Consider the following 72,089-nt stretch of genomic DNA (forward strand, 5'->3'; position numbering starts at 1 on the left):
ACGAAAGGACGTGAAATGCAAAATTTAAACATGGTTTCAAAAATCTCTTAACATGTCCCTCATGCCATGTTCCTGCTTTACATTGTCATATCCAATCTCTTGTCCCATCACGCAATAGCCCTTGAAAATTGCATCTGCGTTGTCTCCATAATAAAAGGCCTTTATCTTCCTTCTATCCACCAACATTTCAGCAAGCCTATTTGTTCACCTATCATATTCCTTTCCTTGCTAGACACTGGGGGCAAAATCAAAATAAAATCAAAAAAATTGAAAACTGTCCTGAAATAAAATCAAAAAATTGAAAAAAGTCCTGAAAAAAAGTCTTAAAAATTGAAAAAAGTCCTGAAAAAAAATCCATAAAAATCCAAAAATGTCCTGAAAAAACTCCATAAAAATTGAATAATGTCCTGAAAAAATCCATAAAAATCCAAAAATGTCCTGAAAAAAGTCATAAAAATCGAATAATGTCCTGAAAAAAATCATAAAAATTTAATAATGTCCTGAAAAAATCCAAAAAAATCAAATAATGTCCTGAAAAAGTCCAAAAAAATCGAAAAATGTCCTGAAATAAGATGATAAAAAATTGAAAAATGTCCTGAAAAAAGTCAAAAAATCAAATAAAGTCCTGAAAAGATTGAACACAAAAAAATTGTAAAACACCCGAAAAACAAAAACACGCATTTTGCAATAAAGTATTCCCTTTGTGCATCGACAACTCACTGAGTATACATTCAACGATTCGCAATCAAACACTGTGCTTTAATGAAATCATGCATAAATAGATGAACCTTTTCAATAAAATCAAATATTCAAACTGATCCAAATTGTCTTATCAATCGAATATCAGCATCCAAATCATTTGTCCTTGTCACACTATCATGGGTCTTATACAGGGTGTGGTATACTCGAAACCAGACTGTGTCCTGTCTTAGACGGGGTATCACATTTCCTGAAACCAGACAGCATGATCGTCCTATCAGCACGTTCAACTTTTGACAATGAAGATCAACATGTTTGTTTGATTTGCTTGAATTTGTGAGTCTTATCTTTTTATTAATTTATCTTTGGCTTCAATCATGTCCCTATGTTGCTCGATGATGTCACTAAGTGATTTAGAGTGACCGGGATGGCTCATGGTCTCTTTCTTTGATTGTGATTGTCATTTGTCTATGCTGTGTCTGTCTTTCGCAAAAAGGGTTGCATTTCAACTCTGGCCTTCAATGCCATGATGCTACGCATCCATTTTGCTAAATAAAAATAAAGGTTCTCACCTACAAAGTGCATTACTGAAAGCAAATTTTCATCATCTCTAACTGTCTTCTATCTCATTTCTTCTTACTAACATTTCTTCCGTCCGGTCGGATAGTCAGTTCGGTCTAGTGCTCCGATATCCAAGCACATATGCTGCATCCTGCATCCATTTGGTTAGTACAATTCCATCACACATATTACATCAAGCGTTTTATCCATTTCATTTCATAAATCCATAAAAAATACATAAAAATACATCCATACATGTTCATACAAAGTGCATAAGTCATTCATACATGCAAAAAAACATAAGTCATAACATATTGCATCCATCATGTCGGAGTACAAAATCGGACTGTCTGTCCTAAGTATGGCCCGCAGGCTGACTACAAAATGTCAAACTACATAATGTCCACTGTCTGTCATACGGAGCACGTGCCTCTGTCATTGGGTGCTCCCTCTGTCCTCCTCATCCCTGCCATGTCTCGCAGATGATGTCCCTCCTGGTCCTGGCTATGGTGGTCTCATCGGTCCACTCACTCCTATGCTACTCAATGACCTCCGAGAGCGTGACCTGCTCTCTGTCCTCGATCGTGCCCGATATGAAGGTGCTCTCCGCTCTGGTGGAACTGCACCCTCATATAGTGTCCTCCAGTACAGTCTCTCCTCACCGGTCTCTACTAGCATCTGTGCCATCTCCCGTGCACTGGCATCCCTAATCGACCCAATGAACTCAGTGACTCTCTATCCCTCTCGCTGTGCCTGAGCTAGTGCTGTATCTCATTTTGTCTTCAAAATGGCATTCTGTCTCTCCAATGTCGCAATATAATCCTGCTGACTCGCTATGGTAGCCCTGCACTTGTCCAGCTCCCCTGTCCTAGCTATCTCTGGCTCTATGGGAATATCCTGCAATGTCTCCTGATCGACTGAGTGTGGCTCCTCGTCATCCTCATCATCCTCATCCCCATCCTCTCCCCCGTCCCCGTCATCCTCATCATCTTCCTCATCATCATCCTCCCCACCACCATCTCCCCCGTCCTCATCATCCTCATCCTCCTCGTCCTCATCATCTCCCTCCTCTCCTGTGAGTGGGAAGTCCTCTTGTCTCCTCGGTACTAGAATATCTGGATCAGTCAAAGGCACTGGCCGTCGCTGTGCGAACCATGTCTCATACTCCTGTGTCGTCCCAACATCTACCACATCTGACCACCACTCCCACTGTCTCTGTTGTAACTGTGCAAAGTCGACATATGCTATATGTGGCTGAATCATACTACCCCATTGACTCGTCTCTCGGTGAGATCGGGCAAAGCATGCAGTCCTCCAAGGAACATCCTGTTTCTCTCCAAACTATCGTCTGACCCTCTCTGGAAGGTACAACTCAATCACTCTCTGGTGGTTTACTGGTTGCCCAATCAGGTACCTCTCCTGTCTGCAGTATGGTAGCTCATCATGATCATCTGACCATCCGGGGCAATCTCGATATGGCCTCCATATGAACTCTCTCAGTTTGTCTAGCTCATGTCGCCAGTATAATATGTATCCAAACGGATCCTGTCTTAGTGCTCCACCATAGCTGTATACATATGGTCGGTGTGGTACAACCTGTCTATCTGTAATCAGCCGACATATGGCAATATGCTCAAATGCCCATACCTGAAGCAATGTCACTCCACAGCTCAATGTCTTCACTCCCTGATATGCTATCTGATGCAGCTAGAAATATAACATAGCCAATACACATGGTCCCCATGCATACACTATCCCCTCTATCACCATCTGCTCTAATACTCTTCCCCAACCAATAGGGAATCCATGTCCTCGTCTGTCACCTGCTAGAAGACATGCTATCACCACTGCTATCACCACACATCGCTGCTCATACTCGGCCGCCATAGTCTCCCAGCGAATCTCCCTCTCGACAATGTCTAGATCATCTGCGTCACACTCAAACAGTCTGCACAATGCATCTCTCCCTATCACTAGGCCGTACTCTACCATCTCCCCATGTATCGAAATGCGGAGGATGCGCCATACATCCTCTAGAGTCACTGTCACCTCGCCAGTCGCCAAATGGAATGAGGAGGTCTCTGAGTGCCATCGCTCTGCCAATGTGGTAAGCAATCCTGTGTTTGCCCTAATCTCGGGCATATATGTGATGTAATATAATCCCAGTCCAGCTAATGTGTCTTTCTCTGTGCTCCTGAGTCTATGTCGTAGCATGAAACAGTCCGGTCGATTCTCCCGCGTGATCAATGGATATTGTCGACTCTGCATCACCATCGGGGCATCATTTTGTCAGTTTTAGGGTTTGTTCTTATGGGTTGCATATCCTCATTTTCATGCCAAATCGGGGTGTTTTTCATCTACATTGACCTATCCCACCCTTGTCCCCCCTTTTCAGGTCATTTGCATTCAGTTTCAAGTCAAAACTAAAGTTTTTCTGAACACTTGCGCCTGTGTAAGAGAAACTGCGCTTGTGTCAGATGACTTGCGCCTGTGTCTTCCTACACAAGCGCAAAACTTCTTACACAAGCACAGGTTTAGATGACACAAGCGCAGATGTCAATTTTTGTATCCCCTGTGGGCCCCGCAATGTCCCGTAAGCCATCAAAATTCATGAAATTCAAAACATGGGTTTTCGAGATACATACCGCTGCTCCTGCATCCTCAGGTCGTCTAAATGTGCGTACACGTTCTCCAAGGTGATCTACCGTTGGAATGTTCACCATCTGTCTGCAAGTGTCCTTGTCCAGAGCAACAAATCCTCCTCTTTAGCTAGTGCAAATGAGTCATTTTCACCCTCTTGGTCTCATTTATAGCTCTTTGTCATTGCATAGATGGACGTGCATCCTCTCCATCTTATGTTGGTCGCGGTCTTATGCACATTAAATTGATTGTTTGTCATGCATCCGATCTCCGATTGTCAGTCTGTTCAATCCTATCATTCTTATCGATCAATTGGCCTCTTTTCCGCATGTTTCCGGCCAATTCCTCGAGGGGGCATGCATATGTCATTGTTATTGTCTGGGGCATTTTTCGTTATTGTTCTTTGAAACAACGCTTAAAATCGCATTGTCTTAAAGAGGGGCAAAATGTAGACACCCAAAAATGGTCAACGCTTGCGAGGTCATACTTTAACATTTGTGCATTGCCTCATTTTAGGTTTTTGCGTCGCATTAACATTTCTCCTATGTCACGCATTTGGTCTTTATCATTCGTGAACATCGAGTCATTCTTCTACATTCTTCAATCATCTCGTCTTCGAATTTGGTCTTGTCGACAACATTATCCAGTCATGATTTTGATCGATTTTACCCTGTCGCATCAATGTGCGTATTTATTTGTCATCATTTTGGACATCGTCAATCCTAATTAGGGTTTTGTCCTCCTGTCAATCATATCAAATGCGTGACATAGGAGAAATGTTAATGCGACGCAAAAAACCTAAAATGAGGCAATGCACAAATGTTAAAGTATGACCTCGCAAGCGTTGACCATTTTTGGGTGTCTACACTATGATTCCCTCCTAGGGGTGGATGTGGATAGATGAGCATGCTTTAAAAAGGAAGGAAGGTTGGAAGTTTGGTCAACAATTCTAGTTCAATGAGTCACAACCAAAACGTGATGAACAATGGATATGTAACTAAAGCTAGGAGGAATGCTTGCTCTATCCAATGAAGAATGTGGGTGTCTTTGAAAACAACAAAGGTGGGTTCGAGAATGGGAGGAGCTGTTATAGCCCTCAACGACATCTGATGACTACCAAGTTCCATCCAGTGGGTGGGAGGCACATCGAAATTCAACTAGAATAGATGGATTGCCAGAATTCTCAGTCGAGTAACCCAACTAGCACCGGGGGTGGAGGATGGGGATGGAATTCAACAACTATAATCCAACCCGTCAATCCAAAGAAATTAGTTAACGGAAGATCACTAACGTAGGGTGGGAGGGTAGGCATGTGTAGTATAGAATCATCGACTACCTTTAGAATAGGCCAGGCTATCGAACTATAAAGAATGTCGACCAACATTTTTCAACACCCTACCGATCTGTCTCCCCTAAAATTATATAGGCGCTCTAAAATTATATGGACAATAGCCGGGAAAAATGGAATGATAAAGTTGGATGGACCACCATGGTGTTCCGGATGGGAAGCAATTCAATTTAGAATGGAAAAATGGAATGATACTTCCCTGGGAAGCAATGGTCCTTGATGGTTTTCAATGGAATGATATTACTACAAGGATGGGAAGCAATGGTCCACTCCTACCATTCGATAGTTGCTTTCTCAATTCTATACATAACCTGCCCTAAGTTATTTTGTTGGGCCATTTTATCGATTCTATGCGTAACATGCCAACGTCGTTTCCCATCCAACAAACATTATTTTTCCATCCAACCTTCAAATTGAGAAACATTTTTCTTAGTTAAAGTCGAACAATTATATCCGCCCTTCTTTTATATAATTGGGAGTATGCCCCCTACTATTCGTTGGGGTTGCTGAAATGTTTGAATGAATGCTGGAGAAAGGCGAGAGAAAGAAAGGTCTTAAGTTCAGACAAGTTGATTCCCTCTGTTCGTTCCGGGACACTGCACCCACCCAATGGTGGGAACTAGGAGTTGTGCAAGCTGATGTTGGAAACAGTAGGGGAGAAGAGGTGAGTTCTATTGTTCTTTATGGGGGGTAGTGGGCATAGCCCTTACTCATATACTTTGGAAGGAATGAAGGAATAAATGGTATGCTGATGCTCAAAAAAAGGGAGGGAGACCCTAGTAGAAGTGGGGTCAATATGTTGAAGTCTTACTAGTACCGATCAATGGCTAGAATAGATAGAATGCGCAGAGAAGTGACTCCTCATTCTGAAGGAGGGATGAGGTTGTATCTTATCATACGTATTAATTCACAGAGCTTTAAATCATTGATTCAAAACCAAGGTCGAAAAGAAAGAACCTGCAATTCATGTGGGTGGGAGGATATAGGATAACGGGTGGGCTGATCAACCATCAAGCAAGCATCTGACCGACAGATCACATCTAAATCAATCAAAAAATCACTACCAATCCTCTCCAGAAAAGTAGTATGGTAAGGAGGGCAAAGAGGGTTTACTGGCAGTTCCACTTCCAATTGAACTAGATCCGATCTAGCTTCGATCACTGCTGCTAAAACTATTTCTAGGGTTGAGTGAGCAACTAAAAAATAGAGGGCCTTCTGGTATATCCACCCACCCCAGTGAAGAATGCGCCCTTAGAATAGTAGGGGCTATGTAGAGAGGATGTAGTTGCTATCCTCCCACCCACCACTAGCCATAGAATAGTAGGGGCCTCCCACCCGGCCAGGAACCCTATGATTCCCACCCTGCTTTTCAGCAATAGAACCCCCCACAATAATCCCAATGAATAGTAGGGGCTTCCCACCAACTATGTCCTCCCACTCTGCATGGAATGACACTATTCCTGGGTGAAAAGCAGGGTGGTAAATGTTACTATAGTTGGATATAGCTAGAACTCCCAGAACAACTAGAACTCCTTGCAGGAACTACCCTTAGAATAGTAGGGGCTATGCAGGGTGGGGGGGAATATATAGTGCTGTTAGTAGGTTGATTAATTACCCTACTATTCGGCAGGGTAGTGGTGGGTGGATAGCCAGATAAGTCCGGATGAAAAGTAGGGTGGAAATCATCGGCCGACCGGAACTAGAATTCGCTGGTGTGGTTCCAAAAGTAGCAACCCCACTCTGGAAGAGTTATGGTACTTCTGGAACCCCAGGATATAGATTAGGGAAGCAGGGTGGGAATAGTCGATGTTCCAATTCTAACTTGGAAGTAGGGTGGGAGGAAGATAAATTGAACATTTTTATTAGTTTAATTAAAACCATCCTATCTTCTAAGATTCTATATGTAACATACCCAGCCACCCATGTTACGTATAGAATCTTATCAATTTGCGTTGGGTTTAACTTGTTACGGAGGTCACTTAGCCCTCTCTTTTAACCTTTGCTTGGAACACTAGCAAATAAAATAAGATGAAACTTTTCACCAGGGAAAGCCCTACATTATGCCTCTAAATAGAATTATCCCCACACAAATTAGATCCCTCCTTGCATGCCCCCTACTATTTTAAGGGGTGGTTGTGGTAGTCAGCTCGAAGAGAAACTATCTACCACTACAAACCAGTTAGTTCATTGCCACTTCTCTCACGTAACTTCTCTACCAACCTGTACTCTCACTAACTTCTCTACCGACCTATAATAGTAGTAGCTTAAGAAGCTAGCTATATGATAGATTGATGTTGATGAAGGACAGATCGATTGATGGATGTTGGACTCTAAATGGATGTTGAACTTCGGCTATCTATCTCTCTACTGGTATAGTAACTTGAGTGACTACCGAGCGAAGATCAATCTCGCCCAGCCCAATCATTGATCTATAGTTTACTCGGTTGGATAAACGGATCATCGCTCCAATGGTTGGTACCTCAGCCAGGGTGGGTGGGAGGAGATAGTGGGTTATTGGGCCAATGCAGGGGTTGGAGTACTTTACTCAGGGTTCTATCTATAGTTTACCCAATTGGAGATTCGATAGATGGTTTGTAGTGGAGATAGTTTTCTTGGCTTAATACCAAACCATAGCTCAAGGGCATGGGATTCAACAAATATTAGTATCTTGTTCCAGCTTGGGAATGACTTCATGTTGAAACAACTTAGCGAAGCCCTACTCTCCTATCACTAAGCCAGTTCTCGCTAGCCATTATAGTTGTTTAGTTGAATAGCCAGTTAGGCAAAAGAATATCTTGTATAGAATAATTCTATGGCCCTACCATAAACCATTTACCGGGGCTATGGGTGGGTAGGAAACAAATTATTCACCTATGAACCACCCCCTTACCTCTAGTTCCCAACCTCTAGCTAGGGCATGTTACATCTATCTTCACCCCCTATGAAATGCCTATTCGCGAAGGGGGTAGGGGTGAGCACTAGAATATGCTAGAATAAGCCTCGAGCCTTCTAGCACCTATTATAGTGCTTTGAGATAGCAGGCGTATGATGCCAATTCCCATTGCCATTAATTAATGTACACCTGCGCCCAGAGGGCCCCTGGTGAATAATTCGATTCTCAAGAGCCTGACCTAAAAAAAGGTGACGAGTAACACGTGGCAGCTAATTAGTCATTTATTCTGAATCCTTAAATGAATAAAAGCAAGCGCAGTACGATTGTGGTACTACGACTACGAAGACTATTGATGGCTACTACAACTAAAGTGGGGATGCTAAGCATGTGGAAGGTTAACACCAAACATATAGCGCAAAGAGAGTGCCTACTATTCTAAAGGCACCGATACAAGCATGTGAAATGGAAAGGTCACGACTTACCCACAACATATACAACCTAATGAGCTATGTAAGTACTACTTGTATCATTAAGTGGTGGCTGATCGTTGCCCTTAGCTAGTTCATTGCTCCAATCAAAGCCACTCTGGTACGTACGTGTGCTTGACAAGTAGACCCTAGATTAGTGAATTTGGTTGGCACCTTAGGTATGGTCACTAAGCTACTAACTGAGTTAATGAGCATGGGGTCTACCTAATATATGAATAATTAGTACGGTAAGCATCACACCCGGATGAGCCTAGCAAGGCCCCGACACATAGGCTTGGGTAACAAAAGCAGGATCTGCTACACACACTCTACGGAAACAAAGAGTCTCTCATCTCACAGTGTTAATAAGCACACGAAAGGTTCAGAGAGAGAGGGATAGATGGATGATAAAGACGAATAGATGGATCAAGAGACGGATACAAACTAGGATAGATGGATATAGATTAGGATAGATGGATTGAGAGACGGCCCTACCTGTAGCCCAATTAATACATAACATGCGTTTCCCCATCCTGATACAGAAACTAGGAAACAGTTATAGCTGGGTTAGATTCATTTACCCCGTCCAATGGAGGGAGTAGCCCACCGGTTGGCCCCTACTATTTGTTATCCTCCCTACCCACCCCTAGTGTCCCCCTATCAATTCTATGGGTGCCCTATGGGAGCGGCCCCCTATCAATAGCTCTATGGGGTGTGGATCGAGTTGAAGGCCCCGCCCAATAAAAACTATGATGGCAGTGGGGTGGGCATGGATAGTACTCGAATATTGTGGGCATGGATAGTATAGAATCAAGCCCTATTATTATATTATTCTTAGGCTCGTTAGTGGGGTAGGGCAAATGCAAAAGGGGTAGGGGCTGCCCCAGGCTGGTGCTTATTATGCTGCTTGTTCCAAAAAGCTTAGAATTCTATATGTAATATGAATAGTTAGGGTAGGATGGGTCCACCTTAGCAAATAAGGAATCACGGCTAGTGTAGGGAGCAGGGTGGGTGGGGGGCGATTCTAGTTTCCAACCTATAGCTAGGGCATGTTACGTATAGAATCGATAAAATGGCCCTACTATTTGGAACTATCTCCTCCCACCTGGGATGGGAGGGAGATATAGCTACCATGGTCCAATTTCGACATAGTAGGGGGACGTAATAAAGCTTGCTCCCTATAATGGCTCTATGGGCTCAACAATTTCTTCATTATTGATTCTAATTATTCAAAAAATTCTTAGAGTTTTCCGGCTACCCCTACCATTCTATAGGCTAGCAAGCAGCAATGTTACGTATAGATTGCCATCAATAGTAGGGACTGCTATCTAGAGAAAGCAAATAGGCTGGGCACTACACCATTGCAATTGTCAATTCAAAATGCTCTACGCACTATAACCGCCATAGACTCGGCCCTACAATTCTAATGGAGGTTCTTAAGAAAGCAATTCTAGTTGCTAGATTACAAATATTTGACTCTCTTTGAATGCCTTGTCTTTTCACCTCGACATTTTGAACTCTCTTTTCACCTCTATCCTCCTAGTACGCTGCCCTCTCTTTTCACCTTTGTCTTCCTAGCATGCTACCCTCTCTTTTCACCTCTGCTTCAATAACTATTGACTCTCATTTTAAAAACCTCTGCCCATAGCCCTTTCCCTTCAAATAGTAGGGGCCCCCTGGGCCACCCTTATTAAAATAGTAGGGCCTCCCAACCCAGTGGCTATCAAAGTTCCAAGGAGGGGGGGGGGGGGGGCAAACGGTCTATAGAATAGTAGGGGCCCCTCCGAACAATAATTATGGAACTCCCACCCTGCATTGGCATTGGGCCCCTACTATTCAAGAAAGGGTGAGCGGGCCCCTACTATTCTAAGGATAGTTTGAGCATTGGGATCAAATTGATACGACTCAGATAGGGGGTGCTATATGGAAAGGGGAGATTGGCCCGTGATAGTGTAGTTCTTATGGCCCCAGTCGGGTGGCATCGGGAAGAAGTCATAAAGAACTAGCCTTGTGATCAGGATCTGGTTCCAGGGGAAAGCAGCAAATCGATGCCATTCCCTTATTCATGTGGGCAAGTGCATGCCATTCTCTAATTCGAAGCTTCAGTCAACCATTATAGATAGTAGGGGCTCCCTTTGGATCGAACTCACCTCGCTATATTCTCCTCCCACAAATGGCATCGTAGGGGTGGGAATGTCAGGAGGCCCCTAGGGGGGGTGGGAGTAGACGCCAAGGAAGTTGCTACCAGCTGACTCGGTCAGGGAGGGTCGGAGGCCCTTACTATTATAAGGGTCGTAACCTGAATGATATTGATGGTTACGGGTTTGTGGGCCCCTACTATTCTTAGCCAAGGTAGTGGAGGTAGATGTCATTGTAAAGTTTTGGGGGGGCTATCTCTTCTCAACTGAGATCTTTAATTTGGAACTGTGCCAATACCTTCCTACCAATCCAACCTACTATCGAGTGCATCAATGACAAAACCTATCCTCGTCCGGTTAAAATAGGGCAGCAATCATCTCCCTTCTATTCGATCGGGTCCCTACTATTGTTGAGATCTCCAAGATTTTGACAGGCGATTGCACGTTCCCACCCAACCAACTATAATTGGCTTTATCGCAGGCATCATTAATAAGTGGGGGGAGATAGCGCAGTTCCCCATCTGACAAAAATATTAATGGGTAGGGGGGCGAAGCCTCCTTTTCACCCCCTTAGAATAGTAGGGTGATTCAGTTGTAAATGATAGACCGCCAACTAGAGACACTAATAGATGGATAAAACATCAAGAGTGGACTTACAGGAAGTGTTGAGTTGCCACATTGCTGGTCCACCCCCACCCACCAGACTATTGGGGGAGGAGCAAACTCCTATCCACTTCGCTTCTCGTTCCCCCCCACTCCACCTCTTACCCACTTCTTATGCTTTGAATGGCCCTCCCATTCCCACCCCCTCCTCTCCCCTCCTACCAGGGTGGGAAGGCCATCAAAAGTTATCAGTCGAGTAACTGGTTCCATAGGAAGATGGGAAGGGATGAGGAGTGAATGGGAAGCGAATGAGAAGTGAATAATAAGTAAGCACCTAGCCACCCGGCTGGGAATCAAGCCCCCAATCCGAACCGTAAAGGATTGTAGGGGCAATTTTTCTGCTAGCAGTCGAGTGTACCTTAATAGTAGGGGAAACTATATTAGCAACCGAGGCCCTCTCCCTCAGAATAGTAGGGGCCCGGTGTAGTTGGGTGGGAGATTATACCTTCTACTTTCCCTTACAGTGAAGATAGAATGGTAGGTGGGGGCCCGACTGTAAAGATTGGAGGGTGGGTTGAACAGATTATCTACTCAAGATTAATGCCCATGAGGAGAATTCTAGTCACCCCCACCCCATTATAGCTAGAGTAAAGCCCTGATAGGTAGAGGTAGGGTTCATCGGCCCTACTCAATTCTAGTCCCCAGGCGCCCTACCTCCAATAGTGGGGCATGTTACGTATGGAATCTAATCCCCCCATAGATAGTAGGGACCCGCATCTATAGCTATAATTCCCCCCACATGAACTGCAGGGGGCTATAGATAGCTGGGAGAGATGAGATATGCTCAGAATGGTTTAGAAACATCAATTAGAGAAGGGCCCGAATGCAGAGTCCTACCTCGACAATAGGAGGAATAGAGTAGTTTGACTGAGATGATGATACAGATGCCACTAGCGATGAGGAAATAATGTTCCCAAGCTCCCTATGGTACTGACTGATGGGAATGGGTGGGAGGGAACTATAGTTGGTTGGTAGGAGGCTATAGATGGAGGGAGGGAACCTTAACTAAGAATTATAGAGTGGGTGGGAATATAAATCGGTGATGAACCCGAGAATATGCCCATCTACTCTTGTTCTAGATGTTTGGGGTGGGAGTTCATGCCCCTACTATTCTAAGGTAGTTGCTGGTAAGGTTTCTAGACCTAAAGGAGGGAAGGATGGTTGCTGTAATTGATTGGTATGATTGCCTAGAGCGGGGTGGGGTACTCCCACCCTGCTCATGATAGATGGATTCCAGAGAGCTATCGACGGATTGGAGTCATCAGTTGGCAATAGAAGGGATTCTAGGGAGCTACTAAGCCTATGAGTTATAAAGTTGGGCACTCTTTCCTGTGTTTGGTGCTTTACTATATCAAATTAGAATTATTGCATAACCACTACCCTTTACCCCCCTATTCTAGCAAGCTGATTAATCAAGAGGAAGATTAGAACTATATTAGCAACCAGGGTCCACCCCTACTATTCTAAAGGGCAGCAGTTACATAGTGCATTACCTCGGCTTCAATACAACTACCTAGGGGTGAATGGATGGGCATCCGGCCATGTTACGTCTATAGTCAACACCAGATTATATACATAATAGAACTCATTATCTTGCCTATAGAATAGTAGGGCTTCTTGATGGAGCTTTCTTGAACTCCCTATCAAATGGTAGGGAAACAGAGCTACCTCGCTCATTGGGCTTGCTATTTTAAGGGCTCCTCCCATCTAGGGATAGTCGTTAGCCAGCACTAATAGCTGAGTATTGCTCTCCTAAACAACTAATGAGAAAGTAGTTTGACATTGTTAACCTTCTTTATTTGGATCCTCCAGGTCCTCTGATTGTAAACATCTCCTCCTTATTCTAGTAGGCTAATTAATTAAGACCCACCCCGAGGCCTTCCGGTTGCCCTCAAATTATATGGGCCGCCCTTCCTTCCCAAGTTCCCTGTTGTGGTAGATTAGTTGCCTCCTAGTTACGGTAGGGGCACAGTTCTAGAAGGAAGCTAAACAAATGCTAATTCACTCAGCCTGAACTGAACACCCCCTATACAGTTATAGCGGCCAATCTACCAAAAGGATATATGGTCAGAATTGAGGGTTGGGCTATAGTTGTACAGTTCAGTAATTCTTAGCCAAGGATGGCCCCTTAGAATAGTAGGGGGATCCCACCCAACCCTTATGGGAATTCAATTATAGCTGGGAGGGAATCATAGGGCCCAGCCCTCCCACAACGTCCCTTAGAATAGGAGGGCCCAGGCCATCTATTGCCAGCCATTAGAATAGTAGGGGCCGTTTGAACATTTCACGTAGGAGTTGAAGGGTCCCAGCAGTGGCACCACCACTAACAACAATTGTTTGGGCACCACCACCAGCAGAGGCACCAAAGCAGTGGAGCCAGTCCACTACCTAGTTGATCCACCAGCACTAGCAGAGGAAGGAGCTGAGTGGGAATAAGAAGTTAGAAGGAGATGGATGACTTCATTATCACCAGGCTTAGCAACTAGTTATGGAACCCCCTCTAGTTCCCACCCGGCAAGTACTTGCTAAGATGCCGCTATTGGTAGTGTTGTCGAGTCGACTAGATCAATGGGAACTGGGGCGAGACCTCAGTGACTACTATCTTTGCAAGTTCTCATTCAAATTGGTTCCGCAAGTCTACTATCTCCGACAGGTTGGGTGGGCCCCTACTATTCTATGGTAGTTCCCCAGCCGCGCGTCCTTCCTCGTGGCATTTACGAGGGGTTACTACCCATATCCGAGCAGCAATGCACTTCCCATCCATTGATGAAGCATGGCTATCACCCTTGTACTACTCTCGTGCTGATTGATAATTCTTGAAGCGTATGAACAAACCAAAACTATAGAGTCAACTGCTACTTATGGATGGAACCTATGTCTTTGATGAATAATATAAAAGAAGGGGCGATGAAACCCATGTCTTTGATGAAAGAAGAAAAAAAAAATCATTCCATCCGGTCTGACTCTTACCACCCCTGATCTAGATCTGTTGGGTCATCCATTCACTAATTTGGGATCAATTAGTGCTAGGTCAATGGGAGCCACTGGGTCTGCTCGATCTCCAATGATTGGCCATGGGTTTCCATCTTGATCTCAAAATCTGCACTTGGGTCTGGATAATCCTGGGTGAATCTGTTTTGTTCCTGGAGCAGTGGGGGATGTGCGGAAACCCAGAACAGGATGAGATGCTACCTTTGCCTATGGATCCATAATCGGTTCTCAATCTGGATCTATATGAGCAATAGGATCGGCTGAATCACCTGCTCCATAGACTAGCTCTGCCATTGCTTCCCCTGCAACTATTGTTGGTTTATCGACCGGATCATCGGGGTGAACCACTCTGCACAATCCGGGTGGGGGGGAATTATAACTATGTCTTTGCTTGCTTCGACCCATGGGGTGGGTGGGAGGTAGATGGGGCTGGTGGCTTTGCTAGCTCCAGATCTACTACTATCGATCCCGGTAGGTCCCTCAATCCAAAAGGTATGCTACCAGAGTTACTGGTTATGCATCTGGCCCTGCCACTATTGGATCATGAATATGTTGTCCATAATGCCACCAGCGCTGTTGGTGAATATGCCACTGATGCTACTGGCTCCTCTAGGCGGATATGCTTCTGAGCATGGATCAATATATTGTAACACCGGCTGCTGGGTCTTGATCTCGGGAGTCATGATCTACTTCAGATGCTACCTAAGAGTTGGGTGGGCCCCCATATATTCTTCGTCGAAAAGCTACTTTCTCCACTTACTCATAGAATTGGTGTAGTTGGACCATTTACTACCTGATAAGAATTATTTGTACCGCTAATGAATGACCTAGGCCCCTCTTCCTCCCACCCACCCCTGCATTGGGAGTAAGAAAAGAAATAATATCCGGATGAATGATCTGGTTCCGGGCTATTTGTGCTTAGATGGCTTCTATTTCGACATGGTCCCTATGAATGATCAGAATCCACTCATGGCAGTGATGCACATCCAGATCCGGGTGTTGGGATCGACCGGAGTGCACAACAAACTTGCATCACCAATTCAAGGAATTGTTGGGCACAAGGCTTCAATAATGGCCCTAGGGGTGGGTGGGAGGAATTATAGAGATCGATCTTTTAGACTAGTTGTTAGTTTTGGCAGGATCCCCTACTATTTGAAGGGCCTCCCACCCTACTACCCCATGTTACATATAGAATCTGGCCAACAACTAATCTACCTCACCGGCCCGTAGGGCCCTCCCACCCGGGCCCCCTATAATTCCTTCTATTCCCTCCCACTCGGTTGGGAGGAAGTAGAAGGGCCAGAACTATAGGGGGGGGGTGGCCCCCCTGGGAGGTTTATATTATTGTAAAGTTCTGAATTCTAGGGTGGGGGGGGAATTATAAGGCGTCGGGAGAGGACTAACCTTTGGAATGTCCTTTTGAATAGAAATCTCTTTAGTTGTTGTTTTTTTGGGAACATCCTCTTGTTGGGCTGGACTTACCTCTGCAATTGAATCATGTGGTGGAGATGGTTGAGTTGGCCATTGTGGAGAAGGAGGGGGAGTAGAAGTTCCCACAGCTGCAGTAGTTGTTGACACACCATACTAGGAGCCTCTTTTGTCTCCACACCCTTGAGCTTTATTTTAAGTTTATTTTCCACCAAGGGCACCTTTTCTTCTGATGCTTCCTGTTCGATTTCTTCAACATTTATCGCTTGGGTGGCCACAAGCTATCTCCTCCCACTTAATCATATTGCCCTCCCCACCCACCCTCCCCATTTTGGGGGGCAATTGACTCGGGAGTGAGGGAATTGTCAGTTGGGGTGGGTGGGGGAGATAGAGTAAGCTTCTGAGGGAGGGAAAAGAGCCAACTTAGTGTGGTAGGGGCAGTAGGAAGACCATTGGTTCTCATGCGAGGGGTTGGAGCAATGGACTGACTAGGTTCAGTTAGGGTTCTTAGTTCCACCCTTCCCAGGGGGTCGGATCTTAATCCCTATTTGAATGATAGCTTGAGCGGACCAAGGTCATTGGGAAAATAACTGGCATAGAGGATTGGTCTCTTGCTCCTAATCGATCCCCTGGCAGAAGGGATGGCTTGCTTGCCTCTGCCTATCAAGATGGTTCACCCACAGGGCTATCAATTAATGCCTGAATTCACTACTGGTTGCTGTATCCTCCAATGAGATTGGTCAAGACCATGGATGCTGGAGCAACCAAGACGTAGTGAGAAAGGGTGGGTTGGATGCTGCTGGGGAAGAACCACCCGGTGTGGATGCGAGCTTTGACTGATAATACCTGTATGAAGAAGTGGCTCGATCGCCCTTTCTCAATGAATAAGACCTACCTACCCAGTGCCACTTCTCACGCTGATGCCTGTGGGTAGACTCGATATGGATAAACCAACATTTTATCCTCACAAATGAGATTTGCATGTCCAAGTCATCCGTACATGCTCAATGCCACCGGATGGAATCGATGCATCGATCATTGTGGGCGGGTGGGAAGGGAGAGTAGACATGGAAATCCGCCCTGTCGAACAGAATCTACCAACAGTTCTGAGTCCTACCGGTCCGTGTCTCTTGGCCAGGAGCTATCGGTATCCAATGTCTCTGGTTCCATCCCTAGTATGTGTGTGTTCCGCCAATGCTCCAATCTGAGTGATGATTTGTGTTGTTCATACCCACCAAGATTAGCTAAAGAAATAGAAGCCCTTGCCATTGGTTCTAATCTGACCGAACAACAGCACCGAGAGTACTGGCATCAGATCTTCCTCCTTCGTCCGGTCTCCAGAGATAGCTTGCTTGAAAGCCCTCAGATCCAAATACTTAGATAGAGTCACGTCCAGGTCTAGTCCTGACAATAAATCTTTTTATCCCAGCAGTGGCAAGTAGAGATGCGTAAGGGGGTGGTGTGAGCAAATTGGATAAAGGGGGTGGAATAGGTAGTGGGTTGTCGTCTGAAGGCCATTGACCGAAATTAATGAGGTGGGCGGCTAAGGCAATATATCACCGAGATCGACTGGGTGGACTGCTCCCTTCATCGAGAGACATGAGAACCAGCTGATGCCAATTGAAACACTGGATACCCATTGATGGGCGATGAACATGGCACTCCCTGAACCAGGCGGTTCGGTTGTTAGGTGGGAAATCGACTGATTAATGAAGTGAGGGGGTTTGGGCTGGAGAAATATCGTTTGTTAGTCAACGTGATAGATCGTAAGAAATAGTATCGTGGGAGTTCCCTGGGCCCCTACTATTCTAAGGTAGATTAGGCCATTTTTGACTAACTCAATAAAGTGGGATTCTCCCTCGACTCGAAATAAGACTTTCAAAGGTGAGGCTAGACAAGGGCTATCTCCCAGAGCTCTCAATGTGCTGGAATCAACCAATTGCTTTTCTTCTCCCCAGCTCTAGTCGAAGCAACCAGCCTATTCTGTCCGCTTGGAACCTAAAGTCTATCTCATACATATTAACAACTTCACTTCTATTCCCAGTGCCTGGAGAGAGGGAGATGAATAAGTATATTTCAACCCCTAAAGCTCAGCAAATCTAAGAAGTTTTTACCCTTCCCTACCTCACCCCTATCTCAAATACTGGAACATTGGTCTACCACTTCTTCTAATCCCTCGATCAATGTCTCCCCCCACTCAACGTTAAGTGGATTGAAGGATGAAGGAAGCCATAAGGGATGTATCACCAATCCTAGCTATTTGGTTAATCGGTCCATTGCCCGGCCTAGGAAAGGGATGTCCCTACTTGTGCTTCCGATCGATCGTCTATTCAATCTCTTCCCCTCTCCCTGCTTGATCAAAAGGTGGGTAAGTCCCCAAAGATCCTAAAGCATCAACCTTGTCACTCTTAATTGACCTATCGAAGGAAAAGATCTGGTGGAGAGGCCATAGTCTCTATAGTGGATGATGGATATATTCTTCCATGTCGGATGCGGTGTAGCTGGGGTGGGTGCCCTACTATTCTAAGGGGGTGGTAGGTGGGCAATAGGCCCCTCAAATAGTAGCAGGTCCGCAACACTTTTGTGCTACTGAGCAACACTTTTATGCTTCAAATCGGGCGATCCGCAGTAGGCCCCTACTATGTCGAAGGGCTGCTGATCAGCACTTTTGTGCTGCCCCTCGACATTCTAGAGAAAGGTAGATTATTGTGACCCAACATCAATTCTCCCAGGCCTCTTCTCGATTATATACGTAACATGCCTGCTTCAGTTTGGATGGTATTAGTATATAGACAGATGGTGGTAAAAGCCAAGGGATGTGGTGCACTGGCAATATTCCTTCCTTCGAAAGATAGCTGGATCCAAGCATGTGATTTCTCCATTTCCCACCCCAACTCTGAAGATGAGAAAGGACTCGACTTAGCTCACCCCAAGTGGACTGATCTGATTGGAGAGGGACTTAGCTTGACTTACAGAGGTGGAGAGGAGTTCGTGTGTTCGCTGGACTACTTGCTCTGCTCTGGGAGGGAAACAGTTGGTATGAAGTATCTAGACAGAAGTTCGGATTGAATTGAGTGACTCCTTGAAGATAGAAGTTCGGAAGGAAACTTGAAGTTGAGCAACCGAGAAGCAGTTACCGCTAGCGGTCTCCATCCCTAGCTAGAAATTCTCATTATTGAACCAACCCCTACTATTCTATGGGCAAAAAGAAATAAATCGATTCATTCGTAGGGTCCATAGAATTATAGGGCGAGCTCGATTCTAGATCAATTTTAGTGCAAGTTGATCCTAATTAGAATAGTAGGGCACTAATTGAATTAGAATAGTAGGGTACTAATTAATCTACCATCAAATGTCGAGGGCTTTCTTGCCCCCTACTATTCTAAAGGGCTAGCATATTCTAGCAAGCTAATTAATTATGCATTAATTGACCGCTAGCCCTTGCTGAATAGTAGGGCTCTAGAATAAGAAGCCTGCTAGTAAAATACTTCTAGAATCGAGTGAGCCCCTACTATTCTAGGGCACATAGTTGGGGTCGAGGACATCCAACCGACTGCCTGTGGAGTGAGGGTGGGTTACTCTAGTAGGCTGATTAATAGGGGTGGGCCCCTACTATTCTATGGCATCAGAGGATGAAGGGCATCTAGCCAGTTTTGATCATGGCTCCATTCTGCCCTTCTTTTATATAATTGTGAGAGGGGAAGATCTCCACTATCTTATAATAGGAATAAGAGTTGGTGATGTCAAGCCTACCGAAGGGTAGAAAAAAAATAGGTTGCTTGAAAACAATAATGAAAAGGAAGGGCCAAAGGGAGTGAGATTTGGAATCAGATGAAAGGAGAGGAGAGCAAACAACAGGAGTCATTTTCCCCCCTAGAGTGGTTGATTATCCTCGGGGGTGGGGCTCATCGATAGTTGTTTCATTCAGGATCAAGTCTCCACCAGGAACAAAGCAGCAAAGACCAATGGCGGTTAGGTAAGAAAGAAAGCTTGACTAAAGGGGGAGAGAATGGATGTTTGAATGATGAGTCCCTTTGATCATCATTGGTTATCCAGTCAGAGATTGGCTAGACCTAGAGATATAGGTGAAGAAGTAGTTTGGGAAATTGATCTTTACTTTTATCCCTCTGAAACATCTGGCCATAGCAACCCCCATAGATGGGGGCAAGGGGGACTCATTAGGGATGAAGAGTGGTTCTTCAAATCAATGCCTTCATCTATAGAGTGGGAACTAGGAGTCATGCAAGCTGATGTTGCTAATCCATATTAAATGAAATGATGGTAGCTCGCTAAGGAACCCCTCCTCTACTCTAGCTCCAATGTAGACTGGTTCATTTCCACTCCTTTTGCTTTGACTTGTCCCTTCTCGGGTAGTTGGCCCATAGAATAGTAGGGGCCCGAGGTTCTCTGTCTCCTCAAATTGCCCTTTAGAGTTATGGTTCGTCATTATGTTGTGGAAATGCAGCTGATGCCAGGCTGAACCCCTTGGAAAGGAAAGCATGGCTCCACATTGAATATGGATTAACGAACCACTAAACCCTAAAGTTGCCCCCTACAATTCTATGGGGAATGCAAGACAATTTCTCATAATTGCAGAAGTCATTCTTGTTATGGAATCGAATCCCTTAGAATAGTAGGGGCCCGAGGAGAAATAGGATGGGTGGGAACAAAGGCCCAAAACTTATAGAACTATACCGACTACCTATAGAATGGTAGGGGCCCAACTATAGTTCCCACCGATTAGTACTGTCAATTAATAAACCTGCTAGAATAATGAATCAGTCAATTAATCTGCTCATAACAACTAATGATTCCCTCTAGTCAAGCCCCTTATTAATCAGTCAATTAATTCTAATGGCCTCAGTTCATAACTATACCCTACTTGCTAGCCCTAATTAATTAGCTCGCTTTCCCTTACTCTAGCAAGTTAATTAATCTTAAGGGGCTAGCCCAGTTCATTAATGCACCCTTCAAATAGTAGGGGGCTAGAATCAAGGGGAAATTATCCGTTGGGAAGCAGGGTGTTCATGAACTACTTTACTATTATAGCCGGGACACCTACCTAAATTAATGATTCTTGCTAAAAGAATCCCGCTAGCCCTACTATTCTAAGGGGCGAATAAGCATTTAATCTACTGACTACCAAGAAAGGGCAGCAGGGTGGGAACATAAAGGGCCTCCTGACGTTCCTAATTAATCAGTACCATAGAATTGTAGGACGAGCCATTCATTAATTAACCTGCCCTGCTAGAATAAGTGGGAAGGGGAATTATAGTTGCCTGGGTATGCATGCAGGGTGTGAAACTATAGTTGCTTATTCTAGCTTATTCTAGCGCCCCCCCCCCCCCAAGATATAGTTCTATGGTTCACTTTCTCGCAAGTTTATTAATGAACATAGTAATTTACTGATTAATTCTCTTACTCTAGCAGGTTAATTAATTCTGGGTGGGAATCATATCATAGGGTTCCCAGTTGGAGATTGGATGGGCTTATGTATGACTATCTATCTAGTTGGGAAGTGGGGAACCGATCTAGGGGAAGTGAAAGAAAGGGAAGAGGCTTGCTTGCTTTAATATGTCCAACTATTCCACCGAGCAGTCCAAAACATGAGATCCTTGCTCTTTGTCTTCTCGCCCTCTCAGGTGCACGCGATAAAAAGTAGTCTATACCAAATTAGTATCCCACCTCTCCAATTCCTGCCTCTCACACCTCTCTCTCTGGCGATGCCATACCCGGAACTCTTCTGCTCATTGGTTGAGTGGATTCTGGGTGGGGGGGCCACTACTATTCTATGGTAGTGGGTGGGTGGGAAGCAATAGTGGTCGAGTCGGCCTCCCCAACACAAAATATGAGTCTTTCATCTACTACTGCTGCAAGTACCCATCCCACGCACCAACTTCTTCTCATTCCTACCTTGCCCCATCTCCAGCGGTCACCAGGTAATCCGAATGAGTCAATGATCTGAAAAGTGGTCCATCCTACACCATAAACCTATATCTAGCTACTGATGGAGGGGATTTTCGTGCACCCGAGAATGAGATTCCCAACTAGAGTTCCCTAGTTAATCTACCTCTGCCTAATTAATAAACCTGCTAGAATCAAGAACTATGCGGGTTGGGTGGGAAACTCGAGTTGGGAAGCAGGGTGACCCCCTACGAGAATATACCTCTTGGAGGGCAGCTGGCAGGAGGAGGCTATGGAGCCCCTACCATTCTATAGGTAGTCAGTAGATCCCTACTATTCTAAAGGGGTGGGGACTGGGTGGGAGGAGATAGATGGGAGGGAGTTTTTTTTCCTTTCATGTAGTGTAGTTTTTGATCTAACTAGAAATGCCAATGCCTACTGCCCTATACTCTATATAGAACTCATCAGATGGATATGGATCCCCGGGCCCATATACGAAAGAGAAGGGGAGAAATCTATAGCTATAGTTTCCCCAGATACAGATAGGGCCCCAACCCATATGAGTGGGTAGTGGGTGGGCAGGGGGTACCCTACGTATAGAATCTTTTCATCTTGATGGACTCTGGATAGTCGCCCCATAACTGTAACTATCGATCAAGTACCCCAAGGGGGTGAAATGTCCTCATCCTATCACGGTGGGTGGCGGCTATTCTAGTTGGCAATGGGAGAGGCCCCCTCAGATATTGATATTGGGCCAACCATATATATATCATATATATATAGCCACCCATGAAGACCAGTGAATAGAGTAGTAGCGGCTGTGGGGAAGACATAGGGCCAGACGACTGGGCTGTGAGCGGAGAGCGAAAGGCCGATCAATCCTGGATGAAGTTAGTACATCCACTCATTAAACATCCATCTCCTTGGACAATTCTTCTTCCAACTACTCCGATTTAGTTCTTATATAAATTCACAGGCCCTCTTCCTTCGATGCCATATGAATAGTAGGGGCTTTACTGGTGGGCCCCTACTATTCTATGCTGGAGGATATAGTTGGCATCTTCCAACATCCATTATCTACGTAATATGATGTGAATCCTAGTTGGTTCTGAGCGGCTACTATAATGGATGCCACCTATCAATGGTTATCAATGACTAGATCATCAATTAAATGATAGATGTATTATAGACGTGATACAACTGAATCAACATCGACATAAGATTGATACATCGAAGAAAGATTCCTACCCCGGGCTAGCCCCTTAGAATAGTAGGGCGAGACTAGCAACTATAATTGTTGTTATTCCCCGACCGAGTCTATGGGTGATTCTAGCAACTATCGAGTGCAAGTTATTAATGCCCTACTATTCTATAGGCATTAATTGACTACTCGCCCTACCATAAAATGTTGTTAGGTTGAGTCGGCTGGGGGGAGGGCTAGCATATTCTAGCAACTAGAATTGTTCTTCTAGTAACTAGAATTAGTTACTCTAGCCCCCTACTATTCTATGGGCTCCCTAACTGAGTCTATGGCAGGAGGGCCCCAACCGAGTCTATGGTAGTTCTTTTCTTAAGCAGGTGTGATGTGAAAGGAGGCAGGGAGATGCGACATGGAAGAAGGCGATTAGTATCTCGCTTGGGGTTGGTAGCTATGCGACCAGTGTTGGATCGATCGGCATCGAATGGGACTAGATATAGATCTGCTCCACTCTTGGCCTTGGATCTCCAATGAATGGAACTGGAGAATCTACTACATGGTGAACTTGATCTGCATCTAATCTATATATGATATGATGTTGAACGGTGGTTCACCCTAAATAAATGATAGGCAGAACCGTGCGAAGCGAACCTGGGGCTGTACTTGGTGATGCGTGCTATTACCCATAGCCCATGCCTATGTGTTCCCTAGTTCCTATGGCTCCCAAACCACGACTGAAAATTCACTGGTTCGAGTCAATCAGCTCAGGCAACTGGGACAACTATCCCTTTATCACCTGATGCTCCTGCCTTTGTATCGGGGAGAACTGATTCAAAATCAATTAGTTCAAAGCCAAGTGCACTTCTCTACCATCCCATGATCTGCTCCTGGCCGATCTGACCCTGGAGCTGGGGTGGGTGGGAATAGTAACTCTAGGTGCATGGCTCAGATGGGGAGTGGCCACGCATTCTACTGTCACTGGTAAATCGTGCCTTGGTCAACTCGATCAACCAAATCAAATGCAACTGCTGCTATTGGCACTCCATAGGAGGGATGGTGGCATGGTTATAAGAGGTAGCAGATAGAGTTATGGGTTCTGGCAAACATGGCTCCAAGAAAGAGAACTAAATCAAGATCTTCTGCGCCCCGGTATTCAGTTCCAAGTACAGATTTCTAGGCAAAGACCAGGCCACTGGGATTGATAAGCAACTGGATCATCAATCGGTTCTGCTAGGGTAAGAAGCATGATAAATCTGGTGTGGGATAATGGTCCACCTTAGGGAAGTGTGGGATCCATCAATGAATGAAGCATCAACCCCTAAGGAATGGGTATGGGGAATGGGGAAGAAGAGATGGGATCAAACTATTATTCGATGCAACTGTGGGGGACCCGATAATGGGCTCGATCTATCAGCTACTGATCCACCTATCTATCTATAGTGAGCAAACTGCCTATCTATAGTGGGGGCTACCAGATAGATAGAAATCGATGATGAGATGAACCAATCAATGAGCTGAGAAATCGAGGGTGAGTAAGGCTTGTCTGGAATGCTTTGACATAGAAGCACAATCGAGAGAAAGGAGGGCTTTTAGACTAATTAATCCCCTATTGGTTGCGATCCATGCCAAACCTAAAATGTGAGATGGATGGGTGGGAGGGAGATATAGTTAGCGAGACAGAACGTATGTTTTATAAGCTTGACTGAAGGGGGAGGGCTTCAATACACCACCCAATCTTTAGTGCTGTCGCATTAGTGTCGGTGGAGAGGCAAAGGTGAAGCGGGGTGGGCCCCTACTATTCTATGGCAGAGGATGGTGATTGCAGTAGGTTGGTTGAGATGGGTCCTTGTTCATGGTAGTGGTTAGTCAATTGGTCCTCATGATGGGTCTATCTAGTGGTTGGTCTACTCACCATAGATATAGATGGGGTTGGTGGTATGACAATCGAGAGAAAAGAGGGCATGGTTGGTTGTTCTTGTGGTTGGTCTACTCACCATAGATATAGATAGGGGTCCCGATAGATATAGATAGGGCCTTTGTTTCTCGCTCTAATGGTTGGAGTTGGTGGTTGCTAACTCTACATACAGAGTGGTATTTAGGAGAAATTCGCAGTTGTTGCAATCATTAACCATAGGGCAGTTTATCTACCATTTGCGAGGAGGACAAAGGTTCAAAGAGAGGGAGTGACCTACATAACAAGAATGATAGGTGATAGGCAATTGTTGGACCTTGACATTGAATAGATTCTATACGTAACATGCCCACCCACCCTACCACCCGGGGGCATATTAAGTAGAGAATAGAAAGGCAACTATAGCTAGTCCCAACCCCCCTGGCCTGACCTACCAATTAATTCACCCACCCCCCCTCGATTCTAGCTCTTATTGATGCGGGCTGATTCATTTTTGACTATTTGAATTAACCCTACCCCTGGCTAAGAAGCCATAGGGCCTGAGAACTGGGGTGGGTTGGGAACAAAGGGCAACCTCTAGCAGGTTGATGCCATGGTAGTGGGTGGGAATCATAGGGTTCCCTGCCCGTAGGGGCCCTCATGCACACCCGGGGGTTTTCACGCCTAGAACCCCCTACTATTTTAACATGTTCAGCAGTTGAGGTAGATTAGTTGTTATTGTGGGGGGCAACTATTAGCATCCTCAAGCACCCTATAGTTCCCCCCCACCCAACAATAGTTGATTCCAATGCAAGGTGGGATTTTGGCTGATCAATGCCCCACCGCCCGCCATTAGGAGTTGGGGCTGGTGGCCAATCTGGTGGCCCGGTGGTCCAGTGCCTAAGCATCAATGCCCGGTCAAGCATCATAGTCTAGTCAGTCGGGCCCATACCCAGATGCAGTCAGTCATATCAGGAAGATCGGAAACTACCTAGCTATAGCTATTCTAACAGCGGAGGTGGGGGGGGGGGATCCGGATTTTTATTTGCGGCATTAGGATTGCCTCCGGTGTTAGCAGGTGGACTAAGGGCTTGCTAAGGAAGGGTATTATAGAGTGGTATACTGGAGGGCTAATGGGCGAGCTTATGAGCTTGGGTTTTATTGTAAATGTAAGGCCCCCCTTTCTATAGTTGCAAAAGGAGCTAATAATGAAATTTCTAGTCATAATATGAATTTCTCATTGTGGTCATTTTACCTAATATCTAGTCTGTCTGAATTGAGGTAGGAACTATGGTAGAGAACTTCCTAAAAGCACCAGCCGCCCCCTCGGGAGGTAGAATAGAACCATACTAGAAGCCGAGCATGTTACCTATAGAATATAGATTAAATGTCAAAGAAACCGGCAACATTATTCTGATGAAGCTTTTGTAGGGTGCCCCCCTTACCCCCCTCGACATTATGTTGTAGGGCAGCCAGTGGAATATGTCTCTCAAATTTAGAGATGGCCATAGAATGTCGAGGGGGAGCATATGAAGAGACGAATCTTTAGCTTCATTGAGATGGCCCATATAATGTCGATGGGAGATCGAGAGACGGCCATAGAATGTCGAGGGGGAGATCGAGAAACAGCCCATAGAATGTCAAGGGGGCTAGCATTGAGACGGATAAGAGACGACCCATATAATTGGGTGGGATCTTGATCTTAGGCCCATAGAATGTCGAGGGGGATAGTGTTAAGACGGCCATAGAATGTCGAGGGGGTGTCATCCGTCTCTTGAATTGGGTTATTACAAGGTATGCCAGACCATTGGGGCGCAGAGGGTAACTAAACTGTAGTTCATCTTGACAGATTGAGAATGATGAGGAAAACTAGGCATGGATTGGGTTTGGGCTCGGCGGCCTTGCTCACCTTTGGGTCACTTTTCTTTTCACTTGGACATAGCATCAGGGACTCGAGTGTTTACTGGTATAGTCAATATTGAATCGCCCCATGCCAAGACCCCCATGTGCTGATTGAAGGACATAAAGATCCTTCCTAGATCAAAGTGTTAAGATATCACCCGCTAATGTAAAGGAGTGAGGTGGTAGCTGTAAGATGCCTCACTCTTTGTGAGATGGAAAAGGACAGACTGCTAGTGCTTATGCCAGGTAAACTTAATCGACTGAAAATGCAACTTAGTAAATTGGTCAACTATAGATAGTAGAGGGGAGGCAGGGTGTTTAAACAGTAACTACTGGGTATCGATATCGATATTAAACTACAACCTTCCTTCCTTCCTATAGTTGTGCTTCTGGTGAATCAACTGCTGTAGTTAGCTCCTATTGCCAAAGAAGTTTATGCTTTTACTACTGCTGCATGCTCTGCTTCAGGGCCCGACAACCGCCTATGTTCCTATCTTTGGGTCAACTGGGTCTGGGACAGGGATTGGATATGAAACTAGTTCGGATGCTGGCATACTTTATACACTGATCCCCTAGTATGGCTATCAAAATGGTCATCACTGCCACAGGTTCAACTATAGGAATGGTCCCCTATGATTTGACTAGCAAAGCCCACCTCAACTAATGATACTCGGCACCACTATGGGCAGGAAGTCATCCAAGGACCTTTTATCGAATATGGAGTATACCCCTATGCTGCAAGGAGCCAGTTTAAACCCGAGGGACTCATGTGGTACATAGGCACATCCGTTCTAGGGCTTCCTCTATCCTAAGGCTGGATTCCTCTGGTTGTTCAGGGTAGGTTAATTGGGGTGCTTCGGGGTTCTAAGTATGTGTTGCAGTATTTGGATAATACAAGTGTTCTCCGAGATCGCACTCAGGTGTCAGCACAAAAGCACCACCAGTGGAGCCTGAGGCCCATGTATCTAGGCCCTTCATTGCATTACCCCTCTCCCAGAGCTAGATGTCAGAGACCAAAGATGTCTAATCAAAGCTAATCATAATGAGATGCCTCTATCTCGGGCCTCTTCTAGCGTAACTAACAATTCGATCCGAGGAAACTCAACTTATGTTTAGTTCCTCTAGTCCTTCCTAGAGCATAAGTAACTATTTGATCAGGGGCTGATAGATCAGTGGCTGAGATGATCATCCTAAAGGCTGAGACGAAAATAGTTGTCATACTGAGCTGGGGCAACTAGAGTTACTCAAGGGTAAGGCTTCGCCCTGGGCTCGTGGGAAAGGGGAGAGGCTCGGGTTCACCCCTTCTATTGGGGCTTACCTAAGCTGGCCTCTAAAACCAATTAAAGAGTCCACCAGCATATGATGACTGAGTAAAAGCAACAGCAGAGGTATCATTTGAAGCAGGTGGCATCAACAACTGTTAGTAGGGCATTTTGATAGCCATAGCCTCATCCATTTCCAGTCCCATTCATTGGAGATCTCATGCCAGGGGGATCCCATGCCAGTTCACCAAGTGGTTGCATTTGATCCAGATCCAGAGAAACTATAGTTGATTCACCACCTAAACCTAATCAATTGAGAAAAAACTATCTCCCTATGCCATAGAATAGTGGGGGTTGGCCCGACAAACCGAAAATTACGCCTGTAAAAGGGAAGACCAATAGGCCCAATAGGCAGTAAGCCTAGTCAATCTAAATTGGTAATCTTAATAAGGTCCTATTAAGGGTGTATTATCTCATAATAATGAGATCCGCATCAATTGGTGTGCCTCTTGAAAGATCAATTACAGGCGAAAGATCCAACCCAACCAACCGGGCACATCCCAAACCAATCGATCTTGGCTCTTTATCGGGGTACATGCCTATGATAGGTGCATCATATAGTTAAGGAATTTAGCCCTAGCATTTAGGTTAAGGGATGTACATCTATACTAGTAGGAAAAGGTAATAAAGGAAGCTAGGGTGTAGGCACCATAAACAAAGATGAAGGCACCAGTGTCACCTTCACCTGGTTCCATGCATAGAGGTAGGCACAAGTGACTCAGATCCGGATCAATATTGAGAAACATAGTCCATGACATCCCTTCCTATTCCAGATCAATTGATCCCAGTTGCTATAGTTCCAATTTATCCAGTTTTTTACCCCAACATCATTAGTGCCAGTCCCAGATCCCATTCGTGTAGAACTATAGTGTGCCATCTCGGGAACTAGAGCTTCTTCGACACCTTCATCAAAGGCAGGAGTTGAAGAGTCTATGATTCAAAATCTCGCTTCCCTTCGCTCTGTTTCAGTCTTAGAGCTCATATAAGTTGATCCCATAGTAAAACTTGCAGAGCTAGTAGCCTGGGTTGTTTAAGATCCTCCGGTCCCGGAGCCTATTGACCGAGTTTACCCCTTTGTTACTATCTTGCCTAACATCCCTACTACCAATTTGATAGCTAGTTATTTACCTATAACTAGCACCATTCCACCCAGGATCCCTCCCCATTCCGACATAGGCTATTGCTTCTAGGGATGATGCAGAAACAATAGAGGTAGAGACAGTTGAATCAGCCCAATGAGGAAGAGGAAGGCCGCCCAAAGCATCGAGTTGATTCAGATTCAGTTATAGATTCATAGCGAGCGCATGCAGCCCAGTTGACCGAGTTAAATAAAAAAGAATCCAAGTTGGCATCCGAGTCAATTCAAGTACCAGTAGAGACCGTTGATCCACCAGTGGCAGGAGCAATTGATCGGATTGATTTGGTTGTTAATCCACCAACAATAGAAGTGGAGGTAGCCACCTATTAGTTGCGAAGGCAGCAGAGGTAGGACTACTACCTCGCCTAGTTCCAGGTTCCTTCCTCGGCTAGCACCCATGTCCCTATATTCATATATGTATCCAAGAGAGGTGTTCCAATGCTCATGTTTAGGTGCAATGGAGGCAATACCCAATCTGGCTCACTAGAAAATCAATAAAAGAGGTGTGTCCCACTGCGATGGATGGAGTAAAAGGTAGAATGTAGGGTGATTAAACAACTATCTCCTCCTTATTCTAGCAGGCTAATTAATTAAGCCCCACCCCTAATTAATTAGCCTGCTAGAGTTCTCGATTCTATATGTAACATGCCAAAAAACTATCATCCGGGTGGGTGGGAACTATAGGGATATTCAACCACCCACAATAACTATTCCCTCCCAGTAAACCTTCATTAATTAACATGCTAGAGTATGGTCTTCAGCTTCAAAAGACCATTCCCCCCTTTATCTGCAACAAAGAGATTGACTATCTCTTTAAAAGGTACCTCCTACGATATCAATGAAGGAAGGAAAATCTTATCATAAAAAGGAAGGGCGGAAAGGGGCAATCAATTTCCTACCTAAAGAAACAATTGGTCCTAATGCTTAGCCTACTTAGTGTCTCCAAACTCATGTTCTATATAATGACGTAGTGTCTTAAAACTCATATTCTATAGACTGAAGCCTTGACAAATGGTTTCAAAAAACTCAACAATGTAGTAATAGTAGGACGGAACACTTTTGAACGTAGACATGCCAAGCTATAAATGGTTGTTTTAATTAAACTAGTAAATGAAGTGCACATAGACAGAACACTAAAAAGGTCTATCGAGGGTGGCGGTGGGGCACGCTTGTTTATGGCAATTCACCGCTAGATTCTGTACGTAACATTCCCCCCTACCCTACTATCATTCAGGCTATCACGATTGGGAAGCCCCTACTATTATATTATTGTTGCGCTGGCTAGAATGGTAGGGGGATCATGGAGAACTTTCTAGTTGTGGGAGGCCCCTACTATTCGATTTCACCTCATTCGAGAAAGGAAGTATTAGATTAGCACTCACTCATAGCAGGAGTATTAACAATAGACCCTTGGTGAACAAGCAGCGCCTATTGGAAGAATACTTTTATCCACAAGCCCGAGGGGAAGCATAATAGCCTTCACTCTAGGCTTCGATCGATCATTCCTTCGACCCCAAAGGATTCAGTATGGTGTCAAGAGTCCTCTCTCCACAGCAAGTTTGGATCAATTAGTGGACAAATATTATGTATGATTCTTTCCAATACAGTAGGCAAGGTTCAACCGTGATAGGGGATGAAACGCAACGAAGAAGAATGCTGAACTGCTCATTCTCTGGGGGCTTTTCACCATATGATTCCTTCGGATACAGTAGGCCTGCACCTGCACGAACTAAACTAGAGAGGTTCATTCTCTGTGATCGCACCATATGATTATTTTTGGTAGGCACAATGGACCCTCGCTCTAGTGAGATGATATGCCGGTGTGGTTGGATCATGCTCAACAGCTATCTATACAGACTTGGAGCACATCTAAATGGGAAAGGAGGTCAAGAGTAGCACCTTCATGAGTAGGAGAGTGACAGAAAGGAAGAGGGCTCACTTAAGATAGAGAGAGCGCTCGACCGAGAGGGCTTAAATGTTTAAGCACTCGTGTGCGAGCTAAAATTGAGGGAATGAAACAAAAAAAAGACTTGACCTATATTAATATCCCCACCCCAATACCTTTAAAGGGAATTCATTTAGGCAAACCAATAGGGATAGGGCCTTTAGGCACTGATAGGGGGAGGTTGGGGAAGAACGCCCCTTTGGTCGAAGGAGTTTTGTTTTCATTGGATAAGATGGATAGCTATTCTCCCCGAGTTTGGCCATGAAGTAAAGTTAGTTCCGCACTAACATTCGAAAATGGAGGCCTACATTTCAAATAATTCCCTACGAAACAACAACATTTGCTATGGTTGCGCTCATGGCACTTCCTCTCCCTAAAGATTAGTTGTTCGCTCCAGCGTTCACTGCAACCGTTACTATACCTACATTCCTTAGGGGTTGACTTGCTGGAATATCCCATCTACTGCTAGGTGATGCTAGAATATCAATGGATGAGAGACCTAGTTTTACCCTCATCCTTCTCCGAATGGAGTTCTACCTCACTTTTTTTTCCCGAGTCTTTTTTTACCCACTCAGAATGGGTAGAGTAGTTTGTTCCCTTCTTCTATTTTCACTTCCCGAACCAACAAGATGATCTGAGTTGCATGGACCCTCAGACGTTGCCTTCCATTCCATTCTTTTGCATATTACAGATTTCACCCTTGTATTCTATCAAAATTCTAAACCCACACCGGCGTTCTACATTATAGTAAAGAAAGCCCAGAATAATGAGTGGAATTCACCGAGCACTGGCAATAACCTGCAAACTACAAGCTCTTGTGTCTAGCATGATTAGATACGAAATATGGATAGATTTATTTCTGGGCACATTTATAAGTACCATTTGATTTCTCAATCAACTACAACCAGAAGATATCTAAAGATCGCCCGACAGGGGTGAGAGCCAAGACCTCTGATTTTGGTTTAGCCGAGATCTAGAAAAAGTTTCTCTTTAGAGTGAGAGCGTTTACAAGACCATTAAGGTATGAAATAGCTGCCTAGAAATGTGTCGATCGAGATCTATCAATTGATAGGGGAAAATAACATTTCGACAGGTTAGTGCTTTCATGACATACACCTATTGGGAGTTCTATATATAGAGAGGGCATTTTATGTTGAGATTTGGAAAAAGCTGATTGCCTTACTATTGCTTTAGGGGCCATAAAGACATAATCGATTCGACCAACATAGAGAGAGGTAAACTTTGAACCTTTAAATGCGCCATGGGGAAGAAGTGGTTTTAGTCGTGCTCTACCTTTATGCTCATTACTTAACTCTATAATTGGACTACCTCCCTTTCTAAAACTTTTGGCAATCACCTGGAACACTTTCTTTGATCGACTTTCAATGGAAGGGGCATAATATATGCCGAGTCTTCTTTCTACAAGAGAAGACTTAGAACCTGTATTCCTTTTCAATAATAACCTATCCCCAGTAGAGAAGAGAAGGTTTTTCAAAGTAAGTGCAAAATAGCTGCTTTAATTAGCCCCGCTTCTCGCCTGAAGAAGAATTCTAGAGGAGGCTCACCCAGATAGCACTTCTAGCCCTTGGGTATAGTAGTGGCAATCATATTCCATGCAACTTAATGTATTGGGTAGGCCCCCTATAATCTAATACTATGCTTGTCTTGCCATCATAGTGGTAGTAGTGCTAGCCGTAGTGGTGTGTGATGCGGAAGGGTGAGAAGCCTTCCCGCCCTGGCTCAGTATGGGTGGTGGCGTACTACTTACGATAGTATAGGTGGTTATGCTAAGGGAGCCCTCCTTATAATATAGATAGATAGATAGATAGATGGATAGATATAAGTTGTGGGCTGATTCGTGTATCGGTAGTTTACCTAGTCACAATATTAATTCCTTCCTGTTGCTTGCCTACGATCAGGATGCTCCACTACTATCATGCGTAGTTCGCTCGAGATTGAATTCCATCCATATTCCATGGAGGGAGGGGGTCGGATCTGGCGCTGCATGCAGGTAGGGTGGGGTACACCCTTTCGTCAATACACAAGTCACGGGGAAATTCTAATCAAGTTGTTCCTCGTAAAGGCCTCCCTGGCTTGGAAGTAGAGATCTCACCAACTATCAGCACTTATACATCTCGCCAACTATATAATCCCTCTTCAGTAGAGCATATGATAAATCCAAAGTAGAACATAGGAAATCGGAAGTAGAGTCTATTATTTCCCCTGGAAGTAGAGCATATGACTCTAAGCTGCTAGATCCTTGGCCCTAGAAGTAGAGCATAGGAAATCCGGGATGAATAGATACGTGTGGATATTTGGTATAGATAGATACTGGTATGGATAGATAAATATATACCATACTACCATAATAACCATCCGAGAAATGCCACACATCTGCCTCCTCACATCGACCTCTATGGGGCCCCTACTATTTGGCTACCTACAATTCTATGGGGGGTCACTTGAATAGTAACTCTAATTGGAGGGGGGTGGGCATGTGTAATATAGAATCGAGATGCGGTCAACTATCGGGTGGGAGGGATAAGAAGTTGAGAGTTACTTTATAATAGGGGTCTTGCATATCTGACTTGCTTAGTGACCTACCCCTCTCCCCTTCCTAACCCGGCCCTTCGACATAGTAGGGGGGGGGGGTGGGACTAGCTATTGAATAATAGAATAATAGGGCTCGATTCTATATGTAACATGCCAACACCATAATCTACCTCTAATTCATTAGCCTGCTAGAGTAACTCACCCTGAGGTGGCTTTCTCACTATTATAGAGAGGTGGGGGGCTGGTTGTATCACGTATAGAATAGAAGAGAACCACCTTCCCCCCACCCCCCCTCTATAGAATTCCCCCCCACTTGGTAGCCCTACTCTCCGTACTCTATAATGGTGGGGGGCTGGGGCACCTATAGATAGTAGGGCATGACATCTATAGGGCAGAAGGGAAGGAGGGATCTGATCCAACAACAAGAATTTTGAATGGGGGATCTCACAGAGGTAGGTAGGGCTCATTAGCCCTAACTCTCTATAGTGGGGGGATGGCTTATTGGGAATGAGATTCTTCATTCCTTTCCAACAATTCATTTCCTATGCCTGGGCACCCCCATAGTAGGGGCTTTCCATCCAGTGGTCAAGCCCATCAATCATTAGAACCGATTCACTCCACTAACTAGACTAGGTGAGGTGGCCCATCGATGTATCAATCGATAAATAATTTGGGTGGGTGGGAACTATAGGCTAATCCGCAACTAAACTATAGTTCACCTCTGGCAATATTGGCAAGGAAGGGGCCTTCAACTATCTCCTCCCGGGGGTTCGCCCAACAACTGTCCTCCAAAGGAAGGGGTGGGGGGTTCTACTAGTGAGCTAATTATTTTAGAATAGTAGGGGCCCTACCTTCCTCCAATTCTATACAGGGGGCCCCCCAAGAAATCTGACATTGGGGGTGTTGGCATGAGCCTGCATCTTTCCTACATTGGGTGGGTGGGAGGTATAGGCCGCATTCATTGGATCATAATTGGATGTCGTTGTTCATCATAAGGGCCCATCTTTATTTATGTTCCTTTACTCTATTGGTCGTAGGGGAATATCTTTATTGGTCTTGGTCGGGGCATCCATATCTCCATCGAATAGAAATTCCCTCTCATCCTTGGTTATTCTAGCAGGCTAATTAATAAGGGCGGTCGAATAGAAATGCCCTGAACTGGATAGCTAGGAATTGAAGATAGACTACTCCGCTCGCTCCATTGTGCTTGGGGAATAGCTATGGATAATCTTTAACCAACTTTCTCCATTATGTGTGAACCTCGACTCTTGAACCCCACAAACTCTTGAACCAACCTACTAAAGGTCCCCGGGTCAATAGACTAATGGTGTCGATGAAGCCGGGGGCAGTTGGAGAATAATGGATAGTGAGATGCCCCCCTTCAATATATCTTTAGGCGCTCGATGAACTGATGGCCCATGCGATTTAAGATTGAAGAGATCCCCACCTCACTTACCTAATGGTAAGCTTAGTGGGGGCCTGGGGTGGTAGTCAAAAGGGAATAGTAGTTAAGGGGGGGATGACCGGGGAACTTGTTGATTGGATCTTGATGCGCTGATCGGTGAAGACCTAGATGTTAAGGGGTGCTATATGATCGATGCTAGATGATTGGGGCCCGGGCCTACCTCCTATCGTATCTAGTGGGAGTGAGGTGGGGTGAATCTGTCTGTTATTTTGTTCACCCACTTCTCCTCGGTGCACAATGAAGATAGGCGGGTGGGTGGGAATTTTAGAACTATATTAGTAGCCGAGTGGGAGGGCCCCTACAATTCTATGGCCCTACTATTGTAATGGGCTAGGTGGGTGGTGAGTAAGAAGCTAAAGGAGAGGTAGAGCCAAGAGAAACATTCCTTCTAAGGTTCCATTGTCCATAACATCCCTTGCCAATTCCATCCATAGTCAATAGCATCCCCTCCAAATTGAAACCCCACTATGGCATAGGCGGTATCGTAAGTAGAAGTAGATATGCCTTGGCTAAGCTATTTGTCTAGTCTACCTATCTCCTTGTTGTCAGTCTCTGTCGAGGGAATGCTAGAGTGATGGGCTATAACGCATAGACGATAGACAACCGGAGAGACGAGCACCAATGATAGATGAACATAAAGATGGATGGGTCGGGCACACCCCTAAGGTGATGCAGAGGGCCAAACAAGGAAGAATTGTTCCAATGGCATTCATTCAGATGCACCCTGACCATGCTGGAGATATTGCAGCTTCCCCCACAAATGAACATTAAGAAGGCTATGAGTAGGGGGCTGTTGTTATACCCAGTAGGGCATTACCCACCGAGACTCATGCCATTAGCATGATCGCAGATTGGTTTGTATAATCGGAGAAGGGAACATCAGAACTCCTCTTAGGCCAAGGCTAGGCTCCATCCTTTATGATGGATGAGGCATGGGTAAGGGTACTATTGCCAATCCAATGAATTCTATGAGAGATGCCCACAACTCGACATCCCCCCCCATCCCAAGTTTGAGTAGCAGCAACTAGTATTACTGAGGAGATTGGAAGGATCCTTTTACAAGGGGTTTTGTTGGGAGGGGAACGAAAAAATATAAATGGTTGTTTTAACTCTGTGGGACATGGAGGAGGGGACAGAGAGATGGATATAACCACTTCAAAGCGTGCCCAGTCTGAGATGGGGGATCTCGAAGGGTTCAATAGGGAGCGTAATTCTTTCAACTCCGATCGATCCTTACTCTAGCAGGCTGATTAATTAAGTGGCGGGGCCCAAGACTTGGTTGATTCTGATATTAATTGCATTGGAACCATACATCTGGATGGGGAAAGCAGGCCTCCAACACAGTATTTCATAAGGAATGAGATCTAGGTTGGGTGGGAATAAGAAGCGGGGGCCTACTCCCCCCCACTCCAACTGGATAAAATAACATGAGGCCAACCTCTTCTCATTCCTTATTACACCCCCAAACATCCTATTCATTTCCAACTATAGTTCCACTGTTCTCGCTCGATATATGAATAAGCCTATTCCTCCCTCACTCCTCCCCCAGATCAATGGGGTTCAATGTGGTCGTAGGAAATGACTGGGATTGGGCCATTGATGGACTAGTTGATAGGGGCCCCTGGCTCAATTAGTGATTGAAAAGATTGGTTGCTCTGGGATCTGTCCGCTACTTCTCAAGATTGACCTGTAATAATGCCGACCATGAGCTTCTTATTCCCACCCAACCCAAACTTCTCCAACTGAGTGCGTTTGTTGGGAGATAACACTGCTACCTATTGGAAGTAATATATCTCATTAAGGATGATAACTACCCATTCATAGGGTGGGTGGGAGGCCCCTACTATTAGGCTAGGGGGTCCAAATCCCCAATAATATATTTGAGGGGCCAATCTATTCCTTCTGGACTGTGAACCACAGCGTGAGCCGGGAACGGGGCCGCACGGCGTGGGTGGGAGGCCCTTCCTCCAATCCCTGATTGGCCTTTCAAAGTCACTGCTCCACCACTCCTATCAAGGAACGGCGCGCTTCACATCACATCACAACTTTGGATAGATGGAGGGAATAGCATCTGCACGAGGCGACGCTAGGGTCGGTCAAAGGAATTATGTCAAGGAAGAAGGTGCGTGATACTAGCCGAGGATTATCCTCATGAACCAAACATGTGATCAGTGAGAGCGCCCCAGTATGCAAGCCAATTAGGAAGAACCCATCCTTGAAGTTAGTTTCAAAGCTTGAGAATGAGGAGATGAACCACCTCATTTTGGTGCTAGATGGAGATGGGGGGGAGATGACAACGTCGGTTAGAGTTCTGGCCAGGATCAAGAGCAGGGGGTTCCCATGGGTAGAACCCCGTGGCTAGTATGGGGTGTAGCTGAAATGGGAATGGGCGATCTCTAGCTTGCCTGTAATCAATTTCGTATGCCTTGCTTGAGTAGTTCTCCATATGCAGCAATGGCCATGGGGATCCGGAGGGTGGGCACTCTTTTTAGCCTTGATCAAAAGAGTTCTTTTCAGCTATCTTTCCCATAAATCTCCCTCAACTATACTTAGTGAGGTGTCAGTGGAGAAGCTAGAATTGATGACTAGCCCTAGGTCCATTAGATCTTCTTTCTATGGCTGCTGTAGCATAAGCCCTTGTGCTTGTATCCTACGGTGTGGGGTCCCGAATAGGCGAGTATGCTAGCCTTATTACTACTATTGGATGTTTGAGATCTCGAGCTGGGTGCTGCCCTATCTGTTGCGAGAAGTCCCCACCCATACTTTCCATGGTGGGTGCCAAGGGTGGGTGGGAGGAGGTAGGTGCACCAGCTGTGCTCCTGGTAGATAGAACTTAATCAGTCTAGGTCCTTCATAAAAGAACAGCCCCTACTATTCTAAAGGGCTAGCGGGCTGATGCCATTTACTGGGTGCTTATGATTTGTCCACTGATTCATTGCCTATTCCCATACACCGTTGCAATTAGATAAAAGAAGGGGCCCCTTTGAATCCACCTGTACCCCACCATAGAGTTCTAGAGGCCCACCTCCATCACCTCCACAAGTGGTATATGATTCGCCCAATAGTGTGAGTGATCGGTCTAGGTGAGCTATTGATGCATGGCCCTTGGCCAGAGCAGGAGCCTCACCCTTGCCCCACACTAGATCTCCTTCAACCATATGAACTAAGTCAACTAGGTAAACTCCATTGACTGATACTGGAACATAAGAACTTACTCATATGCTATCTCCATTCCCATTGCTACCCATACCATTTCCATCTATAACAAAAACCCCCTGCTATGAGTGGATAGGGGGGCTATATGGTGCAAAGGTGACAATCCTTAGCCACAAGTGCACCTTAGAAACCAATTGAATTGAATCTAAGAGCTACCCACACTCACTTCTATTTATGCACTACCTTGGATGGACATAGAGATGTTAACACGCTTAGTTAATCACATGGTGTGCTATCCCTGCTTTTATCGTATGTCATTGCCTCAATATATAGAGGGGGGGCCGGCCGGCCACTAAACATGAAGAGATGCTATGCACTTTGGATCCATATCTAGGCTAGGTGGTAGTAGGGAATGTGAGTGATACCTCTGCTCCTACCTCTCTGCTCCCATCTATGTCCACGCCGTTCCTTTGCTTGATCAACTGCAGAGTCCCATTTTTTATCGACCACAATAGAATAGTAGGGCCACTCGATCGATTGCATATGGGAGATGATCTGGTTCATCGAGGCACCCTCGAGTACTTTAGCTCTGCTACCTCTACTTATGATGCTCTCATTGATGATGATGGTAAAGGGACTCGATCTGGGACTACCCATGCTATAGTGATCAAGGTTGATTCAACTATATAAAGAAGGGCGGTTAGATTTATATTCAGCACATCATCTGATTAAGATGGTAACACCTGGGAAGAACCATGCATAATTGTGGGTACCACTACTCATGCCATGGAAGAACCGGTGCCCTTAAAAAACTCTGCCACTTGTTCCGCTAGATGGGTTCCTCCCTTCCAAGGCTATATGCTAAACCAACCCTGGCCCCATTAGAATAGTAGGGGCTCTGCTTCCAGTTCTCAGTCAAAAGAGTCAATGACTGGATCCTTTGAAACTGGGACTATACCATGGAATATGGGATTGCGAGTGACTCCACATCTGGATTTAGAACATCAATGGGTTATGGCTCCAGCTTGGCCCCCACCGCTAATGATGGGTCTCGATCCACATGTGATGGGCCTGGAACTCGAACTAGGACGATAAGGAACTAGCTCTGCTCATGCCGGTGAAGCCCTACACACAACTATTTATTTACCTTGACCATCAACATCTAAGATATTATCTCCCCAAGCTCGACATTGTGTAAAAATGTCGAATAGTCATTCACCCATCTAACAACTATTGTCTGCACTAGCCAATTCCATCACTATAGAACTATTGTTGGATATGCCGCAGGTATACTGCTAATGGAATTGCCAGTGGACCTGTATCCTTTCAAACTGTAAGGTATGGATTTGGATCTGCTCTATCTCCTCCCACCAACCCCTGTATATGGAATATGATCTGATAAAGCTGGGACTTCGACTGGATCATCAAATTCTGGGTCAATAACTACTACTTCAATGAGCTATCGATCCGAAACAACCCTACTATTCTAAAGGGGTAGCTTTGCTTATGGATAAACTCAATCAACTGGCTCTTAAACCTCTATTGGCTCTGCTGACTAGGATCTATAGATAACCCAGGCAGACCCATCATGCTATTGTATTTAATGGAAATGTACACCCTTAGGAGTAGCCCTTAAAAACCATGCCAGTATCGATCTAAATATGCTGAATCTACTCCTAGCACTGAATCCACACCTGGAATAGGGTCTGGAACTGGTAGGGATGCTGTGGACTCTCAATCCAAAGGAACTAGAGTGACCCCTTTGACAACTAGGATACATCCGACTGACGGGGAATGGTGTTGCCCATAGGCAGGCTACTAACCGGCAACTCCCGGGCAGGCTTAGAACCGATCACATAGCCAAATCACATTACTGGCGATACCCAACCAATAAATCACACAAGTTGGAGTTCCCTAGGGCCCTACCTCTATCCTTAGGGGGTGCTGACAGGCGTGAACGTTGACTGCGATGCATTAACAACAATAACTTTTATACCAGCCGCTAGCAATCTGAAGTCACCCTACTATATTAGTTCAGGGAGCCCGAATTCGACTAATAGGCAGAAGGTAAAATTAATCATTGCTAACATATGAGGGAAGTAACACTCTTGTTTTCTGGATAGAGGCTTCTTAGCTAGAGTTCCCCCTTCAGTCCCTAGCAGGGCTTAGGGGAGAGTCAACTCTGCTGGGCACTCCGAACCAACGCTACCAACCGAGAAAAGGAGCCCACACAACATTAGTAGTGGCTTGGTTTCACTAAACCAAATTGACGGCACAACAGACAAGGGATATCACCCTGCGTAACAAGTCATTATTCGCAACTTTCACATCTATAGTTGATTGGGGCCTATAATCCCCAGAACGTGTGTGGGGATGGGTGGGGGGTTATACCAGGTGGGTGGGAATCAACTATAGCCTCCCACCCACCCCTTCCTGGGCCCCTTCGTAGCAGATATATCGATACCCTCCCCCCTACTATGTCAAAGGGCTAGCCCCCTACTATCTAAAGGGCTAGTAGGCATCATTAATTACTCCTCAAATTAACCCCCCCCCACCTAATTCGGCTAGGCCCTGCTAGATTTGAGCCCTTCCCTGCCCAATTCGGCTGGGGGTAGGGGGGTCTCGACCATAGAATAGTAGGGGCGTGTGTGGGCCCCCTTAATTAATGTATGCCTACTAGAATAATTGAATAGTAGGGCCCTGCCAATTCTATGGGGGCATAACCAGGGGAGGTAGCTTGATTGTAGGGGACTCACCCACCCAATACAATTCTATGGAGGGGGCCCACACTCCATAGAATTGTAGGGCCTATAAAATAGTAGGGAGCCCGCTATAATAATTCATTAATGCATCAGTTTGTTATATTTCCAATGCAGCAGATGTTGATTGAGTAGGGGTTACGCTCTGAATCAGTAGGTGTTGGATGTATTGGCTTTTTGCACCTCCCCCCACCCCTTAATAGTTAGCTAGTTAGTAGTTATAGTAAGGCAGCTGAGTATGATTACATGCCGCACTATCTCTAGTTGTTCCTGGCACGTTCTCGATAACATGAAAATGATGGCTTGGCTCTAGGCCCCCCGGGGCAATGGCCGATACTGATACTTATTTATTTGACCTCTGGCGGTATTCCTGAAAAGGAGTGGTGGAGTACACATGCAGGAACGAATGGACACTAAGGGTATTATCTATCACAAGCCTACCGACTCAAAATGAAACTTATGAAGCTTTGGCCCCTCCTCTAGATAGGCCTGCTGAGATCCCAAGTCTCCAAGTGGGCCCTCTTAGCCACCCGCAACCCTTTCTTCTTGGGGAATCCTACTCTTGTGCATGCATGTTGACTTGCAGCTCAGTGGTCCACTAGGTTTTTGTCTCCTTCCAGTTCTGAGTGTCTTCTTGGATAGTTATAGTGGCCCATAGGTGTAGGATGTACCTTGTGGGTGCGGAATGACTTGGACATAGTCCTTTTAGATAGTGGCCGTTTAGTCCATGGTCCATTGGATGTTCGGTGCAAGGCCAAAAATTGGAACGCACTGCCACCCACGTTCCCGTCCTTTTCTTTAGGCCCTGTCCCTCAGTGTGGTCAGTACTGAATACTATCAGGCAAGTGGCAAAGATTACACCTGTTAACTGATTGCATTCACCAGGGCCTCTTTCCGCTTCCCTTTTCTGCTCACTCGTGCATGAATCGCCAAAGGTTTCGAGAGTCGACTGAGCATCTCAGCCATTGGTGGGAATTTCGCCCGCATCCAATCCCCAATTCTTGTTCACCCCAACCCTTCTTTTTTATTGTGGGTGTCTCGTACGATCATGTTGGGAGAGCAACAGTCGCTTTGTCATAGTACTTATGGGCTAACGGGTCACACTTTGGCCAAGTATCCTACGGAAAGACTCCCGAAAGCTAGAGCGATTAAAGGAATGGCCATAGGAATGGGTGCATCATGACATCGTAAGATGTCTTGCCCGAATGGATTAGTTGGTGCTAGAAATGTCAAAGAAAGCAAATGGAAAGAGTAGTGAGAAGTGGAAAAGATAGGGACACTTCCTAACCAGAAAGCGAAGTTCCCACTGATGGTATATTTGGTGTAAGCGAGCTCCGAGATCACATCTTTGGAATAAAATCCAGTTAGAAAAGGAAATCCAATTGGGGATGGGCTGCCTATGAGCATCATGGCATAGGTCAAGGGTAACGAGGAAGCAAGCCCCCCCATCTTGCGCATATCTTGCTCATCTAACATGGCATGAATCACCAAACTTGCACTCGAGGATGGTAATGCCTTGGAAAACGTGTGATTCATTAAGTGAAAGATGCTAACCGAATAGTTGGGAATGCCGCAAGCAAAGATCATATACCCTAATTGACTGTGGGTTGAATAAGCTATGACCCTCTTCAGATCATTCTGTAATATTCTAGTGGTTTCCATGGAGGATGATGTCATAGCCCCTACAAAAGCAATCGTAGATAACATCGTGGGTGGGTATTCAAATGGAGGGGAGCACCATGCTATCATGGAAACACCTGTTGTTGCCGTAGTAGCTGCATGAATCAAAGCAGATACTGGAGTGGGACCCTCCATCGCATCGGGTAACCGAGTATGCAATCCTATCTGTGCAGATTTTCCAACAGCACCAATAGAGAGTGAGATACTAATCACAGTTATGGCATGAAATCTCACATTGTAGAAGATGAAAGAATTGTGGGGTTCGGAAAAGGCACTAGCATGAGCAAAAATGGTCGAGGAGTCTGTTGGGAGTATTTAAAATTGAGGCAAAGTTTGTAGGCCTATTTCAAAATTTTGCTCAGTATGATAGAAAGGCACCTAAATAAGTCAGTTTGAATGGCTTAGTTTGCGAGAGGGCAAAGTAGAGCCGGTTGATTTTCAGAGGGTAAGGCTCGGGATTCATGCCCCACACCTTTCATTTGGCCTATTCGGTGATGTGCAACTTTCAGAATTCAATTTGGAGAAGTTTATGAGGTACCCGTTTTGAGGAGTGAGCTGGAAGTGCATTTTAGGCACAAATGCAGATTTTATTGAGTAGCCTACTTTGAGCGATTACATCTTTTGCCCTGTTGATCGTCATGAAGAAATTCAAAGTGGATTCAATTCTATGTATAAATGTGAGTGAGCTCGCAAATTTTCAAGTCTTAACGAATCCATTTGCTCAGTTTTTGAAGCTGATTCCGTTTGCAGTTTCTATGTTTTGGTAAGTCCCTGTTTCGACAGCTAGTTGGAGCCCTGTTTCGCATAAGTGTAAAAGTTGCTTCAGTAAGCGTCATGCCATAATGTTTGTTCCGGGCTGATGTTGGTATAAATGATGAGCTACGTTTCAAATTTCAAGGCTCTACCAATCCGTTTGATCAGTTTTCAAAAGAGCTCATTTTGCCATCATTTTCAGTGACCCGCACTCCAGTGTTAGATCAGTTAATGTTGCCATTTTTGTGTGCATGCCATTTGCATCCTATCAGTCTGGTGATCGAATTGAGAATTCAAAGATTTAATATGTACTTAAAGGTACCTATGTTTCAAATTTGAGGACCTACGGAGGTCGTTTGATATTTTTGAGAAAGGCATCATGTGTTGCCAGGACATTGACTTCATCAGGTCCGCAGTGTCGACAAAGCCAGTTGACCGTTTTCGGAAATTAATATCTCTTCGCTCGGGACTCATCTTGAGAAACCATTTGGTAGATGTCATCCTTGTATATCAAAGTACATGCCTGTCAGACAGTGATCTCCAGAAAGGTGTTTTGACCACATTGAAAATTACGTCTTCGCGATTAAATGCGAAAATTGTGGCGTAATTGCCTGAAGGTTGTGAAATGCAGATTAATGATCCGAAAATGATGCCGATTGTTTCCAAAGGTTTTGGATATGGGGTAAAACCATTTGTGGGATCAAATTGTAGACATGTAATGATTCCTGCAGGAAAAAATTCCACCTATTCCATAAGGTCCCTGGCTTATAAGGATGGATTCTTTGGAAAATCTCTAATTCTCAGACCTTTTCAACAGAAAAGGAATGTGAGAACAGGTGCTTATAGATGTGCCACTTCTGAAGAAACATATGAGGAGAAGCAGTTAACTGAAGAAGATGCTAGGGAAAGGATGAGTAAGACTTTGGAGGCAATGAAATCAAATTTCAATTCAATAAGAACAAGAAGATCAAGCCCAGCACTACTAGATTGAGTTGAGGTTGTGTACTATGGAAGCCCTGTCAGCCTCAAGAGTCTTGCACAAGTTAGTGTGACAGAAGGAAATTCTCTTTTGATTCAGCCATTTGATAAGTCTAGTGTAAAGCCTATTGAAAAAGCCATTAGCAAGTCTAATCTGCGTTTAACTCCAAGCAGTGATGGAAATATAATTCGATTAAATATTCCACAGCTAACAGCTGAAAGAAGAAAGGATGTTGCTGTGAAGATCCTCATAGATCAAGATTTGTATGAAGAGAAACTTAAGGAGTTCTTGAGAGAGGTTGCAATCATGATACGTTTGCGACATCCAAATGTTGTCCTTTTCATGGGTGTTGTAACAAAGCGTCCCGACTTGTCAATTGTGACTGAATATTTACCAAGGGGAAGCTTGTATCATCTTATTCATAGAGCAGGACAAAGGGAGTTACTGGATGAAAGGCGACGATTGCGAATGGCACTAGATGTGGCCAAGGGAATAAACTATTTACATCGGTATGACCCTCCTATTATTCATCGAGATCTGAAGTCTCCTAATTTATTGGTTGACAAGACATGGAAAGTGAAGGTTTGTGATTTTGGTTTATCACGATTCAAGGCAAATACATTCATCTCTTCCAAATCTGCAGCAGGAACGCCTGAATGGATGGCTCCTGAAGTGCTTCGTGATGAACCATCCAATGAGAAATCTAATGTCTATAGTTTTGGTGTAATTCTTTGGGAACTTGTCACTATGCAGCAACTGTGGAGTGGCTTAAGTCCAGCTCAGGTTGTTGGAGTTGTTGGTTTTCAAAACAGGAGGCTTGCAATTCCACCAGATATACACCCTGAAATAGCTTCCTTAATTGAGGCTTGCTGGGCCAATGACCCAAGACAGCGACCGAGTGTTTCAAATATTATGGATTCTTTAACAGCATTGCTAAAGCCTTCAGCCGCACAACCTGTTCATGGTGGGAAGTCATAACTTTCTTCAAAGGCGTGCATATAAAGGGCAGCGTTGAGGTTTTGGGGAACCAAACAAATGCAAATTAATTACTAGCATCCTCTCCTCCCTCATGGTGTTGGAAAGGCATTGAAGTAATGGCAATCTGCCATAAACCCCAGCATTCTCCCCCATGTGAAATCTCTGGTAGCAGCTATAGTAGTTAAAGAATTTCTCAAACAAATTCAATGATCAACAAATCCATTATTCCCTCTCACGTGGTAGGGTAAAGGATTAAAACTCTTGCATCAGATGTTTCAAGCGAAAGAAAAATGATAAAAACGCCATTAAGTTGCAGAGAAAGCTTCAAAAAGACATTCCCAGGTATAATGCATTATCCCACATTCACTGTGGAGGGTAACTTTGTGATATTTAAATGCAAAACCTTACTGTAGTATAATGTCTAAGCCTTAAAGGCTTTTGACACAAGGTGCCCATGGGCGCCCAAGGTGGGCCCACACGTGAGCACGTTTCCCGAGGTGAAGGAAGAATTGACTGGACGAAAACAAGATGGACCCCACGCAGGCATGCTTCCCGAGGTAGACAGGCGAAATTTTGCAGGCGAAGGCCAGGTTAACGAGCGAGCATGTTCGAGAGAGATCAATGGCTCACGCTATTTCGTGAGGGAAGATGCACAAAGTTTAAACCCCACGAAATAGCGAGTCAATGAGAGCCGTCCACGTGGCACGTAGGTGGCAGGTACAGTCAGCGGTCCAGCAGGCGGGTCCCAGTGAGGTGGCACATGGTTGGCGCACAGGTGGCGATGATGAGGTGTCATCCTAGGTGGCGTCTGGTCAACCCCATCGACCAATCAGACCCCGCCATGTGGCAAGGCGTCAGAGCACAAATGGAGGCAAAAATTTAAATTTAAAATTGTTTATTATATAGTTTATACTATATTAATAAATGAAAAATTTAAATGTTCGAGCATATTGGGGAATTAATTCGCCCAGGATTCAATTTTTGGCCAAGGTATAAAGTGTTGTATATTTTCGGAAAGCTCTCGAAGCGAGGAATCAGATTATGAAGTAATTTGGACAAATGTGGGATATTTTAGAAGCAGTTTCCACGGGAACAAAATTCAGTTAGAGAGGAGAGACACTTGGCAATTTTCAGTTGTGAATTTGTTTTTCTTCCCTCCTCTTTTTATTCCCCATTCTTCTCAGTTGTAAGGGTTCCAAAAATTTGGAGAAATGCTCCAGATTTGATGGCTTCCATTTCTGAATGTCATGACAAAAATTTGTAATTGCTTTTGGTTTGTTTTCCGGGTATAGAGATTGCAGGGCAATGTTGTAAATGTGATTCTAGTTGCAGGACTTGCTTGTGTCAGGCATGAGTAAATTCCTCATAGTATTGTCTCTGTGTAAGTATTTCATTATTATGAATTGAATCCTCAAGGAGGATAAGATTTGTCAATTTCAAAGAAATTGTGTGATTGTTTATAGGTATCCTTCAAGGAAGGTTTTAAACTCTGTAGTCAATCATAAATGATGAAATATATTTTCCAGATCTGATAAAATTGTGAATGAATCAAATAGTGCATTAATATAAGGTATTGATGCATGAATATCTTGTTTAAGGAAAATAAGCTTGCATCTATGATTCATATTTGTAGTTATGTCTGTGACTCTGTTGCCCAATGAACAAGGCACTGGTCTTGCAATTTTGGGGATGTTTTCAGATATACATTTAAAAGATAAATCTATTCTCCCTTCATGTTTAGGGGTGTTTGTGTTCCATTCTTTCCAAGCTCTGTTTCATCCTATTGTTTGTATAGATCTAGCCAATCTGTAATGTTTGCTAATATGTTGAGCTTGTGAAATGATTTGTCTGCTCATTGTTGATGCAGTCTTATGTTTGTGATTATTATATTCAATGCATCAAGAGGGTGTCCCCCCCTAGGTCTAGCAGAACCTGAAGTGCAGGAGGATCAATTAGGATCCTATGTTATGTTGTCCAAGCCCTAATGTGTTTTGTAGATTGAAATTGGCCATTTCATAGAAAGATTTGCAGGTGTTCTTGGGTTATCACTTTTGGTGAACAAAAGAGTCTACTATTTGAAAGAGAGTGAAATGACCCAAAATCTCAAGAGCTAATCCGAAATCACCTACTTGATTGACAAGCATAGCTTTGATAGCTGCTTTATTCGCCTGAAGTCATATGAACTGAAAATTGATTAGCAAATAGGAAGCGAGACCTACTCCCTCCCATCCTGGGAATAATTGAATCAAGTTATCCCCGGTAACCGACATGAGCATGAAGAAAGTGGAAATGGATGAATAACACATAAATTGAGGGCTATGTGGATCCTCGGACATATAGGAAATGGAATAGAGATGGACCGAGCTACTTACAAATGTAACCGCGATTAACATAACTACGGTCGGGCTATCAAACACAGGGTCGAAAGTGAATTCTGGGTCAAACTAAATCAAGCAAGCTCTATTACCCATGGTCGATGCGGTGGTGCACCCCACTCAAATTGAAGTAAGTGCTCTCCAAACCATGCAGGGAGGTCTCCCATCACACGGCTCACCAACTTGATTGATATTATGGCTGGTGGCGCCCTACTCTCCCCCCCCACCCCACTACTATAGTTGGCATTTAGTTATAGTTTAGCCCTATTGAACCCCCACTATTCCTCCCCCCACCCTATTAATTATCCTGCTAGAATAACCGAGGAGAGGGCCTTTACCCTTTCTAATAGTAGGGGTAGGGGCTCCAGGGCCCTATTGAACCCCCACTATAGAGGATAGGGGCCTGAAAAATAGGATAGAGGTAGGGCGGGGCCCTACTATAACTAAACTCTTATAGGGGGGTGGGGGGGGCTATAGTGGGGTGGGCGGGGGCCGAGTCAATCAAGTGTATGGCATCTACAGACTTGGGCCCCTTCTCCCCCTACACCACTGATCTTTGCTACGATAGAGGGTGGAACCGGCCAACTATATATAGAGATAGCCGCCCTCGACCAATGGCCTGCATTGGGAGAGCGATAGGCCCCTCTCCTAATCAATAGAGCACTAAGGGACTAGATCATAGATCGATCAATAGTTGGGGTACTATGAGCCCTCTGTCCCACGCAACCAGCGACTCTTCCAACCCCCTGGGTGCCGATACAGAGGTGCGAAGTGGTATGCTACTCTTGGCCTCATCTTTCTTAGCCTGGCATAAGAGCCCCCTTGTTACCCATATGCGAGGCACCTTAGCCCTGGCCTTTAGGCGCTCGACCGACCCCCCCAACTTCTATAGTAGGGGCCCCCTACTATAGAAGCAGGCAGTTTGGATAGGGCCCTATGCTTCCTATCGGCTGGGGCCCCTATCCACCCCACCCCTACCTCTTCCTATCTATAGTGGGTCCCTCTGGTCTACCTCCTCAATTCTGCCATTATTGCTACAGGGTGATACTTGAGCCCCCCACCCTGCTGCTTTCCCACACACAGAATTCTAGCTATAGTTTAGCTATAATGGGGTGGGGGGTAGGGCCGACACTATAGTGGGGGGGCTATAGTGTCGGGGGGGTGGTGGGGGGCATCCATAAATGACCTCGCATTTTTGCAAGCCCCATCCAAACTATCCAGTGAGTGCCCCCATCCTTCCTATCCAAACCATCTAAACTATCCACCTATCCCACTATATAAGGAGGTGGAGGGGGGGGCACTCTAAGATAGGATGAGGGAGAGGGCACGTGTCAATTGTCAATCAGTAGAGCGCATAAATGACCTTCAGACCGATGGGCTCCCACACCTATAGTGTTTGTGATCCCATCAACTATGTATCGAAAGGGGCAAGAAACAGAGGGGTTGTCTTGTATGTCCCCCCCTTCTTCCCGACATGCTATGGTGCCCCAGTTCCATAGAGCAAGTCGGGCTTATGTATAGATATCATTGTGGAGCAACTGTGAATGAAGAGCGATGCACATCCATCTACTATCTACTCATTCCGGTGACTTCACGGTTGCCAAAGGAGCCCCAAGAAGCATCAAACATTTCAGATGAGATCCATGGAGAAATTTTTGGATAGCGAGCACTAGGTCCCGGTGCAACCTCATGAGAAGCAGTCAAGGATGAGATAGGAGATGATGAAATGCATGTGGTGGTTACTATGGCGGTTCCTTCTGAACCTAGAAAATGTCCGAATGCACCTGCTATGGGACTACCGAGCATGGGCGATGATACTATGAGTAAATACATGGAATCAAATATGGGGATGACCAGGAATCAGGGGGGAGGGCGGTTACGGGAGAGCAGCCTGTGATTGGGTTGAGCAGAAAATGAGTTTCTTTCATTCAAGTGATCTGCCTATAGCAACTATGCCCCCCAATGCAGGGTGGTGAGAGGCTAGCAATGGCTATCTTCCTGGGTGTTCATAGGGAACTCTAGGGAGGGTCCCGACACAATAATCTACTATGGTAGGTGGATCTAGCCATTGCCCCCCCCCATGTCAATTAATTAGCCTGCTATAATAAGGAGCCCTATAGTTGGGGGTTACACATAGGCCCTACTATCTAGCCGGGGGGAACTATGGAATAGGGGGGGCATCATTGGAACACACACACATCTATGGGTATGGGAGAGGTGGGATTCGGACCTACATAGAAAACCTCCAATAGATTTACAGTCTGTCTCTTTAAACCACTAGGCCACTCTCCCCCAGCACCGTAGGGACTCTTTTCAAGTAGAAGGCCCCCCCGTAGGGGAAGCCGGCAGCAGTCGGGTGGCTAGTGAGTTCGCTGTCGCTCACTAGTTATGCATAAATGTCATTCGTGCCCATTGTTCATTCGAACTGGGGCCCATTAGAATAGTAGGGGTTCTAGAAAGTTTGCATCTCATGTTACTGAGATCAGGTAGTTCACCTTTTCATACTAGTGGCATTGGCACCTTTCACCCTTTATCGTTCATGAAGGGGACAAGAGGTGGCACCCACTTATTCCACATCCATGCCATATCTATAAGTAATAAGACCGACTCACATGAGGATCCTCGATAGCTTTACCCAACTCTATTCACCTGGAGCTATTCCCCACTCCTTTCAGGGCTAGTACTCACTCTAAAGAGATCAATTTACTTCCTGACTGGCCTAAGAGAGTACACTCCTAACGGGGCTAGTAGGCACTCCTACCTGCATCTATACACTCAGAACAAAGCTATTCCAGGGCTTGGTACCACTACAAAGTGATAGATTCCTTTTTGTTTGCTTAACCCAGGGACACTTACCACCATGGCTAGTAAGCTCTCTTTCCCACCTCTATGAGCTCTCTAGTAAGCTAGTACTAAGCTTGACCTGCACTGAAACAAATCTAGCACCTCTTAACACTACTATAGAGGGAGAGGAAGGAAGGTAGTTGACGAAATGGTTAGGCCCTACTTCATGAAGCTGGAAGTTCTATATTTTAGAACTATCGGAGATAGATTAAGAAGCAGTTGTTTAAGTTCCATCCCTACTAGCTCTTCACCCAATTCCAGGCCCAGGTTCAGTAGTGGCATGAATGCCCTAACTAGATGCTCGTGATTCTGATCAAATCTAATGTTTGAGATAGAGATCCAAGATGAGATTGAGATCCTGACCTTCGTTATATAAATTAAGATTTTATAGATGCCCTATCCCTTATCTATAAATTTGAAACAACACGATGCCAGAAGATTGGAAGGATCTTAATGAAACAAGCTCCAATAGATAATGGTTCTATTTAAATGGAACTTCCCGGCATAAGGTGGCTTCTAACTAAATGGAGTTTCCCAAACAATCAATAGGGCAAGAACCCTTACCCCCCGACAAATTATGCCCTACTATTTGCCTGTTTCTTTTTTTTATTCGAGATTCCAGCTCGATTCAATTGAGTCGAATGTCGAGTTCTTTCATTTGACCCTACAACATAAGGTGGGGGGTAAGGGTTTCTCGATTCTATACATAACATGCCAACTATCATTCACCTTTTCACCCTACTATTCAAACACCCATCCTCCCCATTGAATCGATCTATACTCAGAACAATGGGAAGAGAGATTGATAAGAGATCAATAAGAGATCAATGAGAGATCAATATAAACTATTCAAAAGTTTGGCGAATATGACTGCCCCCCATATTCTAGCAAGCTGATTAATCAAGAGGTTTATATTATCGTGACCCCCCGGTGAATAGTAGGGGCATAGAATAGGGCGGAGTGGGGGGGATTATAGCTGCTAATCAAAATTTCCAGATTATATACGTAACATTCCAACTATCAACTATCGGGGCATGTTACGTATATAATCTGGGGGGAGTTGGGTCACTTTGCCAGTCATATGACCTAGACGAATGATCAATGTTAGGGGCGGGGCCCTAGAAAGATAGTAGGCATATTACGTATAGAATCAGTTAACTACTATCATAGCAAGTTAATGACCGATACAAATTCTATCGATTCATGAATGAATGAATAATTATTCAACCGAAAGGCCCATAGAATTGTAGGGGCAGATTGAGAATGTTGATTGATTCGACTTTGAGGCCACTACAACTCCCTCCCACTTCTCAATTTGACTCTGAGAACCTGGCCCCTATGAGTAAGTGTCAGACCTTGTCAACATCGCTGAACACTCAAAGGCAATATCTCATGCTTACTTTATACTTGTTCCCCCAGCCAATAAGTTCCCAATCTTTATTCTATGAGGCCAGCCACTACTCTCTATACTTCACCTAACCAAAGAAAGACAATGCATTCTTATAACGTAAGTAGAGTGGTTTGGGTATAGCAAGCAGGACTTGAACCCCCAAAAGCCCATGACAATAAGCCAACAATAGCCAATACAACAAGCTCAACAAGCAAGATTCTCTCTATCAATTTGGTTGCTTCTGCTTGCCAGCTTTCTTTCTTTATGACAGATTGCATCGATAACTCTTCCCAATCTATTTTCCATTGATAGGAGAATGAGGACTATTTCTAAATATCTTATAGCTGGGTGGGACCATTCGGTCCTTATTCTAGTCTATTCTTCGTTCCCTTCCCCTTATTTTTCAGAGTGGAAAATCGAACCTTTCCAAAGGGCCTTTCAGTTCAATTAATCCAGCTATGAAGGGTGACGTATCTTTGAGGAATTGTCTTTCCCTCCCCAATCAATCAATCAATCCTTTCAGTCACTGTGTAAGGTAGCCTTTCAGTAATGTAGAAGTGGGTATAGAACACTTTATCGATGTATAAACATATGTAGAAGTGCTTCTTCTGCCCTAACCGAGAACAATCTCTAAGCAAGGAGAAAGCCCTCACCCTACCCTTGCTTGCTGACCTTCTAAATCAAAATATCCTAGGAAGTATGTCAGATGATTTTCTAAATCAAAATATCCCAAGCTTCAAGTCTATCGGAGGCTTGCAAAGAGGAGAAAATGCCCGAAACAACCATAAAGTAGGTATACTAAAACCGAAGTTTGTTTTAAGAGCTTTAGGGTTTATTAAAAGAAAATTGAGAAGGAACCATTCAAAAAATAAAAAAAGTATTCCGCTGTCTTTTTTGTAGCTTTCTCTTCTCCGGTTAAAGGGATGTTATGAATGCACTTCATGCTTCATAACATAAGGTAGTGGAGGGGGGCTATAACTGTACCGATATTGCTTTCCTTGGCTGCTGAACTGAGGCTACTGAACCTTTCCCTTGGCTACTGGCTACTGATGAGAGCACCTATGAGTAGTAGAGGTAATAAAAACTATCTCCTTTCAGTTCTATGAGGGCCGGAATATATTGTTGAGGGCCAGAATCTATCTAAAAGTAAGTTCCCCTCTCTTTCCCCTCATTGGCCAAAGGTTGGTTCTAGCCAACACACACAGTCCAAGCTTAACTGGAGGCATCGTTCAGTGAGCACTTAGCGAACAACGTACTGTTTATGATTATGATTAGACTGTTTATTACCAGTTCAAACTTTTTTTGAGTTGTTGGCTATATATGAGCTTGTTTATGAGCTGTATTAGTAGGGAAAGAGAAGGGCAGGAGGTGGGAGGGGAGGTGTCCTACTCACAAGGCTAGTTAATCCATCACAGGCTCATGATTCCAGTGCAAGAGGGTCTTGCTTGCCTTCTTTGATCTATTATCGTACCAGCATGGGCATCAATCTATCGTACCAGTCATTCGTGGGCAAGGTAACTGACTAATTCTATTTATTAATTGGTTTTCCCCTCAGACGAGCCCGAGGAGGTGTGGGAAGGTCACTTACTACTGATATTTATGGATTGACAAGACTGGAAGGTCCATTTGCAAGGAAATCTGCTAAAAAGCAAAGTCTCAGTCACCCTACCATATCGCCTTCCCAACCAACCCAAACCAAGCCAACCCAAGTAGCTTTATACAAGCAGTTAAGGGTAGTTGGGCATTGAACTGGGATATTTTTATTAGTCAAGGCAGGTGCAGTACGAATTGAGGGTCTTCATGGGAAGTCATAATTCTACTGCTCTAGATTTGTTCCATCCCAATAGCATGACGCTATAGCTACTCTAGAGTTGGTCCCATCCCCCCAATAGCGCAAATCAAGGCTATTCTCATTAGAAATAAGAGCTATTCTCCTTCCTTCTCTTAAAGACTAGGCTAACCAGTAAAGAAGAGCTATTCAATCCAGAGGGACAGATAGCTCTTTACACCCGAGCCAGTCAAGTGAAGCATCCCATCGGAAAGAGACTCTACTGTCCCTAAAGGCTAGTTAGAGTGCTTCCCCTTCCTTCTATTAAGCACCCTACCTTTTTGGTTAGAAAGGTAGGTTTGAATGCCTGAAACATGTGTGTATAATTGATTTGTCACACTATTCTAAGGCTTGATTTATGAACGGCTAGCTAGTGGCTTGTGCTACTGGATAAGTGGGTGAGGTAATAACTGACTAGAGTGGCTGGCTTTGTATGGCTTTGTCCAGTTGTCTTCTTTACGGCTCCCCCATGAGTACCTGCTGGTTGTTGGTAACTTACGGACTTACTATATAGAAATTTGGGTTAACCCATAACTTCCCCCACTATAGTAAAAGTCAAACGGACTTACTATACAGGAATGGGCAAATGGACTGATCAAATTGGTGATGAACAAACTTACGATATAATCAAACAACATCAAATATATCATGCCGAAGTAGTTGCCTCACCCACTCAACCATCCTAAAGATAGATTTCATCACTAAATCATCCAACCTGAGGGCAACAGTAAGGACAGATAGATGAACCTACCCAACCTAAGGCTCAAAGATTGTGTTTTGCTTTCGGAGTTACCAATTGCAAGTCACCGGAGTGACTGATAGAAAGTGTCTACAAAGCCTATTGGGGTAGTCAATTTCTATCTATGAACCTAGCCTAAAGAAAGAAGAAGAGTAGCTAGTTCATTCCCCAAAATAAAATTCCAATGTGGTCAATTCAGTAATAAAAGATGGCCTTATATAGAGTAGCTGGTTCATTCCCCCATGACTTTAAGTGGAAAATGAAAGAGTTCAAGGGTGGCGTATCGAGATGGTCAATTTCAGAGTGGGAAGGTGGCCCTGTGGGCAGCTGCTATCTGCTGAATTGTAAATTAATATAACCCAACTAGAAACTTTTGTTGCCCTTGACATTATAGTTGTCTAGTTTGATAGCCCTACTATTCGCCTTTTTGAGATTATTCTCGATTCTATACGTAACATGCCTATAGGGTGTTCATGTGGGAATGATTGGGCTAGACTAGATTCTAGATTCTATACGTAACATGCCTCCTACTCACCACTCCCTTTGCCTTAAATGCCAGGGTTAACCATTGTTACGCTAGAATTCCCACCCACCTTCTCACTATAGTTGGTAGGGTAATTCTAGTTGCCCGGAACCAATGAATGGATCCTGCTGTGGGGGGTCAGACCAATGAATGAATCTCAGTTAACAATCGAGGGGTTGTACTGGGTCAATTCCGGATCATCAACTCCTCATATCGGGCATGGCTCCAAAAAGGATTGGGTTCGTACCAGGTATGATAGGATCCGGGAATAGGGTATTCGGTAGGATTGGGGTACTGCCAGCAGGTATTATGGTAGGATCTGGGTAACCCTTTCTGTGATTGGTGGTACTATGGTGGGCAGTAGGAGATCTGGGTGTTGCTACTAGGTATTGCGGTAGGAGATCCCGGTGCTGGGTATGGTGGGAGAGGTAACCCATTACATGATCGGTAGTAAGCATCTGGGTTTCATGATTGGTAGTACACATCCAGATCAACTGCTCAGTAAGCATCTGCATCTGGAGTGACCCACCATTCTATGATTGGTGAGCATCTAGTCCATTCCATGATCAGCAAGCATCTAGTGATCAGGTATGGGTGGGATCGGTAAGCACCTAGTGATGGGGTATGGGTAGTAGCATCTAGTGGTGTTGGAATGACTGGGTATGGGTAGCATCTATCCAGTGATGTTGGAATGATGTGGTGAAGTGGATGTTCAAATAGTGTGAAGTCATTGATGGGGGAGATGCTACTATCACTGATCCACCACGGGTGAGACCCTAGCCACTGAGGGAACTGGTTAAGTCGATGAGTGTGAGGAAACTGTTCGATCCCTCTTCACTCCCTTGGGTTCAACAAATGAAATCTCATATTCTCCCGCCCCTTGATTGTTATTTGTTTCCTAAATAAAATAGATGATTCCCTACATTGGTTGGCCCGTTGAGCAGGTGATAGAGACAATGTTCCACGAGGCCTATTGTTTCTTTAGGCCATAAATAGTGGGTCCATCTGATCCAGCATAAACATACACAGAATTTGGATCGGTTCCTATTCTGAATGAAGAATATCCTGATGGTTGGTCGGCAATTGAGACAATGTTCGAATGGGAGGGGGGAAGTAATGTTGGTGGGAGGTCCCTCCTATTTTTGTTGTTGGGGGGGCTGGGGAGATTGATTGTGGGGTGAGTGAGTGCCATAGAATTGTAGGGGGAGCTCCCTACCATGGTCACATTTTGATTAGCACCTCTAGATGGTAGGGGCTCAAGATTCAAAGTAGGGGAACTCAGGAAGGGTACGAGTAGCTCCAAATGCACCCACTTTTCAAATCCTATTGAGCCCCTACAATTCAATGGGCCCCTACTATTCTATGGAATGCGTAATTAATTAGCTTGCGTTTTGTAGCAGGCTAATTAATTGAGAATACGCTAGGCAAGGGGCTAGAGTAACAATTCTAGCTGCTAGCCCTTTATTAATCAGCCTCATAGAATTGATAGGGGACCCTTTAGAATGGTAGGGGGCTTTACTGGGGCTCAAATAGTTCTAGAATCACCCCATAGAATTGGTTGGGAGCAGTGCCCTACTATTCACCAGGATGCGCTCCATAGCCTCCTACCACCCCCCCAGCCGAATAGTAGGGCGAGCAACTTGCCCCGACATGTCCTCCCACCCACCCCAATTAATTATCTTGCTAGAGTTCTACTATTAATCAGCTTGCTAGAATAAGGCGAGCAGTTCATAACTATACCCCTCTCGATAGTTGCTAGAATTGCCCATAGAATTGGTCAATTACATGTACGCCAAATTAAAGACCCCTGCTAGAATGACGCTAGAGGTTGGGGCCTGGGTGGGAGGGGATTATAGGGTCAGAATTGTAGGGCGAGCAGTCAATTAATCAATCCCAGCCCCCTAGAATTCAAGGGGTAGGGCGAGCCGTGCCTAGTCGAATTGGGCAGGGCTCCCCATAGAATAGTAGGGGCACTCAAGCTGTTGCGAGACTAGATTCGAGTAATGGCATCAGCCCGCTAGCCCAGCAGGGGCCTGCTAGATGAAGCTAGAATAATGAATTTGAGCAATTCATTAATGACACTTGCTAGAATACGTTGCCGCTCATAATAGTAGTAGTAGGGGTAGGGGCATGTTACGTATAGAATCTAGATGGCTAGGCCAATAGCGATAGAGAATTTTCATTGCAATAAACTCAAAGGGGCCCTTTCTAATCTAATATAGGGTAGGGTAGGGGCCAGATTCTATACGTAACATGCTAATGATTCGGTAGCCCCTATCTTCGTTGCCACCCTATAGGCCTATTCACTATCAGGGTGATCCAGCAACCAACTTCTTTGCATGCTGCCAAAGACATGAGACGATTTAATTGACTGATGAGGGTAGAGCTACTCTGCATGCATGCAGAGGGGTAGGCAAACTGGGCTACCGATCAGGTCCACCCAGAGGAGAAAGAATCATTAGCTTTTGAGTTTGTGGATTTGGGAAGGAGGAGGAATCAGAATACACTCGACTAATCCAGGGAATGCAGTAGAGAAGGATTAGTAGGGAAGGAGGAGCGCATCCATTATTTCAGAATAGAAGCCCTACTCCTCTACATTGGAAACCAGAGTTTTAGGACCAACTAGAATCCCCACCCACCCACTAGGTTTCCCCGCGCTTTATGCTCCAATGAACCGGTTTTGTTTCGGCCCCAGTCACATTCTATCCAAGCGAGGATAGGAACCAAGACTCGAATCTATTTGGAATGAGAACCTGTGCCTAGTCCCCCATGCTCATGAATATCTCTTTACACTAGCCTTCCCAGAATCAATAAATCCGTTTCAACTGACCAGGGAGAGGAGATGCAATCCACTCGACCTCTGCATGCATGCAGGGTTGTTCTTGCCATGATTCACTCCAAGCAGATGCCTTCCTTTTCCCCATACCCAAGCTAGGGAGAGGAAAAGCCTTTATCAACTGTCTAGACAATTGATCCGCACTGTTCCTGTAGCGTAAGAAATTAGGATTCATCAAAATAAGATATATCAATCAAAAACACAAAACATGATAACATAATCAAAAGAATACTCAATGCAAATGAACCTAATTCCAAAGCACATTCAATAGAGGTATGGAAACAAAGCATTCAAAAGTAAAATTATGCAAACCATATGCTTCTTCCATGCGGCTCCATTGTTGTTCTTTCCTCTTCAATAGTTTTGTGGATCTCACCTACGAGTGCTCACACAATTTGAAAGCAAAAAGGCTCAAGAGTACTAGAAACGAAGGTTCAGTAAAAATTCAAGATTCATCCAGGAATTGATTGAAGAAAATCATCCAATTTATAGAGAAATTGGAGAAATGGACAAATTAGCATGATAATGATTCGAATAGAAATTCAAATCAATAATAGCAAAGTTATGACATGTTGCTATGCAAAGAGGCTTGTGATAATTTTATGACAAATTTTATGACAAATTTCCATGTCAAGACAAGTTCTATGACAAATTGCTATGTCAAGACAAGACTCTATGACAAATTGCTATGTCAAGACAAGACTCTATGACAAATTGCTATGTCAAGAGTATGACACATGAAGCACAAAAATAGGGAGAACTAGAGACAAGATAATTAGGTGGAATTTGCAATTAGGAAATAATGAAAATAGGTGGAAATTAGGAATTTAGAAATGATGAAAATAGGAAATTAGAAATTAATGAATTAATCAATAATTTTTCATTTATTAATTAATTCACTCACAAAGAGGAATAATTAGCCAATTAAATGAATATTTAATTGTAATGAGAAAACTTAGGATAAATAAATAATTTATTAATCCTAAAGGAAGAAATGACAAAATAGGTTAAATGAATAAATCATAAAACCTTAGAAGAAATGCAAGGATGACAATTAGGTCTTGACAAAGGATAGTTAATATCGATTTGATCATGATTTTGAATTGATAAATGATTTGATTGAGATTGGTTGACAAAAATTAATGACAAATTGACCAAATTGACATGATTGGAAAGGACAAGGATCGATGACGAATCGATCGCAATATGACAAGATTGACAAGGACAAAAATCGACCAAAATCATGACTGAAGGTTGGTATCGACAAGACCAAATTCGAATGCGAGATGAATGAAGAATGCAAAAGAATGACTCGATGCTCGCAAATGATAAAAACCAAGTGCATGACATAGGAGAAATGTTAATGCGACGCAAAAACCTAAAATGAGGCAATGCGCAAATGTTAAAGTATGATCCCGCAAGCGTTGACCATTTTTAGGTGTCTACATTTTGCCCCTCTTTGAGACAATGCGATTCTGAGAGTTGTTTCAAAGAACAATAACGAAAATGCCCCAGACAATAATAATGACATATGCATGCCCCCTCGAGGAATTGGCCGGAAACATGTGGAAAAGAGGCCAATTGATCGATAAAAAATGATAGGATCGAACGGACTGAAAATCAGATATCAGATGCATGAAGGACAAGCAATTTAAGGTGCACAAGACCGTGACCAACATAAGATGGAGAGGATGCACATCCATCTATGCAATGACAAAGAGCTATAAATGGGACCAAGAGGGTGAAAATGACTCATTTGCAATAGCGAAAGAGGAGGATTTGTTGCTCTGGACAAGGACACTTGCAGACAGATGGCGAACATTCCAACGGCGGATCACCTTGGAGAACGGGTACGCACATTCAGACGACCGGAGGATGCAGGAGCAGCGGTATGTATCTCGAAAACCCATGTTTTGAATTTCATGAATTTTGATGGCTTACGGGACATTGCGGGGCCCACAGGGGATACCAAAATGGTCTCTTGCGCTTGTGTCATCTAAACCTGCGCTTGTGTAAGGGGTTTTGCGCTTGTGTAAGAATACACAAGCGCAATTAATCTAACACAGGCGCAAGTTTCTCAAACACAGGCGCAAGTTGTCATAAAAACCCTAGTTTTGAGGTGAAATTGCATGCAAATGACCTGATAGGGGGGGGAAGAGTAGGATAGGGTAATGTGGATGAAAAACACCCTGATTTGATCATGAAAATGAAGACATGCAACCTGTAGGAACAAACCCTAAAACTGACAAAATGATGCCCCGATTGTGATACAGAGTCGACAATATCCATTGATCGCACGGGAGAATCGACCGGACTGTTTCATGCTTCGACATAGACTCAGGAGTACAGAAAGAGACACATTAGCTGGACTGGGATTGGCGAGGAGAGACTGTACTGGAGGACACTATATGAGGGTGCAGTTCCACCGGAGCGGAGAGCACCTTCATATCGGGCACGATCGAGGACAGAGAGCAGGTCACGCTCTCGGAGGACATTGAGCAGCATAGGAGTGAGTGGACCGATGAGACCACCGCAGCCAGGACCAGGACCAGGTACATCATTTGCGAGACATGGCAGGGATGAGAAGGACAGAGGGAGCACCCAGTGACAGAGGCACATGCTCCATATGACAGACAGTGGACATCATGTAGTTTGCCATTATGTAGTCAGCCTGCGGGCCATACTTAGGACAAACAGTCTGATTTTGTACTCCGACATTATGATGATATGTGATATGATAGGCATCGATATGATGGATGCAATATGTTATGACTGATGTAGTGATTTTGCTATGTATGGATGACTTATGTACTGGTTTATGAACATGTATGAATGCATTGTATGTACTTTGGATGTATTTATAATATGAAATGTATAAAATGCGTGATGTAATATGTAATGGAATGCAAATGCATTGACCAAATGTATGCAGGACACAATATGGTTTTGGATATCGGAGCACTAGACCGAACTGACTATCCGACCGGACGGAAGAAGTGTTAGGAAGAAGAAATAAGATAGAAGACAGTTAGAGATGATGAAAATTTGCTTTCAGTAATGCACTTTGTAGGTGAGAACCTTTATTTTTATTTAGCAAAATGGATGCGTAGCATCATGGCATTGAAGGCCAGAGCTGAAATGCAATCCCTTTTTGCGTAAGACAGACACAGCATAGACAAACGACAATCACAATCAAAACAAAAAAAAAAAAAAAAGAGACCATGAGCCATCCTGGTCACTCTAAATCACTCAGTGACATCATCGAGCAACATAGGAACATGATCGAAGATAAATCAATAAAAAGATAAGATGCGCAAATTCAAACAAACAAACAAACATCTTGATCTTCATTGTCAAAAGTTGAATGTGCTGATAGGACGATCATGCTGTCTGGTTTCAGGAGATGTGGCACCCCGTCTAAGACAGGACACAGTCTGGTTTCGAGTATACCACACCCTGTATAAGACCCATGATAATGTGACAAGGACAAATGATTTTGATGCTGATATTCGATTGATAAGACAATTTTGATCAGTTTGAATGCTTGGTTTGAGTTGAAAAAGTTCATCTGGTTAAAGCGAGATTTCATTAAAGCACAGTGTTTGATTGCGAGTCGTTGGATGTATACTCAGTGAGCTGTCGATGCACAAAGGGAATACTTTATTGCAAAATGTTTGTTTTTGGGAGTTTTATACTTTTTTGTGTTCTTTTTTCAGGACTTTATTTGATTTTTATGATTTTTTTTTTCAGGACATTATTTGATTTTTTTGAAATTTTTTCAGGACATTATTTGATGTTTTTTGATTTTTTTAAAGACATTATTCGATTTTTTTGGATTATTTCAAGACATTTTTCAATTTTTATGAATTTTTTCAGGACATTTATTCAATTTTTTTGGAATTTTTTCAGGACTTTTAAAGATTTTTTTGGAATTTTTTCAGGACATTATTCAATTTTTTTTAGGATTTTTTTAGGACATTATTCAATTTTTATGGATTTATTTTGCCCCCAGTGTCTAGCAAGGCAAGGAATATGACAAATGGATAAATAGGCTTGCTGAAATGATGGTGGATAGAGAGAAGACAAAGGCCTTTTATTATGGAGACAATACAAATGCAATTTCCAAGAGCTATGACGTGATGGGACAAGAGACTGGATATGTAAAGCAGTGACATGGCATGAGGGACATGTCAAGAGGTTTTTTGAAAAATATGTTTAAATTTTGTATCCTTATGTCAGATCAAGATCAAGGAATGAAACAGAGTGTATGGATAGCGATAAGATATGGATAGGATAAGAAAGACCAAGAATGGATAAGGGACATGGACTGAAGGTCAGGATAGGCTAAGGGATAGTGGCAGAAAGTTGCAATAAGATAGGGAATATGGATGAAAGGTTGTAATAAGAAAATGGATAAATGACCAAAAGCTATGATAGACTAAAAGCTGCAAACAAGATGCATGATGCTCATGAAGATCGTCAGCCTTGTCAAGATCAAAAGGTGGAAAGGGAAATTGGACATTAAGGACAATAGGATAATGGAAGGGTATGACATGATAGGATAGTGAAGGGCAATAGGATATGAAGGATAATGACACGGTATGATAGGACAATGGAGGAATATGACATGAAGGACGAAACCTGCCCCCAAGTGTGGTGTGCAAGAAGTTCATAGATTACACATGACGCCTGTTTGCCAGGTTTTCATCACGGTACTTGCCCAAGGCGCCTGTTTGCCAGGTTTTCACCAGTGGATGAATTATTTTTCTTTACTTTTTTTCTTCTTTTGTCTTTTTTTTCACTTTTTTCTTTTTTTTGATTTTTTTGGATTTTTCTTTTTCAGAAGAAGATGGACACATGATAGTGGATGGAAGAAGGACTCAAGTGTCTTTTTTTTTTTTTGGATAGTAGCCTTGAGATAAATGGACCATGACCTTTAAAAGTATGCTCAAAGACGTTGGTAGGATAAGGACATGCACAATGAGATGAAACTAAGGCAATGATTTATGCAAAGGATTGGATGAGAGGGATGGAAGGATGGAAAATATGCATTGGATAGTGGATAGGGTATTGGAAGAATTGGGCTTGAGTGGATGGAAATGTAGGCAAGATCGACATTGGCACACACCTTGAGGGGTGATGGATGGATGGAGGAAAGATGTATTTTGGATATTGAGATTTTGACGGAAGAAAGGCTTGGGATTTTGGGACATAAGGGCCCAAAATAGATGAAGGAGGTGATGGAGAAATAGACTTGGAAGGTTTGGATGGAGGAATAGCAATTTTGGATGCCAAGTTGAATGTTTCTTTTTGTGCTTCAAGGAGCTTCTTAGGGATCCACATGGTTTTTGATTTTTCATGCTTTTGTGGTTCCTTGAAGTGCATTGCTTGCACAAGGGATTTAGGAACCCATATAGATCTTGACTTTTCTTTATTTTGCTCAGTGGGCCTTTGTGGCCTTTTGGATATTTCTTTTTCTTTATAAATCATATTGTTCTTTGTTTTGACATGCCGATTAGATTGGACATGTTGATCCTTGAATACATGTGGATTTTTAGACTTATGACTTTTATACTTGGCATCCAAATTGCTTGGAGGAGGAAATGAATGTCGGTGTGGATGGGAATGATATGAAGGCATGTGGGATGGATGGAAGGTTCTCCAGGATGTGTGCCTTTGTTGATGTTGCATAGGAGATGGAGGGATATAGGGACCTAGAATGGATGGAAGCGATGATGGGGAAGGTGGACATTTGGATTTTGACTTTGAAGGGATACCAACGCCTTGAGTGTGAGCTCTGTAGCCATGAACATTAGTATACTCTTTGATATGGAGGGGTTCTTGCTTGTGAAGGTCTACCCCTTTGCCTTTATCAATATTTTGACTAATAGGATACTCTTTTCTTTCGGAAGAAGACGCGAGTCCATTATGAGGTGGATGTGATATGAGAGAAATAGTGAGATCTTGAAGTGGATCGGATTGCACCAAAGTGGAAGAACCCATTGTTAATGTCGAGGGTTCATGAACATCTTGCACTGACACATTAGAATCATGAGGGGTATCAGGATCATGAGGGGGACTAGGATTGTGTAGTAGACATGGTTCAATGACAGGCTCTTCAAGAGATGGAATGGGAGAAATAATGGGATCCTCAAAAGAAATGGGATCTTGGGGTGGACACGGAGGATTAGGACATGGAGATGGAGGAACAAGTGGATCTTGTGGAGGATCTGAAGGAATGATTTGATCTTGACAAGGAGGAAGATCATTGGAATCTTCTTTAAAGGTGCTTTGCTCTTGACTTTCAATGGGATCATCGGAAAGAATGGAAGGGATATCTTGATCTTTCTGAGGAAGTGGAATGTCAATGGGATTTGAAAGGACATTTTGCTCATTAAATGGAATGGGATCCTTTGGGATCGAATGGACTGGGATATCTTGATCTTGCTCGGGGAATGGAGTGCCGATAGGACTTTGGATAGGATGTACAAGAATAGGGGAATCATTATGAGTGTCTAGGGAAATGGGATCTTGGTCAACAATTGGATGGGGTGATAAGGTTTCAGGATCTTGATCTTGATTTGCTTTAGGACTCATTTCTTCGTGCTCTAAATTATCCTCTTGACATGAGGTTGGACTTTGGATATGCATGGAGGATTCTGACAAGGGATTAATGCTTTGGCATGAAGGAAAGGCACTTTGAAAATTTGTGATGGATTCTGGCAAGGAATCAATGCTTGAACATGAGGAAGAGGGACTTCGAATGGGGTCCTCTAAAACAGGTAATGGCAATAAAGTGCATGGTGGCATTGGGTCTTGTATTTCTGAAACATGACAAGGATGTGCATCATGAATTGGATTATCTTGGCAATCAATTATGGATAGCTCTTGGATAACTGCATCCTTAGGTGTATTGTTTAATGAGGACAATATGGAAGGTTCTTGTGAAACTTTTAAAGGTGTAGGGATAGATGCCACTGGAGAGTCAATTTTCTTGTGAGGGGATGAGGCATTGCTAGACATAAGTGTATTATCTTTATCTTCCTCAAAAGACTCACTTAGTTTTTTCCTTAAGAGCATTGCAATAAGGCCACCTTTCTTTCGAGGTTTTGACATAGTTGGACTTGGAATTTGAACTTGTTTTTGATTTGATGTCATGTTTTGATATTGGACTTGGTTTAACTGTTCTGACATGTTTGAAACTTGGCTTGGTGTGTGTTGCAACCTTTGTTTTTGAATGTTTGGTGGTAGTTGTTGACATTGATATGTTGATTGAATTTGAACTTGTTTTTGATTTGATGTCATTTTTTGATATTGAACTAGATGTTGATCATTTTGGTTTGACATGTTCAAAATTCGGCTTGGTGCATGTTGCAAGTTTTGTTTTTGAATTGGTGATTGTGGTTGTTGACATTGATATTCCACCATTGGTTGAACCATTTGTTGACATTGTATAGTTGGTTGGACATTTTGTTGAAATTGAACCATTGGTTGTGTTGGTTGCATATGTTGAACAATTGGTTGTGTCATTGGTTGTGATGGTTGAAAATATGATTGATAGTAAACACCTTCTTGTTCTTGTTGTGGAGGCACATAATGTTGAAATTGATGTTGTCTCCTTTCTTGTAATTGTTTCATCATCTCTATTTGGGAGAGGAGAGCTGGTATGTCTGATCGTTCAAGAAGAGATCTTACATTAATTGGCTCAAAATTTTGACCTGGAAATTTTCGAAACATTTTGGACATTTGAGATCTTATCTTCTCACTGTTTATCACTTTTTGCTCCAATATCTCCTTTTCTTGAGCTAGTTTCTCCTCTAGTTTTTGTATTTGGACATTTAAATCATCATGATAAGTTTGACCGATATTGCCTTGTTGTTGGGTTGGATATAATTGTGATTGCCTTGGATTAAAATTTGATTGCATTGTCGGTTGATATGTCAAACTTTGTTGCATCATTGGTGCTTGGAACCTTGTTTCAATAGACATGTCACTATGCAAATGCAATAATTTTGGAATTTTTTCAAGGATAATATATGATATGCAACTAAATGCAAACTAAATAAATGAAAATGCAATCTATGTTTTTGGTTGTTTTTGAAGATTTTGACAAACTTTTCGAATGCAAATCTAAGAGATGGACCCTTAGGAAATTGAAATGATGTCTAGACCTCAAAAGACAAAAGGACTTAATGGACAAAGGACAAAATGACAATGTCTCCCCTATATGCTTGGATACTAAGCTAGGTTTGACGAAATGATATTGATGACAAAAAGGACAAAAGACTTGATAAGGTCTAGACTTCTTAACAATGACTTAGGGTTTATCAAAGATTTGGATTTCTCAAGTATGACAAGACCTAGGTTTGACACTATATGCAAAAGGACAATTAATATGCAAATGATCTTAATATGATATGACAATGACTTAGGCTTAATGAAGAGACTTGGGATATGCAAATGCAAATGTATGACAATGTCAACCTAAGATGAAACCTAGGGTTTAATTATGAAATGACATTACTCTTATGCAAGAGGATATATGCAAATGGATGACTCTAATTGGTATGCAAAAGAAGTATGACTTAGGTGAAACCTCACTTTGATATTTGATAATGACTTTTGAAAAATGCAACCTAGGATGAACCTAAATGTAAGTGACATAAGAGTTGAGACAAGTTTTTGAACAACGTTGGATAACCATGCTTGAAGGTGTGTTTCAAACCTTGTTGAATGTTTGTTGGATGAATGTCTCTTGTGTTTGATCTTATGTTATATCAATGTGTTGGCTCTTGAAATGGTATTCAACTTTTGACAATCAAAGAATACAAGATATTGCAACTTAGACTCAAGGCAATCATGCTCATTTCCACATTCCTTAGGGTAGGCAAAGACATTAGGTACTTGAGAGGTAGACTCATTATGGGATTCAAGGAGAATACATAGATGCTTGACCCCACGGGCTCCCCTCCACGGCACTCACTTCTCAGGGCAGCCAAGCATCAGTCCCCATGGAATCTCCCCATGGCGAACTTAGTATCTCTTCCAAGTATCCGAATTTGTCCTTCTCAAGCAACTAGAAGGGTTTTTGGCCTCTAAAAACAAGGTGTTTAGTAAGGATTTCTATTAAGCGTTACTCCTTGATGTCATGCAAGCATGATTGAGACATTAAGCCCATCAAGATACCAAACAAATGTAGTCACGCAAGCGCGATTTAGACCAAGAGGCCCTACTTAGATGTTGATATGAGAAAGAGTTTCAAGGGGCATCACTTCCCAAGTAACTACAATTCCCACGTAACACTTCCTTCAAAGCTTTCGCTCATCAGGTATTTGTTTATAGTGAGTTAGAATGCCAAGGAATTCTAGCCGTACTCACTTTGGGTCGTTCCCTTCTCACGATTATCACTTGCTTGCTAAAGCAAAGTGGTCGGGAAGGCAGGCCCTCTAATGGAGACAAACAATCAACAAGACAAGCATGGTATTGAAGATCTGGATTTCTGATCACCCTATAAAGGATGAGAGCATACTCTCCTACTCCAATGTCATACTTAGAAAACAAAGCAAACAAGGGTTCATTTCCAACCTATTTAAAAAAATCACTAAGTGCCTAATTAGAAATCTCAAACACACGATTTGGTTGTTTCTCCAAGGCAACCTGCAAAACACATGTCAGAAGTTTGATTTGTAGTCTTTGACCATCGAATCTGCATAACACACGTTAGTAATTTGATTTGCAGTCTTTGTCATGCGTACGCCAAGATCCTGCACCAACAATTAGTACCAAAATCCAAAACATAGATGATCTGATTTATAAAAACTATCAAAATTTCAGTCCACTTTGAGAAGGCATAACTTTCTCATCCTAGCTCCAAATTACAAACCGTTTAATGCGTTAGAAAGGTATTCAAATAATCTAGAACCAAATTTCAGAAACATCAAAGATATCTCTTCATCGCACAACATTTGTCCAAAAATGCACTGAAGACCCTCAAAATTGCAATTTACTAAAACATAGAAAAATTTTCAAGTAAAAACTGCATTTTTTACCTCTGTTCTGGACTTTACACAGGCGCAAAAGTCATGACACAGGCGCAAGATGTCTGACACAAGCGCAGAATATCTTGACACAGGTGCAAGACTCTTCAACACAGGCGCAAGATGCTTCACACAGGCGCAAAAGTGTCCAGAATGCACTGCACAGCCCTGTTTTTGAGTTTTTGACCTGCAAATCAGCTTAGAAGCACTCCAAAACACAGTTAGATGGTTAGAAGGTTAGTATTCACGTCGGGTTCACCAATTTAATGTAGCGTAAGAAATTAGGATTCATCAAAATAAGATATATCAATCAAAAACACAAAACATGATAACATAATCAAAAGAATACTCAATGCAAATGAACCTAATTCCAAAGCACATTCAATAGAGGTATGGAAACAAAGCATTCAAAAGTAAAATTATGCAAACCATATGCTTCTTCCATGCGGCTCCATTGTTGTTCTTTCCTCTTCAATAGTTTTGTGGATCTCACCTACGAGTGCTCACACAATTTGAAAGCAAAAAGGCTCAAGAGTACTAGAAACGAAGGTTCGGTAAAAATTCAAGATTCATCCAGGAATTGATTGAAGAAAATCATCCAATTTATAGAGAAATTGGAGAAATGGACAAATTAGCATGATAATGATTCGAATAGAAATTCAAATCAATAATAGCAAAGTTATGACATGTTGCTATGCAAAGAGGCTTGTGATAATTTTATGACAAATTTTATGACAAATTTCCATGTCAAGACAAGTTCTATGACAAATTGCTATGTCAAGACAAGACTCTATGACAAATTGCTATGTCAAGACAAGACTCTATGACAAATTGCTATGTCAAGAGTATGACACATGAAGCACAAAAATAGGGAGAACTAGAGACAAGATAATTAGGTGGAATTTGCAATTAGGAAATAATGAAAATAGGTGGAAATTAGGAATTTAGAAATGATGAAAATAGGAAATTAGAAATTAATGAATTAATCAATAATTTTTCATTTATTAATTAATTCACTCACAAAGAGGAATAATTAGCCAATTAAATGAATATTTAATTGTAATGAGAAAACTTAGGATAAATAAATAATTTATTAATCCTAAAGGAAGAAATGACAAAATAGGTTAAATGAATAAATCATAAAACCTTAGAAGAAATGCAAGGATGACAATTAGGTCTTGACAAAGGATAGTTAATATCGATTTGATCATGATTTTGAATTGATAAATGATTTGATTGAGATTGGTTGACAAAAATTAATGACAAATTGACCAAATTGACATGATTGGAAAGGACAAGGATCGATGACGAATCGATCGCAATATGACAAGATTGACAAGGACAAAAATCGACCAAAATCATGACTGAAGGTTGGTATCGACAAGACCAAATTCGAATGCGAGATGAATGAAGAATGCAAAAGAATGACTCGATGCTCGCAAATGATAAAAACCAAGTGCATGACATAGGAGAAATGTTAATGCGACGCAAAAACCTAAAATGAGGCAATGCGCAAATGTTAAAGTATGATCCCGCAAGCGTTGACCATTTTTAGGTGTCTACAGTTCCCTTCATCAACATGATATGGCCTACAATTCTATGGGGGATCAGTAATGGATAAATTTGTCTAGAACTAGTTGATTGATACAATGCCTTGACTTCCCCGCTATTGATCTGCCATCCATGGATGGTGGTAAACATCCATGGCATTCAGTTTGGAGAGGAGGAGAATATATTCCTATCGGTCTAACATTTATCCCCTTATAATAAGTTGTAGGGCACTTTCTTTGATCAGTCAAATGAGACCTATTATTCCCAACCCTCGACGCAGGGTGGGTGGAATAGCTAGAACTGGCCCTACTATTCACCCTGTAGGGCCAACTGCCCCCCTGGGAGGAAGATTAGTTTAGGGGCCCACGCACTACCTTAGAATAGTAGGGGCCTGCCCAACCCTAGGTATTGAATTGAAACACTTTCTCCTCCTATCCTACAGAAGGGAGGGCCCCCCTACTGGGGGGTGGGTGGGAGGAACTAAAGGCGAAGGGATTTGTGATAAGAATCTTCACGGGCCAGCCGGCTCTTTATATCTTATCTAGTTAGAGTAAGTACAGTAGAACGTAGGGGAGGTCTCCCCTCATAGGTCCGAATACTGAAGTAAGAGCATTCGGTTCATGTTCTTTCACAACTAAAGAAGTTATCAAGAGGGAATTGCCTGATTAATAGGATAAAGGTTCAAACCTGCAGTGCATCTTCAGGTAATGAGCCCTTATTACCAATTACTATCTCCCCCTTCCATCGGTGGAGATAGATGCAAGCTTCCTCTCCTTTCTTTGTCTTGAACCCCATACCTCTAGTATAGAAGAGAGTCAGGGGTAGCTATTAAGTTACTCTTTCAATTAGCTACTAGGAATGGGGTCACAAAATTGTAGGTCTTTGGGGACTCTCTGGTGGTCATTAATTGGTTAAAAGGAACCTTTAGAGTGGAGATCTCACTACTTAGCCCTATCTTTAAGGAGAAAGTCATCTATTTATTCGCTTTTCACTAAATCTCTTAACCTCATGTGTACAGAGCCCTACAATTATAAATGCACTCTGAAGCTGATTCATCATCAAAACTAGGATGGGCTCCATAAAGCAGAAGGCTCATGCTTTTGAACTGGATATAGAGATGGCTCTGTTCTTGGAGCACTTTTTCTCTCTTTATGAATTATGGGAATTATTATCCATACAGTCTACAGGTTGTCTTCAGACATGTTCAGGCTAGTGCTGCTTGGTCAGATTTATCTAACTAAGAGTCTACTTAAATCTCTATATTCATTCCCATAATTACATCAAGAGTTTCGGTAACGAGAGAGATAGCTAGCCCAACCTCTTTGAATTTGTACTTGGATCGTAAGCTGACTACCTCAAATAGTGGGTGGCTGGCGAACCTTCCTTCATTCACGATAAAAAGAATAAATCGTTATGAATTTCCTGGTTTTTCTTTCGAGAAAGGAGCTTTGCTATGGTATATTTGGATTTAGAGGGGTGCCCCCCTTATGCATGCATAGGGAGGTAGATTAGCCCTACTATTCTAAAGGGGGGAGATTCTAGTTGAGGTAGATTAATTGGCAGGGTGAAATGGAGAGGGCCTATATACATAGATTGAATATTTGGATTTAGAAGGGTGGGGTGTGGTTACCATGAAGACCTCCTTTGCTTTTTTTTTTACTGCCCCTTTTCGTGAAGATACAGTTGGCACTAGTGTACTCCCTCTACTTCATTTATTGTATTCTCTTGTTGGCCCCCCCTTCACTTCACACATGACTGGTAGGGTATAGGGTTTGGGATATATTTATTTGACTAACGGACTGGGACTGGCGACTAAGGCAACCCCTCCTTTACTGGACGGGATATATTTATTTGACTAGCTGGGATATATTTTTTTATAACCGACGAAGCACCACACCCTGGCGATAAGGTGTACTTTCCACTGGGAGGTGTACTTTCCACCGGCAAGGGCAAAGATAGATGGATTGGGACTAGTTGACGACGTTTGATGCTCCACTTCCATATGGACATCTTTCCTAATTAGCAACGCTTCTTAGCTGGCTTATCTTATTGGTCAGTGAATATATCTGGTCAGTGAATATATATGGGGTTAGTTCAGAGCAGTTACGGTATGAGCATCTATCCTTCAACGCAACTGTGTGTGGGGATGGGTGGGGGATTATATTGGGGTGGGGGGCTTAGTTATTCAAATCTTCTTAATAATTGCCCCTTACCCCCCCTGTGCATGCATGCACAAGGAGGTAGATTATTTTAGGGCCCTTATAATATTAGGGGGCCCGGTAAGTATCAAAAGCATAATGTATGGGATCAACAGCTTAATTTATAGGATCAACAGCGGAACTACAATTCCCCCCCTTCACCAGTGGATTAATTGAGATGGACTGAATGGAATGAAATGGGATGAATGGACCAGAGTGAGTTGTTGAAAGGAAGTTGGTCCATAGCTCACTCTACCGCTGAATGAGAAGAAATCTGCACCCCCCTCACCCCTTTGGAATAGCTATAGATAGGGGAG

General features: G+C 43.6%; 1 protein-coding gene across 1 annotated transcript; it reads left to right on the forward strand.

The window, feature by feature from the left end:
* The first annotated feature begins 18,585 nt into the window (after positions 1-18,585).
* Positions 18,586-45,475, forward strand: LOC131875946 (serine/threonine-protein kinase CTR1-like). Its single transcript, XM_059220685.1, has 3 exons — positions 18,586-18,865; positions 44,226-44,422; positions 44,573-45,475. The coding sequence occupies exons 1-3, from the start codon at positions 18,586-18,588 to the stop codon at positions 45,449-45,451; spliced, it is 1,356 nt and encodes a 451-aa protein (XP_059076668.1). The 3' UTR covers positions 45,452-45,475.
* Positions 45,476-72,089: the final 26,614 nt, after the last annotated feature.

Source organism: Cryptomeria japonica, chromosome 5, assembly GCF_030272615.1.
Source record: "Cryptomeria japonica chromosome 5, Sugi_1.0, whole genome shotgun sequence".
Lineage (NCBI taxonomy): Eukaryota > Viridiplantae > Streptophyta > Pinopsida > Cupressales > Cupressaceae > Cryptomeria > Cryptomeria japonica.

Coding starts and splice junctions, on each gene's coding strand:
- LOC131875946 (XM_059220685.1), top strand. CDS start 18,586: ATGCCTGCTTCAGTTTGGATGGTATTAGTATATAGACAGATGGTGGTA. Junction 18,866..44,225: donor CTCTGGGAGGGAAACAGTTG/GTATGAAGTATC, acceptor TGATTCCTGCAG/GAAAAAATTCCACCTATTCC. Junction 44,423..44,572: donor GGATGAGTAAGACTTTGGAG/GCAATGAAATCA, acceptor CTTTTGATTCAG/CCATTTGATAAGTCTAGTGT.